General features: G+C 38.4%; 1 protein-coding gene across 1 annotated transcript; it reads left to right on the top strand.

The window, feature by feature from the left end:
- The first annotated feature begins 12,892 nt into the window (after nucleotides 1–12,892).
- MTNR1A (melatonin receptor 1A) lies at nucleotides 12,893–71,529 on the top strand. Its single transcript, XM_071555184.1, has 2 exons — nucleotides 12,893–13,085; nucleotides 70,661–71,529. The coding sequence occupies exons 1-2, from the start codon at nucleotides 12,893–12,895 to the stop codon at nucleotides 71,527–71,529; spliced, it is 1,062 nt and encodes a 353-aa protein (XP_071411285.1).
- The last annotated feature ends 560 nt before the right edge of the window (nucleotides 71,530–72,089 follow it).

Below are 72,089 nucleotides of genomic sequence, written 5' to 3'. Positions count from 1 at the left end.
ATACTGACATCAGAACAACTGACCTCCTGATGGAGCTGTGCCAGGACCTCTGACACCTATTCCTTGGCAGACCCTACTCCTTGGAGCATGACAGGAATGGCACATTTTGAGAGCAGATCTGCCTCCTTTCTCCCCAGAGTAGTAGTGATAACAGGAAAGTCACCCATAAGTCCAGTCACCTAGGACATCCTACTTGTTCTTTTTTTTCTGTACCTGACTTTACTGATGATAGCTTTATGCTCACTCAAACACAACAGGAACATACACCACAGCTGGCAAGTCTGAAGAGGCTGCAGTTGATCAGAAAGGAGTAGAAGAGGAAAGGAAGAAAGAGGTGGATCTTGTCCAAACAATGACAAAGAAGGGTTTTTTTATGTTATTGAGCACTGTGTTTTCCATACCCATTTGAAAATAGTTGTCTCTCAAAAGAAAACTATTGTATGTCAAAGTGATTTCAAATGTAAACACGAGGCATATGACAAAAGGACAAAGTACACTTAAGAAGAAAGCTTTTCCATATTTTTCAACCTGCCACTCCAGACAGACTTCAGACAAACAAATCATCTTAAAAGACAACTTACCTTGATAGCAGTATTTCTTATGTCCATACAGACTCAAGAAAACCTGCAAGGCTCTGACACTAGATCTAGAACAGACCTTGCCTAGAAGCCAAGGCAAAGCATCTGGAAATACATGTTTTCTGCTTCCACACAAAATTTCACTTAAGAACAGAACATGCACTCATCGAGAAATCTTGACACTGAACATAGATGTTCTTTCCTAGAATGGGGACACCAAATTTTTGCTTCAGTGTAGACTCTGAATCACCTATCACGGCAAGGATATGGTTGTCGAGTTCAGCATCTCAGAGTTCTCATACAATCCTACAGTTCCCCTATGAAGCTCCATAAACACAATTTTCCCCATTAACAGGGGAAGGCACCAGGGTTTACACTGACCTGGCAGTGCAGGATCTCTGGGCTGTCTGTGTAACTCCTCTTACCCTGATCTCCAACCAACACCAGGCTCCACATTCTGCTCTGCATAAACCCAAGGTTTCCTTCTACTTGCTAATCTGCATCTATGTCCAAATCTGAGTTGCACACTGTATTCTTATTGTTTAAATTCAGAATGGAGTTTGGAAAAAGCAAACATACACAAAAGAATGAAAATCTCTTCTTTCCCTGGCCTTCTGTAGTTCCCATTGCAGACAGTATGTATGTATTCCTTATTTTTAGAATGGATTGGAAATATGTATCATCATCCGTATTATAAATTTTGATTCCATTATACTCAAGTCCACCTTGAGCTTCAGTGACGACATATTTTCTGGGTTGCTTCCTCCAGCTTGACTTTCAAATAAGGCAGTGTTGTGTAACTACAGCTCACAATACATGGCTATTAAAGGCAATTCTTCACATACATCCAGCATGGTCATGCAAATGCAGGTTAACCTGAAAAAAGTCACACAGAGAAGAGACTGATGACTCAATGGGGAAAAATCAACAAAACCCAATTTATTTTCAAGTGTGGCATTTGATCACACATTGGAACATGCTTAACAGTATTGGAAAGACCTACTCATGACTTCACTAGGAAGTCCTCTAAATCTAGGTTATCTCTCCCACGCATGGAAAAAAATAAGGCACAGCTACTCTCTGGGCTCATGAGTAGCAGGTATGCCTGTAAGGAAAGTCTAACAACTTTGCCCTCACTGTTCTCTCAAGAGTTTTCTATTTCCTGTTCCTGTGCTGCATAATAGAAGTCCACCTTACGTTTGGTGATTGCCATTGCTGCAAAAACCATATGGAAAAGAATATCATGGGGGAAAATTTCTCACTTTGTCCCTTAAGAGCAACTCATGTTTTAGCCCCACTTACATGATGTAGTGATCAGTTCCACCAGATTTACTGCTTTTGCATGCAGACTTCACTAGGCTGGAAACAGATTACACCTAACTCAGGCATCCAGATGCAAGAATATTTAAAAAAATGTTCTTCTGCTACTGCCCACAATTTTATACGCCTGTAAGTAAAAGCAACAGTGGGAGAGACACATCTGAAAACAATTGTACTAACCACTGAAAGGGTGACAGCAAAATCTGGAAAGGAATTTTCATTTGAAAAAAATACATCATAGATGACATAAGAAAAAAGACTGTGACATCAACTTTAAGCTTCTACTACTCTCAATATACCTGCAATCATGCAACAGGCATGCATCAACAAAATAAAGGAATCCAGAACAGTGCCAAGGATTTTATAAGTCACTCATTCAAATTACAACTGTGTTTTCACTGTTTCTTTGGTTTAATCCTTCCAAATTGTTAAATATCAAAAAGCCTGGCAGTCCCTACACTAAGTTAGCTCAGCACTACATAGTGAACTTTCTTAGTGATTCTTGAGGCATTAGTAGGATGGACAAAAAAATTACCAGCAGTGCTTAAGGCAAAAGCTTAGTGAAGTAAGCCGGAAGCTTGTTTCATTTGGGCAACACAGAGCTATATAAAATTAAGGTAAATTATTTAGATAACAAAAAAATCTCAGCACATAACTTAGTGAATGTTGTTGTATGTTAGCAAGAATATAATGGAAATAAGGGAATTTTCAACTTATAACCTCTAACTTATTTTGGTAGGGCAATCAATAAGAAAAAAAAAGAGCATCTTTTTACTAACTATAGATCTGCTCTCTACACTGACATTTACTTGTAATTATAACAGATTATATTTTTATTAATTTTCTTATCTGGGATACTTTGTGACAAACAAACAAAATTCCTCTTAAAACACATGCTGATCCTAAGAAATACCACTGAGATATGAAATTCTAAAGCAAAAAAGCTTCTCTGAAATGGATCATAACACAAATTTCAGTACTAATTCAGGTAAATTCCATAAAGTCAACACATGTATCACATATCATAGCCACAGCACTTATTCAATGTCTCAGATCACACAAAAAATTATATGAAAACTTCATATGATATTTTACTATACTTAGATTTGAAACCAAGCCTAAAAGCAGTTTGTCCTTTCATAAAGGTGATCAAAGTTATATGAAGGTTGTAGAGATGCTATCAATGGCAGGAACTTCCGACTTTGGAGAAGAACATCCCTTCAGTAGACTGGTAGCAAAACACTGCTGAAATCAATCAGCCTTGTCAACTAAGCAGCTGTAGATATAATCAACACATTTGAAATGGATGGTACTAAAAACTGCTGGACAACATATAGCTTGAATTAGCAGAGACAACTATTTAAGTTATTGATGCAGAATTTTTCATAATCAAAGTCTCAGAAGGTAAAAAATTTAGATACAATGAAATTGGTAGCACAAAACTGATCAAACAGTTCACCGTACATCACAGAATCATAGTATGGTTTGGGTTGGCAGGAACCTTAAAGATCATCTAGTTCCACCCCTGCTGCCATTGGCAGGAACACCTTTCACTAGAGCAGGTTGCTCAAAGCCCTGTCCCAACCCTGGTTTGAATGCATCCAGGGATGGGGTATCCACAAATTTCCTGGGCAGTCTGTTCTGGTGCCTCACTACCCTCACTGTGAAGAAAATTACTAAGGAAACCTGCATTAGCACTTTGTTTATGTGTATGCCTCAAATGTAAGCAGTTCTCTAAGTTTTTTATAACTTTGATTTGAAGTTTTCCACCAAGAGCTAGGGAACTGTTCTTGCACGTTTTTCAAGTCTGATAAGTATTATATTATTATAAGGTCTAGTTAAAAATACTATAAATTTTTATTTTATATGAAACAGTTTATAAGAAATTAGCCCAGAAGCCTTGTGCATATAAGTATACTCTTGTGAACAGTTTCTAGCATTTTCAAGATTAGAGACTACCTGGGCACTTTTTCTTAATAAACTAGTGAGAATAAATACACTTTACAGTAACTATCACAATTCTCAAGGAGCAAAGATTTTCATATTACTTTTGACACTTTCCTTGCTATGCATGCTGTCTTTTTAGGCAGTTTTGATTTCCATATTGTCACTTTTTTCTTTCTGTTTCAGAATGCAAAACAGTTTCAGCAAAATCAGAACTTTTTTTATTTTCAGAAATTACTCATGGATTAATGATGTCAGATTTCTAAGCCAAGATTTAAATGGTATCCCCTTAATGAATGTGTACTGCAAATGGTGTTTATTGACTGATTAATCAGCAGATTTATTTTATTCTCTTCTACTCTCTTCTCAATTTTTTCTTCACTCTTTCTGAGAGACATTAGAGGTTTCTTGTTTGAAGAGGGGACTAATTACCAGGAAAGACCATCGTCTAAAAGGGTAGAGGTCACTAGTTAATAAATGCCACTGTCTTATCGTCCCAAGCTGAGGATTCAAGGATAGAAATGAAATGAAATCTGCAAGTGCCAAAACTATATTGCAGGGTGAAACTGCCTCAAAACTGAAGAGAATTTCTGTGGTTGAGCATGAGGACTGGGACAAAGTTGGGCAAACGATTTCTCAGCAGGAGGATGGGATGTGCAGAGGGAAACAACACAAATACTAAATAAAGCTGCAAGATTGTTACGTGTCAGATAAGCACATACCCACACACAGATCTTGCCATGAAGATGCACACACCAGATCAAATGAATACAATCAGCCCTGAACAGGACACATGAGAAATCATAAGACACAGTTTGTGTTACCTGGAACAAGGTGGACCAAGTGTGACAGTGATGTAGTGCTGACCACTGACTTCAGTAAGATCTTATGTCTTCCCATCACCACTCCAGCTTCTTCCTGAACAGATACAGAAAATGAGACAGTCTTACATTACATGTTCTGAATAATATTAACAATCTCAGTATAGAGGGTATCCTGATTGGTAGTTTCAGAAAAAAATAGCAAGTTCTTACTGTGAAGGCAGAATTGCCCTCTCACACATCATTACCTCTAAAGTATATATTCAGGTACAAGAGTAATAGAGATGGAATTTCTATTTCCTGGGTGAATTGGTCCTTTTCCAAATATAGGAAACATTTTTCAGAGGTCTTGTCTCTTTGAAGAGCACTGTATTCAAAACACGAAAGTGTTTTTTGATTACTGAGCCAGTCTAAATGTGTTCAATTCTTTCCAAAGGACCTCTGGTTTAGTCATTTGAGGCAAACATCACATTTGGTGACTTTGGGATCCCTGAGAAAATTAAATAATCTTTGCTGACCTTGTGGGTTATTTTGTGGTTAGGTTTTTATATTGACACAGCTCTTAACTACCTAAGGTGTTATGAATACTAATATGGATGAAGTTTGGTGCACCACAGTGAGAAGGAATTAACAGACTGCAGAGAAATTATCACTAAATCCATTTTTGTTTATTGATAAAACAAAGAGTAGGAAATAAAAAGAAATTGGAAAAAGTATGAAAACAGTAAGAAAAATGAATATAAAGAGCTGCTGAGCAGTACACAATTGCCACCTCAAATAAAATTACTTATTTGGCTTTTCTAGCCCCTATTTCTTCATAAACATCCTGTCCTTCAAAATTTAGGTTTACAAACTGCTCCCAGTGGCATATAACCTAAAAGATTAAGTGGAAGTTTTGTAATTTTCATAGGCAAATGGGGAAGGTAAACCAAAGTCATGAGTCCTATTCTCATTTACAAACTGTATCTGAGCCTGCTCTGGGTATATTGGGTTTGTGGAAACAGAAACGCACAAACAAAAAGCCCCCAAACCAAGAAGCTGTTATTAGTAAACTCAAGACTGAAAAGGTTTCTGGAAATACTATAGACAAGGCAAACTGTTTTAATATTTGCTGATTATATTATAGTTGAAGAAAATGGCTCAGTCCATATTTGCTGAAAAAAAAATTAAAAGCAATTATGTTGTTGATTCCTTTTTTTTTTTGTGAGATTCTGTATTATCAAAACCAATTAATATTCAGAACAGCCTGTGATTATTTCAAAGATTAAGTCTTAGGTGTTTTTCCATCAATTTGAATTGCACATGCTTCCACATTTCTTAAAGGGCCCATTGTGAAGTGCTCCATATCATTACACCATGGAATTGTGTTGTCATCACCACTCCAATCAAGTTTTATTGCACTGATTTCAGTAGAGTATTAACAGCTTAAAACTAGAATATTGACTACACAAAACAATCATATGTTTTTCCATTTTAAGCATTTTTACCTCCTTCCATCCCACAGGTGCAACACCCCACCCCTGGCTTATTCTCATCTAACTTCATGCCGAAGAATACCAAGCTCAAATCTTCCCATTCATTGCAGTCATTTCTGTTTGAATTTCTTTACACAGTTTCTAGGGCTATATGTGTTTTACTGATTTTCTACACTTGGTAAGAACTGTACTGGCTGAATTTTAATACTTGAAGTTTTACAACAGTCAGTACTTTTTCAGTCCCTTTCCAGTTCAGTGATTTCAGTTGAAGGCATGTTCCCTCTCTTCCCCATATTTAAACAAAAGGAAAGACAAAGAAAATATTGGCTCAGGTTGACAAAACAGTCATGTAAGAGAATACAAGGGAATATTGAAAGGTTTTAAAATTGCTGCCAAGAAGGAAAAAGACAAACACACAGCAGCAGAGTACTCAAAGATGAGTATAAAATATACAAGAAAGTGAATGTTATTTCTGTTTTAAACTGTTCTGTATGCTCTGTTAAAGGAATATGCTATTTCCCTGATTGTAATAGATTCCTGTAAAGGAAAAAAACAAAACAAAGCAAAACACCAAAATTTGAATGTTAAGTAGACAGGCTGGGTTTGGGCAGCACAGTGAGAACATCAGAAAGATGGGTAAGCTGTAAGCAGTACAAACTTCACAGTTTGCTAAAAAACAACCCCTCTGTAACAGCATATAAAAACAGAAAACAGCCTGGAAAAAAAAAAAAAAAAAAAAAAAAGAATAGCAGCTGACAATCTGAATGTGCAGGTACATTTCAGGTTTTGGCAGAACTTTAATTTTACTGCAGGAGTATTTATACTTCTACAGTTAATGAAAGTAAACGGTATGTACCAGGAACTGTGGAATTGTGCCCAGAGGTCAGGGCAGAATGATGACATATGGTCATGACATTATAAAAAGCAAGTGCCATGGAAATCCCTTTTCTTAACATTTTAAATGCAGACTTGAAAGAAGAAAAAAGTAGTCACAAATAATAAAACAGTTCTGTTTCCTCAGTGCACAAGTATCCAACATTACAGTGTCCTCTGTCTAGCAACTTTGCTTGTCACTGGACTGCTAACATTTGGGGGAAATCCACATCAGTCACGTCTCAAAAGCAGTTGTTAGGGAGCCCTGTCCTGAAGAATCACAGGAGAAAGAAATAGATCAGAGGTTCAGTTTGAGGTAAGTAGCCTCACTCTATAACTATATGTAGTAAGTTAAGTTCCTTAGTTTGATCTATCACAAGATGCATGGCTTTAATATTGTACAGGAGGCACTGATGAAAAAGCTGAGTGTTCTAACTTATCTCAACAACTTTGGTGTCAGAATATGGGCTTCAAAAAGCATCAGTTTCTGATAAGGATTTATAGCCCTGAACCTTACACACCCCCATCCTCCAAGCTCAAAATTCAGTCCAAATGAATCTTTAAAATAAAAATTAAGAGATACCATGCTTAAAACAGTCAGTTACAAACCACAACATTGAACGTTCCAGACCAAAAAACAATGCACAAACACAGACCAGCCAAGATTAATTACCTTCCATGCTTGCAAAGTTTCAAAGATCATTTTCTCATCATCTTGGAGAATGCTGTAACAATTATATAATTGCTATTCTACAGTGAGAAGTTACTATTTCTTTCTTTTGAAGCCATTTCACATTGCAGGAAAAAAAAGAGTATTAATGCAGAAAAGAGTCCTAAAACATAGTCTTGTTTCTAAAGAACATTTCTCCCTGCTCTAGCCATGTGGTGAATGGCATCTTACCTTAGAAACCTCAAAGATAAAAGCAGAAGCAGAGTGTGTTGCACAAGAACTTTTAATAACAGTACTCCCTGAACTCAAAAACTGTACTCTAAGGCAGTGCTGAATAAAGAACTAAAGAGCTGACACATTGCCCATCAATCTCTTACATGATCTGCTGAAAACCGATATTCATCAAAAGGATGCAATTCACAGTTATTTTACAACTTACAACATGTAGGTAGGAGACACCACAGATCTTAAGTGAAAAAAACCCACTGAAATAAAAAGACTTGTCCCACAGATGTAGCAGGGAAAGAAATCTGCACATCACAAAATAAAAGATGATGAAATTTCAACACTCAGAATCATTCCTCTACAAGACAGAAGGAACAACAGCCAAATTCATATCTAGTGTAGCATCACAACTAATGGTCTGATGTATTGAAGAGGAGATATACTCCTACCGTGTGATGAGCTGCAACAAACCTACTGCCAAAGTAGTTCTACTGTTGAGGAAGTAGAATTGCCCCATCGGTGTATCAGCAAGATTTGTGTACTAAACATCAGCTATCACAGCAAGTCTGTGGGGAAAACTTTGACTGTCAGTGTGCTGAGAGCAGCCCAAAAGGCTGGCTGATGTGATGGTGAAAATGATTCAGAGCACAATAGTGAAGAGGAGCTATGACTTTCTTTTCATTCCTAGAGTGCCCAAGAATCATCAGCATCATAACTCTGAAGGTCTCAAAATAATAAAGAACAGAATCAGACAGAATCTGCACCCACTTAATTTAAGGCTGAGCAACTGCTTTACTGTCCACACTACTGCTTGTCACAGAAACACAGCCACTTCATTTACCTCATCCATGTCCACCTCAACTCTTAAGATAGTTTCAGATTTTTACTACAGAAATACCTACTGTGATTGAGCAGAATAAAGTCTGCATTTATGTATTTCATGCAACTCCTGGAATTCTCTGAAGGAGAGAAAAGCACCAGAACATAAAGGATATCAAAAGCTGCTGCTTCACTGCCACAGGCACAACAACTTACCTACCTCCTTGTTCCAGTACAGCCCCCCAAGGCCTTTCTCCAATATTTATATGCAAGACAGCCCCCTCCAAGATACGCTGCCATCAGCCTCCACAGCTATTCCCTCTGATGGAAGAAAAAACCCACAGAGTACCATGGTGAAAACTTCTCCAGATGGAGCTAAGTGTTATGCAGTTTGCCCTCCCAGTCCGTTCTCTGCCAAGCACCAATACCAGCATGTTCTCAGTACTTGCTCTTGTTACTGACCATCTCAGTCCCACCTGCCTGCCATTCTCTTACTCAGAGAAACAGCTGAATTGCTAATTCTCATGCTTTTTATATTTTCATCTATCTTTTTGGACAGACAATGCTCCCTTAATCCAACTAATATCCCTTGCTGGGTAGCAGTAAGAGCTTCTCCACAGGAAAGGAAAATGAGGTTACAAGGAAAGTCACAGCCCAGGCAGTGCCCACACCAACCGGAGCACAGTTTCGCAGTACCTCAAAGCAGCAGGCAGAGCCAGGTGCTGACACCAGGTTCAACTGACAGCCCTAAATAGGACAAAAATATTTAGGCCCAGCGTCCATTCAGAGAGCCCAGGCTGCATGAACAGGAGATGGGACCAAAATGAAGACTACAGCATCAGTTCCAGGTCGTCCAGGAAACTTGGCTGGGGACAAAAGGGGTGACAGGCACACTCCTAATTCAAAGAAAGACAAATCAGGGCTCTTCTATGTTTCTTCAGGTAATAAGATCTCTGTCAACTTTACTGATTACTGTGAAGTCAATCTTGATTTTACTTATTATAATATGAGGTGACTGGCCCTAGTGATTTGCTTGTTCTATGCTGCTTTCATATTTTAACTTCACTTAGGTATACCTTAAAATGCATATGTAGAAAACATGTAGAAAATGTGAGGGCAGAGAGAGCAGCCCCAGACAATGTAACAAACAGTACCAAACTGCCTCTAAGACTGACTGACTCTGAATGTTGATTGGTGTGAAATAACTTGATGTTGTTAGATCTGTTCCTCTGCAGTTTTCACAACTTGCTTGTTTGGGTGGCATCTAAGTCTCTCTCTAACTCTCCAAAATACGAGTAAACACCTACAAAACCCTTAAAGGGTAGCATTTTCTAGTATGAGGTGTCTCTATCAAGGTGAGAGAGAGAGGAAAGAAAAGGTTGTCCCATTCCCTGGTATGGAATGGGAAGGTGACTCTTGTTGGAGCCTGAACCATATCCTGATGCTCATCTCCCACTCTCCAGGACGCAGTCAGCACATGAAACAATAGCACAAGACTTCTCAATGTATCATGGCCTTTTTTGGTGCTTGAGTCACCCTTGGCTCTCTTAGGTTTTCCTGGTAGGGCCTCTTCATTTCCCTTTTCAGGAAGCATTCCCTTCTCTGAGTATTACACTTACCAGCACCAGCAGTCTTTGATGCAGGGTACACTCTTGACACAAAACTAAAATGGGACGGATGGCATAATATCTCAATTCCCCTATGAGTCTAAATTGCAAACATGTCACCAAACAACCCAGAAATGAGATAAATGACAACAGTCCCTGCAAGGAACAGGTTCCCTTTCTCTGAAACAAAATCCTGGACTGATCCTCATCATAGCTCTAAATTCTGGTTAAAAATACCTGACCTTGTGAAACTTCACAGTTCTCTCTGGGCAGCCATACCCCTCCCTGTCCAGCAAACCACCTCCTGAGGTTTACTGAGGACCAGGCAGAACTGTCTGTCTCCACGCGTGCCAGCCCTTGATCTGATGGCCCCCTGATACTGGCTTCTCATATTTTTAATCTTTCCCCAACAGCTTGATAACCTACTTGTTATGCACCTACACGGACACAGGCGCTGACCTGCAAGAGGGATGGGGGGCGGTGTGATGTCAGGGGGTGCTCACCACCACCCTCTGCCTGGGAGCTGCGGCGCCGCGCTGGAGGGATTCCTCCTACAACTTCCCTTGTAGCGCGGGCTGCTGCTCTCAGTCTTCAGTGATGGATGGGGTTCGCTCTCCTCGGGAAGCAGCGGGAAGGAATGCTCTGCAATGCCGACACACCTCCCCAGGTCTGCCGTTTGTCGGGGCGGAGGGGAAACACGATGTCGAATATGGAGCATTTAGTAAGTCAGTAAGTGATCAAATAAATGACGCTCCTCCACGGAATAAAAATGGCCTCATTCACCAGTGAGAGGCTGAGCTGCTGTGCTCCGTGTTCGCCGCCCGCGGTAGTGTAAGAAAACCCTGAGTGATCGGAAGCTCGGGGTTTCCCTGGCACTCACCGCCTTCGCAGCCCAGCCCAGCTTTGCGGGCTGGAACTGCGGCACCTGCCGGGGCGCAGGGCGCCGCCGCTGCTGCTGGTGCTGGTGCTGGTGGAGTGCCGCCGCCCTGCCTTTTCCACGGCTCTCCGCGGCTGCGGGCCGGGTGCTCCCGGGTTTTCTTGTCACACCCGCCGCCGTTATGTAACCGTTGGTCACAGCGGTGGCTTTGGTTATGCCTCACTTCGGACTGCCGCTGGATACAGCGCCGTGACCGCCGGACAGCTGAGCAGGAGCCCCTCCCGCCCCGCGCAGAGCCCGCGGAGATACGCTGCCTGCGCTCCGCGGGGACACCCTGCCTGCGCTCCGCGGAGGCTGTTCCACCCTAGGAGGAGCCCCGCGCTCCCGCTGAGAACTTCCCCATTCCCCGTTGCTGACTCCCCCCTTTCCCCCCACGGTTCCGCGTACCCCCAGCCGCAGCACTCCCCGTAAGCGCTCCGGGCAGGATGGCGGTGCGCGGGATCGCCCTTGCCAGTGCAGCTTCCCAGCCCTGCCGTCCCCTTATCCTAAATGGGAGATAATTCCTACGCCCAGTTTGTTCAGAGATTTTTAACAGCTCTATACCCCGTAAGCGAGAAGATTCTGCCAGAAGAAAATATCTTAGTTTTTTTCAATGTTTTTCTTTTGCAACCGGAACGCCCAAGGCACCTGGGGGTGAAGGGATACTCCATTCACTCAACCGGGTCCTCCTGACGGCTGGGCAATGGCTCCCTGTTCCCTCCGCGCTGCTTTTGGGAAACAGCGGAGCTAGACCTCATCTGGCTCGTAGGGGTACCGCAGGACATCCCCGCTACCTTTCCCTGTGCAGCTCGCCCCCGCTGCCGAAGTGTCGGGGGAGGCAAAATGACTGCAGGGGCGGTGTGTGACCCCCCCTGTCGCCCCCCTTGCCGTGGCAGCACGTGGTGCTCCTGAGACACGGGTCCTCAGACGCTCCCCCCGCCCAGACAGCGGCATCGAGAGGAGCTTTTTATAGCAGCCCCTACACACTCCCCGATGGGAGGTTTCTCGCCGCGCTCACGTTACCGTGCGGGTGCGATGTAAAATGAAAGAGGGGGAGGAGGGGAGAGAAGGGAGTTCGGCGAGCGCCTAATTAAGAGCCGGCGTTAACCAGGAGAGCTAAAAATAGCGCCAGGCGCTGCAAACCACCCAACCGCAGACAGCAACTCCCGTCGATGCCTCTCGCGCCTCCGCCACTGAATGGAGCGGCGGTGCTGAATGGAGCGGCAGGAGTATGAATGGGGAGCCCTGAATGGGGCGGCGCGCGGGGCGGCGCCGCGGGGGGGCGCTGTGGGGCCGCGCGGCGGCAGCTGGAGCCCCCGGCGGCGCACGTGCCGGCGCGGGGGCGGGCGGTGTCACCTGGCGGCAGCGGTGGCGGCGGGCGGGGCGGCGGCCGCGGAGCCTATAAAAGTGTCCCGCCGCGGCACATGCACGCTTTGGGAAAACTTCATAGCCAGTGTGGCGACAGCGGCGACCATGGGAGGCGCACCTGCGAGCTCCGCTCCGCAGTAGGGCAGGCAGCCCCGCGGCGGAGGGCAGCTGCATCCGGATCCCCCGCCCCGACCTGCTGTCCCGAGCGGCAGCACCGGCGACGAGTGTGGCCCGCCGGTACTCGGCTCTGCCCTCGAAGGTGGCGGCGGCAGCAGGATGAGACTGAACGGGAGCGAGCTGAACAGCTCCGTCCTCCCGCGGGACCCGCCGGCCGAGGGTGCCCCGCGCCGCCAGCCCTGGGTGACCTCCACTTTGGCCGCCATCCTCATCTTCACCATCGTGGTGGACCTACTGGGCAATCTGCTGGTCGTACTCTCCGTCTATCGCAACAAGAAGCTGCGGAACGCGGGTAAGGAGCTGCGGGGAGGGGCGGCGGCGCCGCCCGGGCTGGGGTCCGGGGGGTCCGAGCTCGGCGGCTGTGGCGCCGTGGCCTCTTCGCGTGCCCCTAAAACTTTCCCCGGTCGCGCCACTCCGGGTGTGGGCTCTGCTTGCATCCTCAGCTGGCGGTTACAGGCTGTGACAGATGCCAAGGGCTTCGTCTTTCCTGCCGAGTCGGTAATCGAGCGGGAAAGGGTATTTTTAGCTCCCGACACCGAGTCGTGGTGCTATTTTTAGCGCTCGGCAATTCCCACCTCTCAAAAGAGAATGGCAAGTAAGCCCTACTTAAGAATGAAATTTCGACACGATACTGGGGATACTGCCGTGGCATACAGTGTGTGTCTGCATGCTGGATGCTGTTCTTCTGACTGATTTTCTTTGAGTTACAGAAATGTCTCCAGTAACAAATGATATGGTTGAAGCTTCAAATCAAGCAAATACGAAGTTATAAGCATTGCAGAATTCAGACAATTCCCGCCCTCTATTTTGTTCACCTCCTACATGCTGTCTAGATCTTTGAGGAATGGGAAACATCTAACAGAAAACAGCTTTGGGCACTTTCTTTTTAAAAGTAAAACTAATTTTGACAGCATAGAATCTGTGCTGGTCTGTCAAGTAAATCCCTCTTAGTTTGTGGATTATTGGTCAGACAGGCAGGAACTTCTTCCGATTCATTCTGCTTTATCATGTCAGACCAGCTGCTGCGCACGTGTACCAAATCTGTGCACTCCCAGCCCTGTGCATCTTTCATTGAAAAAAATTCAGGAGCATGCGAAAAGAGCTACACTGTTAATGAGAGCAGAATTTTACTCCATGACAACTGAGAAATTGCCTTATTTTTTTTTTTCCCCAAGGCTCAGCTGTCAGGTTCTTAGTTATTACTCTACTGAATTCATTACCTAGTGGGTTAAGATTCAGTTGAGGGGGATCACGAGCCCAGGCTTTTCTGTGAGGTAGCCTAAGAAAGATAGGTATTATTGGACTCTAGTAAAGACTGGCATGCTTAACTTTCTCAGGTTAATTCAGGTAATTCAAATGTATGGTACATTTCAGTTTTATTGAAACGTAGTGGAATGCCACACAAGATCAAAATGAAGAGTAACAAATCTTGAGTTTTTTCTCTCTATGGTTGCCACTGGTGTAAATTCTTAAAGCTATATTCTCTTCCTGCTTTCATTGACAGAAATTTCATTCACTGGAGCTGTCAGGGTTACACACTGCAATAGTATGTAGCTGAGAGGAGATTCAAACCAGAAGTCCAAGTCAGCGCTTGATTACCCTTGTTCCCTGGGAGATTTTCAGATAGAGGGAGAAAGGATTGAGACAGGCATATTATGGGAGCTACACCAAGGGAAAGGGTGATATTCTCCTACTCCTTAATTTGTAAATCTTTATTTCAGCATTTCTGTGAGGAATTTGAAATATAGACATGTCTGGTATTAAGTCTGAAATAAATGTGGTACCTGTTTTTTGGAAACATAACAGAATCACTGGTCTCTATGCATGCACATACTCTGCTGTACATCTCATGTAATCCCTCTTGAAGCTCAACACATGCTCACTCTTACTGCATTTCTTGTTCTTGCCTTTTCTCTCATAGTGGCTGCTAAGAACTGCAGCAAACTGGCAACAGTAATCTCCTACAGCAAGGAGAATAGAGCATTCTTCTGAACATGTATTGAGACTGGAACATGAACTAGATAGTGATTTACCCTTTGAACTTAAGGATTAATTAAAACAAGTAGATACTTGGCACTAGATGGTAAATAGTCTTTTTTAGCAAAAAAATAGTAGTAAGCTTTTAATGTTCTTTGTTTTGTTTTATTTTTCTTTAAAATATCATGTGGTTTAGTACATGGATAATTGGAAACTTTGGCAATAACATAGTTGATGAGCTTCAGAAAGGTGTGCTAAGTGTTTTTGACTAATGCTACAAAATCCTGTGCCTGGGCATAACTTTACTTATGTGAGTGCCACTGCTAAATTTGGCCTTCTGTTAAGAAGGGGTTTCTCAGGCAGTAAACTTATGACAGGGCATAAGTATTTAGAAAACCCTGGTCCAATTTTTAACTATGAAGACTAAAGTCTCCTAAATGTTGTTTACACTAATTCATATTATTCAGGAAGAGATTACACTGAAAATAATCTGATTTATACATACAACTAACTTGTAACTTGGTAATGCCAAAACAGTTACTTACGACTTTTTTGAGAGGTATAATAAAGAAATTCTGGTTTTGCCACAACTTTATGTTAATAAGTCCTGTTGGCACATTTATTGAGGAAAAAAGACACAGGATGAAAATTCCAGCGGAAAAAGGTCAGGGAGGAACAGAAGATGCCTCCTGAAGAAAATGTATCTCACTGAAGATTTTCTTCCCTCTTTGCAAGAGAGGACTAACAGAAATAAGGAATGTTTTAACACTTTACCAAAGTGGTGGATTTGGTGGGGGAAAACATCTTGCATCTCTATCCTACTCTCTATTGTATTAATATTTTTTGGAAGATAACTCCAAATTGAACCTGTGGACTTATGATTTTAAAAGTGCATTGGGGAAAAGTAGGAAGGACTAGAAAAACCTTCTCAACAAGTGATGTAACCTTCCTGACAGTCAGAAGGTTAGTAAAAGACCCTGATCAAAGCAGAGAAGTCAGTAACTCGAAGTTTGTCTCAGCAAGCGAGGAGTGTCTGATACTACAGACTCCTTCATAGGCACAAGCATGGCTTCAATAGATGCTCTTCTAGACACAGAAGCTGATGATGCAACTGGTAGGATCCTCTTTTATTTAATGTACTTGACTTGTAATAAGTTTCATAGTTCTGGTCTGTTTTTTCTTTTATCGTGGCTTTGTAATCTAAAAGGTGCCTGACACCAATTCAGTCCTGATGGGAACAGCTGCAATTTAATGCTGACCTACACAGAGACTGAATTTGGCTTATGATGTCTATGATCTTTTAACTTTGAAATAAAGTTCAAGGGAAACATTCAAGGCATAAGGATTTTAATGACTATATCTTGATAGCACATTCATGCATCTTGAACCTTAACTGGTGTGCTTTCTTTAATAACTACTTTTAAAAAAGAATGAGAATAGTTCACTTTGAAAAAGTTTTGTGTAAATCATCCTAAGGTATCTTATTTTCCATTACTAATATTCTCACATTAGAAAAGAGGTCATTCAACCATTCCACCCTGAAATGATGGAAAAACTAGCCTTAGGTAAGGTGGATTAAAGAACTACAGGTACTTTTAGCAGTAAGTGGAGTTTTTACTAGAAACTATCAACATTTAATTAGAGCATCTCAGAAAGCTGAAGAGATGGTTTAACATGATTTATATAATACACAAACTTGGTGATTGCTGGTATCCTTATGCCTTTGTTGTTACCCACACCAAGAAAAACAATGCATCAAGAACAAGTTGAGGGAGCAGTTCTCAGTCTTTTGCTATGGAGATTGGTTTACTGGTTGTGACGTTAAAATGTCAGAATGCACCTGTCATTTTGGCGACAGTGGACTTGGGTAGTCAATTGTTGCAGGACTGAACCATTTTTAAGGTCAATGAAGAGAGCTTTCTTCAGTGCTTATTACACCTCTTGCTCTTCTTTCTCTCCCTTTTTTAAAGTGTTCCCTTGGCCTGGAGGGTTGCTTTTTCCAGGGCACTTTATTTGCTGAGGTCCAAAGATTCCCTTACTACCCCTCCAACAGAGCCCTGTGTGGGAAGGGAGCCTCCAGCAGGCAAGAAGAGAGTCCCAGCAGTCTGACCCTCACTCTTCTGTGCCTATTCTGTCTGCTAACACCTGACATGCCTTGGATAATACAGGAACTGGTGCCAAGCTGGTAACTAGCATCTACACACCAAGGCAGAAAGCTGCATTCACCCTTCTCGCCCCTCTCTGTTCTGTGCTAGGTGTATTTGAGTTTCTATACTTTTTTCCCAGTTGTTCGTGTTCTTGGCCCAAATGTCTTATTGTTAAAACTCTGTTTTGTCAATAGTGAAGAAAGCAGAGAGGAAGTTTGACATTGCTGATGCCCCAGGGCCCTAGAGCAGCAAGATATGGGACTGCACACGCGCTTAAACTAATGTATGTGTGGTAACTACTTTCCTGAATGAGATGGCAATGAGATGGAAAAAGGGAGAAACCCCAGTGTTCGTACATTCAGTTTGCCTCACCTGCTTTAGGTCCCAAGAGTTCTATGAAGACAGCTCTGTGAGTGTGAAAAAGAATAATGAAATCAAGAGTAATCTCTAAGATCAGTCAAGTTACTTTTGAAAGAACTAAGAAACACAGCTACTTTTTTTTTGTTTTAAATCTAATCTTTGCTAAATTGTACAGCCATTGCAGAACTGGGGAATGGGAATCTATCAGTAAGAATTTAATCTTGGAGGCTTTTCAAACTGGCCCTGGGTTTTGTTTTGAGCAGTGTAAGAATGTAGTTGCTGGCTGTTCCTCTTTTAGTGCTTTTTCTAGAATGTAAATCTCAAAAATGAGGATGCATCTATCTTTTGATAGTCAGATTGGAGATATTATCAGTCTTTTTAGAAAAATACTGTTCTTGATGATGTTTTGTTTTTTAAATTTAAAATGATAATGTTAAATGCTCTAGTAAAGATTGTTTTATCTAATAAATATATCTCCTTTGGTGAATTTAGACTAATGGAGTCATTCTTTTTGTTACAGGTGATCTTGGACTTCATTTGTGTGTCCTGAGAGGCTGGGTTGCCCAACAAATACTTGACTCAAGGAAGAGAATTTATAGAAGATCAAGTTGTAGCACAAATTCAGGGTTCTGATAAAATCTGAGATGTTGATGGCAATGAACATTATTTCAGAAAGTAATAACTTCAAGTATTAAAAATGGTAAGCTGTTTGGGAAAAGGGAAAATTTCTAGTGGAGATGCTGAACTTTGCTAATTGTTGAAGAGAACTGAGCATAAAAATGCAGTATCAATAAAGTCCTTCCTCAGACTGATTTTGATTGAATACTTTTCTGAATCAAAGCTTTACTTCAAAGACTTGTTTAAATGGTGCTGTGCTGGTGACCAAAGGTAGATATGAGTATTTAAAATAATAATTTATTCTTACTAATGTCTGTCAAACTCAGCTGTTTATTCTTTCTGCAAGATTCTGCATTTTGAAGTTTTTAGAGGCATTGCTTTTTTTACTTAGCTGCTGCCAGCAGACAGTGGTACTGATAGTCTGCTGTTTGCTGTCTCTTAGGTTATGTTTTTGAGGGGTTCTCCCTTTTCTCATTAAGTTTTTTTTCATCTTTAATCTTTTCATTAGCAATTTCTGATCTGCTTCTGTTCTTATCTATTTCTTTTTGCACCATCCACTTTTCTGTCGTAACATAGATACTTCATGTCTTTCTTATGTAAGACATCATCAGCAAGTCTAGGTTAGTGACAGAAAATGCTACCAAGATTAGGCATCCAGTGTTGATATTTCAATGTCTGTTCTGTTTCTACAGTTAGACTTGCTCACCTAGGGCAGTAAAAACATTGCAGTGTCAATTCAATGGTATGCATCACAGTTTAGTTTTGCAACCTAAAAGAACTCCTCACCCTTGCTGCTGTCAGTTTTTCTTCTAGTCAAATCAGTGTGCTGCCTTAAATTCCACATTTTCCACTCCTGAGAAGCAATTGCCGAGCTCTGTTTTGGAAGGACAAGTGTTCCTCAGAATTCTTCAGGACAACAGAACACAACTTGTTAACAAAGCAAGGAATGTTTGCTTATTTAATGAAAAATAAGCATGTATTTTAAAATGTGTAGTTAAGTAATGCTTGGGACTGTAATACAAGTGCTACTACTAAACAAGTGTTCTTCCAAACTCTACTTCTCCTGAAGTCACACAATATTAAAGTTCAGTGGCATAATCAAGGTTCACACCTAAATGACAGAATAAATGTGTGATTATCCCATTTTTAAGAATGTATCAAACATACAAAAAAACTTTACCAGTGCCCTTAAGTTCAGATGACGAACATGCTGCAAACTTCTTCCTCTCTTTTTTTCAAGTCAAGCAAAAACTAAGGGTAATCAATAAATCTGTTTTACAACATTTAGGTAGTAACTTTTGCAGCTTCTAAATAGCTTTGTGATAATAACTGGCCAGTGTGTGTAAAAAGTTTCATGTTCTATAGGTCTTTTTTTAAATGACATCTATCCATAAAGAGGAGGCAAACTTATACCCCTTCCTTGCCCAGAAGTAAAAAACTCAAGCTTGTTCTTTTAATTTTGCAAATTATCTAATATAGTAGCAGGTCATACAGTTAAATATGCTCTTTGAAGCCTAGATATTAGATTACTGATGATCACAAAAATGCAGCTCTAAATTATCTCAGAGTCCTGGACTTGAATTTGGTTATGTGGGTTTTGGGCAGGGTGGTGGGTTGGGGCTTTTTTTTTTGATTGTAGAGTGCTCCTCATCTTTTCCATTGCTAGAGTTAAAGAAAGTCCTTCAATGCTTCACTTGGATTCTCTACCCTAACTTCTAAGGGCCCTTGTTCTCTAAAATGGGAGAAAATAGAAGCAGCTGATTTTAAACCCTTCATTGTGTGACCAAGCACTGGAATTTTCCATTCAAATAAATACTAAGCATCTGGAAGTTTATGGGTGGTTTCTGGTTAATCATATTTTATTTCTCTGTCCATACCTTTAAACTGCCTGTTCAGCTACTTTTATTGTGGCAGGATATGTCCCTTTTTTTGCGTAGACCTACAGAAACCTCTTGTAGTATGAGTAAAAACATCAGCTCTTGGTTGTCAGTTTGGTGGTCAAAGAAAGGTTGATCTCAAATTCTGTTGATCTTTTTACACAATAACCTTTCCCCTTTTGCAAGAGAACAGCCACCTCTAGGAAACTCAGGCAAACTGCCTGATCTCTGGAAATACCTTACCTAAAAGTGAAATAGTGGTTTTACTGAAATCAATAGCAAATCTCTTACAAGGTCAGTGCCTGTCTCCCGTCACTTTTTTTGCCTTCAATACTTGGCAGTCAGTAAGAAGGCTGCTCTACTGCTAACAATCTTAAACCCAATGTGAGGTAAGTAGAGAAATCTACCATAACTCTGGAATTAGAACAGGATTTTTGTTGGATCACTGATATCCTTGCAGTAAAGTTGATCACAGATCAGGATCATAAGTGCCTGACCTCTATATCCTGAGATGGGTGCATCATGGGAAGCCACTTACAATTTCATGTATAGTAGGTATGTAAGCTATTAATTCTGAAAATGGATGCTTCAAGAACCCACCTGGGAATAAAAACACAAGAGCCCATCAGTGGTTGTTACTGCAATGCTTTTTTTTCTAGAGTTACAAATGGAAAAGGGCAATTTGCATGTACTAGAGTTGTCTGGTCAGATCACATAAGTATATCCTTGATATTTTTGTCCTCTTCTGCTTTCTAGGAACTCATAGTTCTTTAATATGTTCATTAATCAGAGTAAATTTCAGAGTTGAAATTTTGCTCCTGTAGACTCATTGTTCAAATTGTCTAATGATTCTGTTACAAATTACATCCTCATTCTCATATATATGTGTGTGTGTATATATATATGATATGAATTTCCTGTGGAAATTTCTCTTATCAGTCTTACTGTCTGTGACCACTAATTTTTCAGCTCTTCTTTTTTTTTTGTCTGAAGACCTGCACTGTTGAGAATCTCTGCAGTGCTTATAAATCCATCTTATTCTCCATTGCTGATGTTGTAACACATTCCAACACCTGTCACTAAGGATTTTCTTAGCATTGTTGTGTCTTGTTTTGGGTATGTAACAGAATACATTTATATCAAAGCATTTGTAAATCCTACAGGGTTTTGCCATGTTGCAGAAGTTACTCAAACCAAAGTTTGTTTCATTTTGTGTATAGTTTGGGTTCATGAATTTATGGATATAGATACTTCCAGAAACATTTCCTCTAATTAGGTGTTTTTGCAGAATGCACCTTTTCATTTTACTTTTTTTTTCTAATGCAGTGTCCACTGGCATATTGTAACTCATAGTCTTTTTATATTGCTTGTGAGTATACGCACTGTCTTGAAATTAGGGTCTCATATGCAGGAGAACTATTCAGCATGCCTGATCGGAAGGAAGGACAGTAATCTTTCCTTAACTTTCCTCCACCTAGACACAGGCAGTGGCTTTAGTTCTTAGGATAAATTAGAATAGTTTCCGTGTTTTTGTAATTAATGCTTAATGAGAGATTCCAGAGGGGTCTTTGTATCAATGAGTGTTGTACACAATAATTTTCATTGGCCAAACTCATTCTAACTATTTTGGATGCAAGCATTCAGGATTACAGAGTTACCAGAGTAATCCTCATCAAACTGAGTAAAAGAGCTTTTCATCTCTTCTCTTCACTGGTAAGTACAGAGAAGACAGCATTTGTGTCATAGCATATACTGAATACCTAATGTAGAGCAGTCAGAATTTCTTGCTCTTGAAGCAAAGTTTTTGAACATTTTTTTGGGTAAATAACTGATCATTTCTTTTGCATCTTCTCTTTCAAATTTGTCTACGTAATACTGTTTTTTGCAGCCTTTCTGATTCCTTTTTCTCTTGCCCTCTTAGTGCATCCCACTACTGGGAATGTCTGCAGTGCTCGATAATGTCAACTATGAACATTTTGCTGGTTGGTGGAAAACTGCATTGATTTTCATAATTTTTATGGCATAATACTTGTCTTATTCATAGACACTCTCCACCAACAATATTGTTATTTACCTAACAGCCACTTTTCTTCACTTACTTTTTTGGATGTTTCTAGGAATTTGTTGGGCTTCTGCTTATCATACATTTGCCCTTGTACTTTGAACGATCCATACCCATGGGCACGATGACATGAAGATGACCACTCCTGTATTGAAGAATAACCATGCACTATCCTTGCTAAATTGTTTGCTGCTGAATTTTTTGGCTTCGTTTGGTTTGGTTTTTTCCCTACATCTTCCCATTGAGGATAGATCTGTCAGGTTTTATCTAAAAGGCTCTTGTATAAGAGTTGTTATTGACTTGGGTCTCTCCCCTATGGGATCCATTACACATTCTGTGAAAATTGGGGGTTTGTATTTGCTCTCTTATAACAGAATGCAGAGATATTGCACTCTTCTTATTGGCATTATGAATACTAGCATTTTAAAAGGAGATGGAGTGTTGCTTTTGTAGTTATTCCTGGTAAGAATTTCTAATGCATACTTGGAAACAATCTAGGTGTGATCATACAAGTGTGCAAAGCTTGCACTTGCACTTGCACTTTGTTAATACTGCTTGCAGCAATCATTATCTGCAATGTGACCTAAAGATGTGACTGAATGTGGTAAACGTAAATGCAGAAATATGAATGGCAAAAATAAACAAGATAAGTTTAAGCACTCTATTGGGCATAGAATTTGCAATCTGCTTGTTATTGGCTCTTGTTTTGTACTGAGTTATCCCATTTATCACAAGAGTGATGCATTCCTTCATTGCAAGCTTTTCAAATGGATCTTCACATCTACTTTACTCAAGCTATTGCAGTGACAGGGGTTTGCTGCCAGAATGTTTCCTGGAGTACACCTGCCTGAGCACATCTTTGTAGGGCTGACATAACTTCATAGACTACCATCAAAGTAGTGAATTGATTTCTAAGATCTTTTGCTTATATTCAGGTATTCATTTTATCTTCTGTTCCGATATGTACTCAGAAAACTTTCTTGATTAGATTCAAATTTCATACAGATTTCATCTATTTCTGTATTTTGAATTGCTGACCTTTCTTTGTCATGACTAGATAGAATGTTTGCTTACTTTACTCAAAAATATGAAACTTGCTTGTCTTGCAAATAAATCTCCAAATCATGAATTTGCTTGTGTCATTCTTTAGTCCACTCTTATACAGATATTCTGATGAAGTAAATAAAATTTCCAGTGGTAACGCTGTGAAGCAGCTCCAGTATATGTTTCATTTAAGCTAAACCCCATTCTGAAAACATATTTACTAACATTATTTTAAGGATTTATTTTGTAGGAACATTTTTACAGATTCATGTGATAAGTATAAATATAGTATGTAGCCAAATACTTTTCCTGGAAACACAAAAATTTGACATTTTTAGTACACTGTAAATAAAGGATTGCCTAATGATCATCTGTAAATTTAAATTACATTGTGTCTTCTATTTTCAGAAACTGTGAGCCTCTGCCAAGGTAAGAAGAGACAGATGAGCTGACAAATTAGGAATGCAGTGTAACTGGAAAAGTAGATTAATGCCTTCTATAGTATGGTACTAATTAGTCTGTAATACTAAAATCAACCTTCGTCTCACAGGTGTAAGTATGGAGTTAGTTATTACAAGTAAGCTACTACTCTCTTGTGTGTGTGTACTTGCATGACTACTTAGGGCTGGTGTCTGTCTGTCCTACCAGAGATTGCTCTCAGGATTAAAAGCACAAGCCCCCACACAGTGATTACAGCTGCAGCAATTACAGTACTTGGGGTGGACAGAAAGGGACTCAGGGGAAACTTTCATTCATTCAGGATCATTTTAGTCTAGAGTGTCATTCAGCTAGCAGCCTCAAAAGGGCGCTGTTCTTTATCACACTTTCTTGCTTTCTTCAATTTCTCTTGCTTCTGGAAAAGAAATTGGGCCCTTCAGAGCGCAGAATATCTCAGACTGAGTTTTTTTAAGTTAGTGTCATTGGATAAGTATATGATTTTGCTAAGTACTTTGTCTTTTTTTGCTCTGAAATTAATTATGCAATTTAGTTTTGAGCACCAACTTGGAGTTCTCTGCCGTCATGCAGAATAGTACATCTACTTCAAGGATACCTCGGCACCATCCATGAGATGGATGTGCCTGGTACTAGACCCCATCATAAACCTTGTTACAAAGAGGCTTTCCAGAAGGACCTTTTCTTGTTCAGGACATCTTGTTTCCACCAGGTTTCTGATAATTTTATATTGCATTAAGAGAATGCATTTGATTCAGTTCCCGTACCTGTTCATTATCTGACAAGGATAATGAAACATTTTGTTGTTCATAACTGAAACAAAACAGCATGTTATCCAATATGATCTAAAGTACTGAATAATAAAGGCAAGTGGGCATAGTTAATTTTGTCATTTTCCCTTGCCCTTTATTTCTCTGAAGTTTCAAGCAGCTTTAGGTTGTTTTTCCAGCTCTTCAATAACAAATGGCAGGAATCTCTCCAATGCTGTTATTTTTACTTCTTCAGAAGAGCAGACTTAAAACTTCTACTGAAGTTTTAATGAAAGGGCATCAGTTGCCCTTTTCCTTAGTGTCTCCCAAAACCATCTTCCCAGTCCTCTGTAGACTTCATTGACTACTTATGCATACTCAAAGTTCTGATGTGATCTTTTTTCCATCTGTGTCCATCTATTGAATACTGAATCTCTGAGCACATGCATTCATGTGACTCTTTTTTTGTTCTCTCTGAGACTTTTACCTTTAGGACTGTCCTTCTTTATTTTTGTCACATTTGTCATGAATTTCTTTGCATATTTTTTCCCAGCCAGAGCTTATAATTCTTTGCATTTCACTTGATCATCTCATAGATTTTGCCTTATGTCATGATTTTCAGGCAATCAGTGTAGAAAATAACTAAATCCTTTGGCTTCTATTGCTTTTTGCAGACTATAAGCAATTTTATCTACATGCATGTTCTCTGTCAAACCCTGCTTCATTTTAAACTGTGAGTATTCTTAGGAAGCAATGACTTTAAAAATTACACTGTAGCACTTTATATTTATTCTGCCTCTACATCAGATCCCTTCAGTTTACAAATCATTGTGAAATACAAGGAATGTTCAGCTATGAAGTTAAGTCTTGGTAGCATTTCAGATAACTATTGCTGGTAGTATCTGTAAGAAAGAGCAACAATAATGTAACTTCAGTCAAAACAATTTCAAAAGATAAGAATTTTATTGTAAGTAGAGAAAAAAATAAAATTGAACCATCTGAAATGTGTTCTTTGCTTCTTGCTGTTCAAGTCCTTGTTCGGATTACGGCCTTTGGACAAAACAGCCTGCTTGGAGTTAAACTGTTTAAAGCAGTACCCAATGCTTTATTAATTGTCCAGACAGATGGCTTATTTTAATGAGTCAGCAATGCCTTCAAACTTTCAAGGTGTACTGGTACTATTCAGAAAGGAGGGGCTGTGGAGAAAAGGATTAAGAGGAGTCTTGAAATTACTCTCGGTGAAGTGGAGCAAAAGGTAGAAAAATTTTGAACCTGAAATTCCCATTTGCCAGTTTTGTGAATCCAGAAAAAAAAGCTGCTTGGTTTTTTTTGGTCACTAATGACTTTTGATGAGCAACTGTGTATACCTTGAGCAAATTGATATCAGAAAAAGGTGACAGAAGTATGTAATAAAATAATAGGAGTAAGGCCTTTCTAAGCGTGGAACAAAAAATTCAACCATATGATATTTTTCAAAATTCCAGTATTAGAAAAATCTGAACTCAGATCAATACAAATTGTAGTTGGGGGTTGCCTTAGGGCTTATGCTATTAAACTTTGTCATGACAAATTCACACTACTTATGGCTCTTCCCTTTCTAGATTTATTTCTGAATCTATTGGCCAAAATCCATTTTTCTTAAACTTCTGTATTTTTCAGGATCATATGAGTCATGGCAAATGTACAATGCTCAGGAACTCTCATAACCTCTGAAAGAATTTCAGATGCTGCACGATTAGTTTTATTTCAGTGATGGATGCAATTGTTCGGACCATGCATAGTTTAGCATATTCAGGCTTAGCAAAAAGGAAGCTTTTCACCTTCAGTGGCACCATAAAAGTTTTCTAGAGAAAGTATTGAGAACTGTCCTTATTCTGAAATGTTGCTTCCACTAAGGTCATCTTACCTTGGGCTTTTTGGATCCTTTCACATCTTAAGGCACAATGTTGGGCTACCTTTTCTGAGTGAGACCTATTATCTCAATAAAGTGAGGATCCATAATAATGCAGAATGTTGACTTCAGTCCCTCTAAAAAATTGAGAAATTCTCTAAAAACAGTGAAGGATACTAAGTTTCTCTGAATTTCAAGCTTTATATGCTATTTATTCTGTAGTATTTCAGAGCTGAGGCAGAAATTTTTGAATTTATGTTTGGAGTAAGCCATCTATTCTGAATATGACAAATTGTGACTTTAATTCCCAAATTTGTGACCCTTTACTTCAAAACAGTGGCTATATGTATAGTCAGTTGTGCAGACTGTTGTATATATCCCATTTATATTATTACATATATTAATTTTTTACTTTCGAGTTTTGTACTCTCCTTGCTCTTTAATGAGTGGTCTATGAGTCTGTCAGTCTTGATCTTGCCATTTATTTTTAAAATCATTTTTGTGCAGTGTGTGAGATTCTGAAAATGTACCTTTCATGATGTGTAAATAACTTCAAAACACTTGAGTTTTTCTCCAAATATCCTTCATTATAAATTTATTTTGTTCACAAAAGTGTTTTATTCAGAGAATATGTTCAATACACCTTCAAAAAATTACCTTGAAATGAACTGTGTAATTGGATGTCCTTTCATGATCATGTATTGACGCAATTTCCTACTTTAGTTGCACAGCTGTTATTTGACGAGGTGATACAATGAATATAAACATTAGAGGATATTTGCTGTATTTTTTCTGGGATTATTCCACAACATATAATTTTGAAAGGCATCAGTTAGATGGCAGAGCTAGTGGATTTCATAAGACTGTGATTAAGCTGATTTGCTTGGTTCTGCTACAGGATAGTATTTTCAGTACAACTGTAACTGAACATTAATTACTGGATTACAGGTATTGGATACCATGGGGTAGATTGAGTGGCCTCACTTTAAAAAGTCTTTATTTCCAGCTTTTTCATGTAATGCCATTTAAAACTTATCTCCGTTTACCTGTCTTTTGATCCAGGTACATCATGATCATTCACTAATGGTACAAAGTTCAAAAGCTCATGTGAATTCTTTTAGCTTTCTATCAGCCCCTTTAGCCATGCTGTTTAACTGACTTTTCTGCCTTATATTGCCTAACCTCAGGGAAAACAGACCTTTTGGATACTTCCACTCAAATGGCAATTCAAAAAGGGTCTAATACATCTCAGAATGCATTTTCTCTCATTTTTTGCATCAGTATCTAAAGTTTGTGATGTTTTTCAGAGAGCTGGCCCTAAAATCTTCATTTTACCAGTTGAAGTAAGTGTTTTCATCTCTTCCATCAAACTTCTATAGCTTTCCATACTGTTGAAATCAGAAACTTCACATAAGATATTGGACTCTGCTGAAAACAGATGTGCTTGAGTTGCATTTTTCTCTTTTTCAGATGCTCACATCAATGAACTTAACATGGTATTAAAGTGTTTGTCTGAACAACACACTGCTGTACTTGCTGGGAAAGCCTATAGTGCTACTTATTTACAGGCAGCTTTGCCTGTTTTCCCCTAAGATCAGTATGTCTGATGACCATGTTCAGAAGACTACAGGTTATCTGTGAATAGATTTACAGTAACTTTTACAGATTTCCTTTAGCTTGTGAATTTTTAAACTTCAAAAAAAGCTGTTTATGTCCTTGTAAAAAAATTGAAATACCAGTCAACAGTATGTATGTGTGAAAATTCTAGTGAAGACATAGAGTAGTCATAAATACAGGCATGGCATAGCTTTAAAATCATGACAAGAAAAGCTAATGTTGATTACTACTACAGCTGTGGGTTTTGCGACTTAAACTGCACACATCAGAACTTTCTAGAAAGTTTGTTTTGCTGACACTGATGTTTATCACATTGATGTTAAGAGATGAGTGACTTTGACTGAAAAGTATTATCATCATAGAATAAACAAGATTTTAACATTAAAATATTAGCCTTGGACTAGCAGCTAAATATTCTCTCTCATAAAAGCTACTGTAAATCAGTAAGACTCCTGAGAAATCTTGTCCCTGAAGAAAATAAATAGCAAAGCTGAGGTCACAGAGTAAACCACAAATCAGGCTGCTAGCATGACTGAGATTTGTTAACACAGCTGTAAACTGTAAACAGAGATTTTCTAAAAAGTATTGAAGTATCTGTTGATAATGCAGTGGTTAAATATGACCAGTGAAAGGGGAAAGCACAAATTTGGAAACAGTCTCATTTTCATTTTCACAAGACTTATCTACAACTTTGACTTAGTAATTTTTAAACCATGGGAAAAAGATGACAGAGACTTACGTTTATGACAACAGCAATTAAACTACATTTCAATAGGAATAATATTACCAATTTCATGCTTTTCTATGCTGCCCATCATGAATTGAGCTTCTATGTAGTAAAAATTGTAAAAGCACCAAAAATGAGGTCCCTATTAAAAGGATTGTAATCAAGAAATTGGGAATTGGGTTTGTACAATCATTTATTATTTGAGTTTGATCAAATCAGTGTTCTTGAATTCTCTCCTGATCATTCATTCCAGATGTGTACCAGAGCTGTAACTTGTATTACAATTGGGCAAGACATGACAGGTGGAAAGACTATTTGGTGTTTGTTTGCAGCACCCAGAGCAGCACCCCTTAGAGTAACAATTTCATTTTTAATTAACATCTGCATACTTTTGCTGCAGATTTTCTGCCCTCTCAGTATGTGAGAATACATCTACTAATATATTTGTCTTCAAACCTAGTTTTGCATGGACTGACTTTCTAAAACTGTTCTTTTCACTTCAGTGCCATATTTTGTCTATCAAATGAAAATCCAGAGATATCAGCCCCATCGAATTCAGCTATGTGGATTTTTTACATTGAATTGGGATTTTCACAGTGGCTTTTAAGAGTAGTGGTATTGCCCACACTTTGCTGTGTGAAAGTGGGGTATCTGCCACTACACAGTTTGATAGTTTTCCACTTAATCTGCTTTAAATCAAGCAAACACATCCTTAATTGTTGTTAATGTTCTCAGCTTCTACAGCTGTGGCAGGTGATGTTACGCACGTCCCTGTAATGATCTTTGCCTGTGTAAATTCAATTCCACGTCATAAGAATCATTGCATCAAAGAATGATTTGGGTTGAAACAGACCTTACAGACTGTCTAGTTCCAACACCTCTGCTGTGGCCAGGGATATCTTCCACTAGACCAGGTTGTGCAAAGTCCCATCCAATGTGGCCTTGAACACTCAAGGGATGGGACATCCACAGCTTCCCTTGGTAGCTTGTTCCACTGTCTCACCACCTTCGCAGTAAAGAATTTCTTCCTAATATCTGATCTAAACTTACTCTCAGTTGAAAGCCATTCCCCCTTGTTCTATCACTACATGCCCTTGTGAGAAGTCCCTCCAGCTGTCCTGCAGACCCCCTTCAGGTACTGGAAGACTGCTGTAGGATCTCCTCTGAGCCTTTTTTCTAGGCTGAACAGCCCCAACTCTCTCAGCCTATCTTCATAGGAGAGGTGCTTCAGCCCCCTGATCATCTTTGTGGCCCTCCTCTGGACCCACTCCAGCAGGTCCACATTCATGTGCTGGGGACCCCACAGCTGGATGCAGCACTCCACCTGGAGTGTCACAAGAGCAGAGGGGCAGAATTACCTCCCTTGACCTGCTGGCTGTGATTCTTTTTTGATGCAGCCCAAGATGCAATTGACTTTCTGGTCTGCAAGTGTGCATTACTGACTCATGTGGAGCTTGTTATCAACTAACACCCTCAAGTGCTTCTCCCCAGGTCAAAGTTCTTGACATACTAAGTCACTGCTGTTCAGAACAACTGAGAGGTGGAAAGTGAGTACCAGCTTCTCTACCCCACTGTGGAGTAGAGAGAACAAGAGGAAAGTTGGGCACATGGGAGCATTCTTGAGATAAACTTCCCATGTGAAGAGTGTACACTGTATATACCTCCTGTACTGTTATAGGCATGCATAGAGCTCTGAAGATCTGTAGTTATTAGTGACTGTGTTTTTCTCTCCTTGAGATGGAGAGTTTAGTTGTGTTTTGAGAACTACTGACCTGGCAACAGTTCATTCTGTCCACTAGCAAAACCTGGATAGGTAGGCAAGGCTTTACAGTTTGCTAAGGACCTTTTTTAGAAATTCAGTTCTTGGTGTCTTTCAAATATAGTCACCTCACAGAGGACTCGGATGAAGTTTCTTATTTATGTGACTTTTTATCTGTGAAAAAGGGGGAAGGTGGTAAGTGCTGGGGCTTTTGGTTTTTATTTTTGTTTTTTGGGATTTTTTTAGGCAGCATTCTTTTTTAGTGCAGTTTCATTTCAACATAAACATTTTATGGATATGAATGTCCCAGTCAAGCAATGCTTATCCCTGAAGCTGACTTACATTGGAATATCTAGAACTGAAAGCCATTATAAAGAATTTTTTGTCTTTTTTTTTCTTGTCTAAACTGAACTTAAGATTCAAACACACAGTGCTGCCACTAAATTTGTAACAAGTCCCAAGAATACTTTAGTTACTTCATATAGCTCATCTTACTGCAACATATCCACAAAAGCATAAACATGATTGATGCACTGGACATCCGGGGGAAAAAAATAGCTTTGGTGCCAGTTATACTTGGGAGGAAGAGGCAAATGTATTTTATTTTCTATCCAGATACCCAAGGCACTTTCTGCTCAAATGACTTAACTCTTCTGGTAAACAAAATATTCAAAATGAAGTTCCTAAGACATGTTTTTTAGCAATGGTGACTGGAAGATTTCTTATGTCACTGTATCTACATGCCTATTATGACAGTGTTCCAGTCACTGAAATCCATGGATTTATCTAAAATCAAAATCAGTTCCAACACACTGCATTCCCCTTTGGCTTATCCTTAGCTGCTTGAATTGTCACAAAACTCATATTAATAAAAGCAGCTGCTTTTCATCTAAATAAACTTTCTGATGCTGTTTTTTGAGTGCTAAAAGGCCACAGCTTTGCACATCAGTTGCAATCCAAAGTTTCAGCTTTCAGCTAAATTTTCTGGGGTTTGTTTGTCCTTGTTTTAAAGTTAATTTCCAGGTGATTTTATTCCACATCTTTAGTATCTGTTTTATCCCATCTTTCAATGTTTTTCATATGAGAGCTCTTATGAATGTTGTTAAGCAACCAGGAGGTTTTCTAGTGAATGTTTTGCAAATTACAAATTTGACCATTTCCAGCAAGCAAATGATTTGACTTTTGTCCCAGTGATTCCATTTCCTAATTAAATTTTTAAGCAAATGGCAATTCTTGCAGATTTTTTTTCTGCCAAAATTTCCAAGAGCGTGCCTGTTATAAGGGAACATCATTTCTCTTCAGAAACAAGATGAGGTTACTACCTCATGGGTTGTCAAGCCAAATCTGCCTGAGGTATATGCTTTGTGAACAACGGCATTAACACCTGCACAAGGCAAAAAGTATCTTTAGACTCCATCTATATTGTAGTTATCCAGAATGAAAAAAATGTCTCTCAGCAGTATTTTCTACAGTTTGGAAACTATATAGCCACAACGCTTACTGTCTGGTTTCTGCCTGGCAGATAGCAGTGGTTGAAAAATGATCTATGGCATTATAATGGCTCTCGAATACAGAATGGAATGCATAAGCATGACCTTAAAAAGATAATTTAAGGTGTTTGGGTACTTACGATATATATATCAACACTTTTTTTTTCTGTAGTTGGAAATTTTGATCTGTTCCACTTTATCTTCCTTTAACTGCTTAGTCTTTGGGGAACTCAGAATGAAACATTAGTAACTCTCAAAATACTGGATATGTGAAATTCTGTAGAGATGAGAGCCAACAGCTGTAAAAATTTCAAGGGGTTATCCAGTCTGCCTCTTATCCTGTGTAGCACAGGATCAGCTCTACCAACATGATCCTGAAAAATTACCTCCTAGGACAATTCATTACTGGATTTCAGAATCTTCCTGCCTATTTCTGTGCAATAAGGTTTGGAGTAAAAACTGACTTTACATCTACAAATACAGTAACTATTCATTCTCTTCAGGAAGTTTTGTTTCTCTTCCTTCTTCTAATGACATGTGGAATTGATGAAGAGTGCACAAAAGTATCCTCATCAATCTCTGAGAAGCCTATCTTTGTCACATGTCTGTGTCACATAAAAAGATTAAAAATACAAAATCATTTTTCCAGTAGCATAATATGAGAAATAGTCACTTGCCCTTTATCCTTCACCCAAGACTTTATGGAGAAAATTCTCTTAAGTGTTTGACCGATTGGAAACCTACTTGGGCCCTGTGAATCATCTTATTGAGGTTTATGACAAAAAATTGCCTGTATATGTTGGAATGTTTACAGATTTTAAAGGAAAAATCTTTCAGTGCAAGTTATATTTTTATGCTTTAAGATAGATTAACATTTTGCTAAAAAAAAAAGAGAAATAATACTTCAATATTCCTAAGTCTTTTTTTAAAAAAAATGAAAAAGCTTTGGTTTTTTTTCTGTAGTCTGAGAGGAGCAAAATATGGCTCAACCTGTAGTGTTAACAGTGAAGTTTTCATACTTGTCCATTGAAAAAAGTCTTTGGTTTCTTGCTGAAATTTTGGTGTTTCTTTCCTCTGAGAGTTGTTTCCAGTGCCCTATTGATGTTAACAATCCATTACTCTGTCAGAATTTTCAGAGCCTGATTTTGACAGCTAGTAAGTTTGTTACCTTGCCAAATTCCCTTTCAGATTCAGATTCTACTTCCTTTTTCCTGGTTTAAGTTTGTAGAATTTTTTGTAATCTTTGTAATGATGTCAAAGAAAAGCACCTTGGTCTGTTGATACTTGAGTAGTTATAAGAGGAGGCAGCTTTGGATGATTACACAAGTCACTGTTTAGAATAGTTCCATGTGATTTCGTAGACATCTGAAAAAATTAACAGAAAAAAAGGGAAAGAAAAAAATTTTAATGGTTTTTCATTCTGCTGGTGATAGGGTAAATTTGGTTTCTTCTGTTGCTGATTTCTGAGAGATTTAATTAATCTGTTTTGTGCCTAAATTAACCAAATTAATATCTCTAGAAGAAAAAACTTTCTTTTTTTACCTAACAAGTTCTACATATTTTTTACTGATTTTAGACTTGATAAAAGTCATCCAACCTTTTCACATATGTCTTGCTACCTTTCTTACATAAAGTCTCCATTTCATCATCCATGATTTTAATGACAGATCTTCTGGAAGAAAAACCGTTTAACAGTTCTTTGGTAGATGTCTCTTACTATTATTTAATCTTGTTTCATCTTCTGAAGTTTGATTTCAGGTATTCTGTTTTGAAAAAGGTTTCCAACAAATTATGAAATAATAATTCTTTATATCTAATTGAATCTGAATTTATTTCAAAGGCAGCATTAAGATGATAAAGTAAATGTTGGTTGACCCTTCATATCTTGAAAAGAGGAGTGAATGGAATTATTTGAGCAATCATGAATTATGCAGCAAGTCAAGATATGAGTGTAAAACTACAGGTGTTTGAATTGAACTAAAACATCAATGATTAGTAAAGGAACTGAACCCCTGCAGTTCAATCAAATTTTTCTTTTTGATCCAGTTTTTGGAGGTGTTTTCTGGAAATCTTAACCTTAATCAATTTCTGCTCTACAGTCAGTGGACAGCTCACCCCATTATCTTTGCACCAATCAACCTGTCAGAATTCATTAACTTGCCATCTACAGAGAACTCCCTCTGCAACCAATGGCTTGTTAATTTGTCTACAGAAATATCCGAAGAATTTTGTTAAAGAGCCTTTTTAGGCAAAGTATTTGATATATACTTCCTTTGGCACTATTTAGCCAAAGGTTAAAGAAACGTCAGATTTTTACATCTCATCCAAGCTTGGTAAGATTATTTTCTTCTTGAGATTTTGCAAGTAAAGTAATTTGTTAGCAGAGACTTTGGCAGTGGGTAGATACCATAATAAAAATCTTGTGTGTTATTGCATCAAGCTGGTTAAAACTTTTTTGCCCTGTAGGGAGATTATCTTCATTTAAGTACACTAAAAGTAATAAGTTGCAGCATCTTTCAATTTGCAAGTTCCATAAGAAACATTAATTACTTGATGCACATAAAGCGTATTTTTCCGAGATTGCTACAGGGCATTGAAACTTTCTTCTCTTGAAATACAATTTCTTCATTTTTGTTAAGCCTGATATACTTCTGTAAGAATGTCTCCATGAGGATTACCAGCATCTTCTTTAACTGAAATGAGCTATTTGATTTCATTTGTGTATTGGAATGTCAAATACTTTAAACAATAATGGACCTCAGTATTGTCTTTAAGTTTATGAATAAAATTTCCCCAATATTTCTTCACCTTTTCTTGCTGCCTTCATAGGAGTGTTGTTATAAAACAATCTGTCATATGCAGGAGTTCGTTCTCGTGAATATACCTACCTCCACAAATATTTTATAGGCCAAAAAATACTTAGGCAATTGCCTGAATAGGAAAAATACAGTGTTGTATCAAAGGATTAGGCACCAAAAAGTCTACAGATTTCCATCAACTATAAACTTTTGAAATTTGAGTAGTAAGTTTGGGAGGCTGAACAGCAGTGTAGAACTCTTATCTTAGACTCTGTTTACTGGTTTTCTTTGTTTTCTTGCTTACTATTAATTTAAAATTCTCATATATCTGCTTCATAAAAAAGAATAGGTAGAATTTGGCATTCTTGTATTTCTTGTATCTATGTTTTATATCCTAGTTGCTCTCTTTTTTGGAGTGTCAGTCAAGTCTTCTGCTGTAAAGTACCAACCAAAGTACCTCAGTTAGGAGGCATCTATAACATGACTGGAAAGCTGGTCAGAGGAGGCAGAATTCCCCATCATGTTTTTGCACAGTTTCAAGGTTCATAAGAGTACCATAGAGATAGTTGATAATAAGGAGCACTGCGATGACTTTTCTAAGAGCCATCATTTTCTCATTAAACAAACATTTGCTCCATTCCCCTAGTAACTATTTCTGGTCTGCAGTGTTGTTACTGTGATAACTACTCATTCTTCCAAACATGCAGCATGCCTGAATCACTGAGAGGAAGATGAAGCCTTATTAATTGCAACAGAGAAGGAGCAAGGTGAGAGGTTTAATTGAAAGTTAAAGAGTTTCATTTTTCTCATTAAATATATGGCAATATGAGACATTATGAAGACATCAGAACCCAAAACAACCAATGTACATCTAACAATGAATGTATGTCTGCAAGTTGGAGCAGTTGCACAGAGGGCCAAAGGAGAGAATGACACAACTTCTTGCTTCTTTACCACTGTTTGGTTTTTTTTTTAATTTATTAGAAAATAAAATAATTGAAGCTGTTTTATCTTTCATCCCTGGAATCTTGGATGCAAACTCTAGAGTCCAGGATAAAGACTTTCCAAAGCTTTTTCATTTATAAAGGAACAATTCTGACTTCAGGATATATATTTTTATGGAAAACATTAGTTTTCACAATGTTACCCTTAAATAACATGAAATAAATATTGCTACTTCTTAAATAGTATGATTACATTATTTTATTTTTTGATCCTTACTGATGATCAGTTATACTTGATAGTGACTTCTTCCTCTACTTAAAAGTAGAATAGTAAAATGAGAGGAGCAATCAGAGAAAATCATGTGTCTTCATTATCGAGCTGGAGAAGCAGGCTGACAAGAGCCTCATAAGTTCATCAAGGAGAAGTTCAAACTCCTGCACAGCATTTTAGCTCGCTACTGCACAGACAAAAGAGATGCCCTTGGCAGCTTGAGAAAGGGAAGAAAAAGGAAATGGGGATGTGTGTACTTAGGTTTTATGAAAAAATGAACATTAATGTTTCTTCTTTTGACTTTCCTAAGAAAGGCCAGTTAGAGAGTAGTCTGGGTATGCAAGAGTGAGCTTGCTCTCTTTAACAGTCAGCAGGTCTTTAGGAAAATAAACCAGAAACAGACAAAAACCAAACTCAAACCAAAATCCAAAACATCCAATAAGGAAAACAATGTACAAAATCTGCCATCAACACAAATTTGAAAAGTTACAGAAATTTAGTTATCTGTCTTAAGATTTGTGCAAAGAAATAATAAATTTCACTTAAATAATCTCTGTAGAAAACAGACTTCCAGATGTAGACTCCTCTAATGGGAGCTGTCAAAAAGCAGCAAAATCCAGCCAAGTCCCATTTACAGACAAAGGCTTTAATTTTAATATAATTGTACAATTATTTGACTGTAAACTCCAGGCATGTGTGCTCCATGCAGAAGATTAGAAATGTTCCATTGTTTAGTCTGATTTAGTAATATTTACCACTTACTGGGTGCATTCAGAAGATGGACTCTCAAATCTATGAGAAAATCTTGTCACTATAGTGACACTCAAAGCAGGAATTGATAGTTCTGACACTGTTCTCCAAAGCACCCCACACAGACAAGAAAAGGCCATATGTAAAACATCTACTATAAATTCTTTGACTACATGCCTGTTTTTAAGTCTGTAGGACTTGCATATGATGGTATAGATAGCAGTCACCTTGATTTGCTCTTCTAATCTCTTGAATTTAGCCTCTCTAGTAAGTGCCAGTATCATTCTTTGGCCCCAGTGTATTAAACATATAAAGCCTATGGAGGCAAGCTTGCAGTGGATAGATCAGGCTCCGATTGCAAGGTAGCAGATATTGGCTACTCCTAGAAACCTTTGCTTTGTAGTGAAGATTATATTGATACATCTGAAGATGTAGAGTTTTTTCCAAAAGTTAAAGGTCCACATTATCAATATGAGCTCAATCTATATTTGCTATAGTTGCTTTTAACTCAGTACTGTGATGTGACTTTAACTGATCTGAAATTTCTGAAGATACTTCTCTCCCCTTTCCCATTTTAGTAAGGAATTTAAAGGCCATTGACATCAACAGTAAAACTTGTGTGAGTTGAGTCCAATATTAATTCTTCATTAGAAAATAATTAAAAAATAACCCATTAGGACTAAGTGAGAGTCTATCATGTTTAATTAATCATCTGTAATTAAAAAATTAATAAAATATTGTCATTATTTAAAAATGCCTTCAACTTATTGTCATTTCAACTACTAGATTCTAGAGGGGAAAAATGTTCCATGTCTTTAGACTATTAAGATACAAAGCAAATTGTACTGTATTCTATTTTATGCGTCACTTCTGAGAATATGAATGCACTATCTTGTAATGCACGTTATAGATTTTCTAGTAGCTGGAAGTGATTGATTATACTGTATTCATGTGGGTATTGATTCATTGAATTAGCACTCAGATCTGAGAGACCATGGGCTTCATACTGCTACTCTTTACTAAACAGCTAGCTGATAACAAGATATGATACTGTCTGATTATTTAATACTTACAGAATCTGAAAATCCATTAAAAAACAGTAAAAACTTTGTCCAGGTGATGGTAGCTGTTTCATTTAATTCTTCTCTACAGATAAGTTCTTGTGGACATTTTATAGGTGCATGGTCATTCACAGAAACTGCAGGTTTTCCTTTATTATGAAATGTATCCTGATTTTCACAAGCACGAAGAATTCTGTTATGTTTGTGATTGTCTTTCTGAAAGCAAGTCTAGTACCATTTTTCTTGAACTCTGTGCTCTCTATGGTCTACTTTTCCACACATTAAAAAAAAAAAAAAACAAAAAGGAAATTTGTCATACTTAGACCTTTCCAAAATCCTAATACTTGGAGTGTATGTATACATATAAATATATATTAAAATATTCATTTGACTTGAAATAATCAGCAGATTTTAGAAAATTCAATGGTGTTTTGTCACAGAGGGGCACAAAAAAACCAGTAGTATGTAACAATGATGAGTAATAGGGAGTACAGTGGCTCTGTGCAGGTGCACTCCTCAAACTAAGTCAAAAAACATACTAATCCAGACATTGGAATGTCTGTAATCCTACAAGGCGTATGGCATTATAGGATAGTGTTAAAAGCAGAGGATTGTTATCTACTTTCTCTCCGATAGTTGTTTCTCTTACAACTCTTTAATACAACCTGCTGTTTATACTGTTGACAAATGGTTGAGATTCTCAAAGAAGCCCAGAGAAACTAGATTGCTAGTTCCCACTGACTTGAGTGAGGTCTGGGCATCCAAGTCCATAAGGCCCATTATAGAATTCAGATGAAGGTTCTCCAGTGAAGACATCTCTGACCTTTTTTCTTAGTTTGCTGAATCCCAGTGGGTTGGTTTCAGGAGAAGGTATAGGATATTCTAAGACAGAGATATATATTAATCTCTTTTCATATTGATAGATGCAGGAAACAGAGTAAAGGGGAGGGAAGATAAATATGTCAGACAGGAGAATTACTCAACATAATTGCTTACCCCTTGTCTGAGTGCTATAATTGTGCTGGTTTAAAGGCGAACCAGCAGGGGAAATGAACTCACCACGAGAGAGATTATAAGTCAGAGCTAAAATTTAATAATAATATTACAATAAATACACTGACACAAAAGGGAAATTGCTTTCAACTCACAAAAACCCAGCAGTATAACCCAGTGTCCTGGGTCATAAACCCAAGGGAGTTTGTTAGCCCTTGTGCTGAGACCCCTGTGGCTCCCCCAAGTCCAGAGCAAAAGGAAATGAAAAACCTGTTGGTGCAGGCGAGGGCTGTAGTCTGGGCGAGAGCTGTGATCTCCTCCTGTCGAGGTTCTGCTGCTCCTCTGGATCCGACAAGAAGTTTACCAAAGTCTTCTTACCCACCACTTATGTACCCTCAGGGAGCACCCAGTCCCTCCCCCTGGGCGGCGACTCACACAATGGGTGATTAACTCTGGAGCCAGGAGGTATTGAACTGTTGATGGCCCATTAGCAACTCCGCCCCCTCAGGCTGAGTGTGAAGGTGATAATGTCTCCCTGGGCAGCTGCTGCTAATGGCCCATTGTCCTTGGGGAATGAATAGAAGGGGTAGAATACTTAGCTTTGATCACCCCCACACAGTGTCAACTGGTCCCTCCTGCTCAACTAGGACATTATCCACCCCTTATTCTACACCATCTAGTCATTCCCAAATTTAATTCCCCTTTTACCTATATATACATATATACAATGAAACATTACAATCTGACTGTACTCAGGGATATGCATCCTCCAAAAGCCCACGGCACCTAGGAAAGCCTGAGTTTCCTTCTTGCTGGTCGGTGGGAACATAGCTGCTATTTTGTTGATCACCTCTGTTGGAATCTGGCGACGCCCATCTTGCCACTTCACTCCTAGGAACTGAATTTCCTGAGCAGGTCCCTTGACCTTACTTCGTCTAATGGCAAAACCAGCTCTTAAGAGAATCTGGATTATCTTCTTTCCTTTCTCGAAAATTTCCCCTGCTGTGTTCCCCCATACAATGATGTCATCGATGTACTGTAGATGTTCTGGAGCCTCACTCTTTTCCAGTGCAGTCTGGATTAGTCCATGGCAAATGGTGGGACTGTGTTTCCACCCGTGGGGCAGTCGATTCCAGGCGTACTGCACCCCCTTCCAGGTGAAAGCGAACTGTGGCCTGCACTCTGCTGCCAGCGGAACAGAGAAAAAGGCATTGGCAATGTCTATGGTGGCATACCACTTGGCTGCCTTGGACTCCAGCTCATACTGAAGCTCCAGCATGTCCGGCACAGCGGCGCTCAGAGGAGGTGTGACCTCATTGAGGCCATGGTAATCCACTGTCAGCCTCCACTTCCCACTGGACTTTCGTACTGGCCATATGGGGCTATTAAAGGGTGAGTGAGTCTTGCTGACCACCCCTTGGTTCTCCAGCTCATGAATCATCTTGTGTATGGGGGTCACAGAGTCTCGGTCAGTGCAGTATTGCCGACGGTGCACTGTGGCTGTGGCCAGCGGTACCAATTGTTCTTCAACTTTCAGCAGTCCCACAGCAGAAGGGTCCTCTGAGAGGCCAGGCAAGGTGCTCAGCTGTCTGATTTCCTCTGTCTCCACAGCAGCTATGCCAAAGGCCCAACGCAGTCCCTTTGGGTCTTTGAAATACCCATTCCTCAGGTAGTCTATGCCAAAGATACACAGGGCTTCTGGACCAGTCACAATGGGGAGTCTATGCCATTCCTTCCCAGTCAAGCTGACTTCAGCTTCCAGTACAGTCAGCTGTTGGGATCCCCCTGTCACCCCAGAAATAGAGATGGACTCTGCCCCGATGTATCCTGATGGCATCAACGTGCATTGTGCACCAGTGTCCACTAAAGCTTTGTATTTCTGTGGGTCTGATGAGCCAGGCCACCGAATCCACACAGTCCAATAAACCCGATTGTCCCTCTCCTCTACCTGGCTAGAGGCAGGGCCCCCCTAGTCCTGGTCATGGTACTCACTGCGCTCTCCCTGTAAATATGACTGGGAGGTTCCTTCAAGAGGATTGGGCATAACTCATCATTCTTATACTGTCTGGAGCCTTGCCCACGAGAGACTGGAGCAGCCTTCAACCTTGAAGAATTCCCTGTGTTAGTTGTGCCTCTTTGCAATTCATGTACCTGAGCTGCTAAGGAAGAGGTGGGTTTTCCATCCCACTTCCTCATATCTTCTCCATGCTCATGGAGGTAAAACCACAGGTTGCCACGTGGAGTGTACCCTTTCTCCTCAGCTGGAGGATGCCTGCTTCTAATGGCAGAGACTCTCGTTTGTTCTGGAGAGATATGAAAGAGTCCTTCCTTAATCTTCTCTTCCAGTTCAGCCACTTTTGTTTCCACAGCTGAGACGTGGGCTCATAATGGAGCAGTGACAGTGTCTTCATAAATCCTGAGTTTACTGACCAGTGCGCCCACCTTGTCTTCTCCCTCTCTCCACTGCAATGTTGCAAGGTAGCGAGAATACATTTCTGGCCCAAGTCGTGCAAATTTTAACCACATCTGGGATGTGCACTGGACACCATCCGGACTTTTAGGGAATCTCTCATTCTCTGAAAAGATTATCTCCAGTACGGCTAATTCCCTTAAGCACCGGATACCTTGTTCCATCGTGTTCCACTGTCCTTGCTGTACGTGGAGGTCCTCCTTACAAAGATATCTCTCTCTCACGCTTGACAAGAGTCGCCGCCAGAGGCTGAGAGTTTCCTGTCTCTTTCCAATGCCCTGATCAATGACAACATCTCGAGACAGGGATCCCAGCTGTCTTGCCTCACTCCCATCTAGAATTGTATCATTGGCCGCCGCATCTCAGATTCGAAGCAGCCAGGTCAAGATGGACTCATTTGCCTGTCGTGTGAACTCTCTCCGGAGCTCACGCAGCTCTCCCAGGGTTTAGGAACCAGGTGATTATTTCTGGCTCCATTTCTTCTGCTTGAGGTGAAGGTCCTGACTCTTCCTCGTCATTCACTATACGAACTGATTTGGTCTTTGATTTTCTTTTCTGGACAGGGGCAACTGCTATCAGTTTGTGTTGTCCTTCTGGCTCAGCCGTGGTTTGAGTGGACATGGTGCTGGTTGATGTATGTCTTTCCCTCTCTGGCTCAGCCGTGGTTTGAGTGGACATGGTGCTGGTTGATGTATGTCTTTCCCTCTCTGGCTCAGCCGAGGTTGGAGTGGACATGGTGCTGGTTGATGTATGTCTTTCCCTCTCTGGCTCAGCCGTGGTTGGAGTGGACATGGTGCTGGTTGATGTATGTCTTTCCCTCTCTGGCTCAGCCGTGGTTGGAGTGGACATGGTGCTGGTTGATGTATCTCTTTCCCTCTCTGGCTCAGCCGAGGTTGGAGTGGACATGGTGCTGGTTGATGTATCTCTTTCCTTCTCTGGCTCAGCCGTGGTTTGAGTGGACATGGTGCTGGTTGATGTATCTCTTTCCTTCTCTGGCTCAGCCGTGGTTTGAGTGGACATGGTGCTGGTTGATGTATCTCTTTCCTTCTCTGGCTCAGCCGTGGTTTGAGTGGACATGGTGCTGGTTGATGTATCTCTTTCCCTCTCTGGCTCAGCCGTGGTTTGGGTGGACATGGTGCCTGAGAATTTGCTCCTTTTCTCCTCCTCCTGATGATGCTGTACCACACCAAGCAGTGTGCGGTAGGCAGTGGCCAGGGCCCAGCAGGTTGCTGTGAGCTGCACATCTCTGTGACTGCCAGAGCATCTTCCTTGCACATAGCTTAGCATTTTGGCAGGGTCCTGCAGTTGTTCCGGGGTGAATTTCCAGATGATTTGAGGAGAGAAGGTCTCCAAATACTGGCCCATATCTTCCCACTTCACGTGCCACTCAACATCATCTGCTCCCAGGCCAGGCCTCCAGCAAGCCTCCTTAGAAAGCCCAGTTCTGACCCTAAACATGGTGTATACAGTACAGAGGAGACAAAGCAACACTAACAACACTAACAGTAAGATTATGCTGTCCCTAACATCAAAAGGAAGCTCAATATTTTCAATGATTGTTGTAGCAGAGGTGAAAAGGTGGAAGTCATCATCTCTGCCTGTTTTCCCCACAGTCTGCGTGCTATTTTTAATGAGACCCCAGAGGTAAGAACCCAAAGCAGGACAGGCTGACCAGACTGAATATACATTCACAATGAAATTCACTGCTTCTGATGTTATGACAACATAAACATAGTATATTAATAAAGCAATTTTGATCCTTCTCCCTGGTATTAAAGAGAGCATCAAAATAGGCAAATGGTTCCCCATGTGTCAAAATATGAACAGGCCCAGATACACCATCCACATGAATACATCAAGCAACATGGTAGTCAGGGAGTTTCTGTATCCAAATACACAAAATGAAATCGTAATTCTGACTTCTCTCTCGTGCCCCACATTGGGCACCAAAAGATGTGCTGGTTTAAAGGCGAACCAGCAGGGGAAATGAACTCACCACGAGAGAGATTATAAGTCAGACATAAAATTTAATAATAATATTACAATAAATACACTGACACAAAAGGGAAATTGCTTTCAACTCACAAAAACCCAGCAGTATAACCCAGTGTCCTGGGTCACAAACCCAAGGGGGTTTGTTTGCCCTTGTGCTGAGACCCCTGTGGCTCCCCCAAGTCCAGAGCAAAAGGAAATGAAAAACCTGTTGGTGCAGGCAAGGGCTGTGGTCTGGGCGAGAGTGGTGATCTCCTCCTGTCAAGGTCCTGCTGCTCCTCTGGATCCGACAAGAAGTTTACCGAGGTCTTCTTACCCACCACTTATGTACCCTCAGGGAGCACCCAGTCCCTCCCCCTGGGCGGCGACTCACACAATGGGTGATTAACTCTGGAGCCAGGGGGTGTTGAACTGTTGATGGCCCATTAGCAACTCTGCCCCCTCAGGCTGAGTGTGAAGGTGATAATGGCTCCCTGGGCAGCTGCTGCTAATGGCCCATTGTCCTTGGGGAATGAATAGAGGGGGTAGAATACTTAGCTTTGATCACCCCCACACAATGTCAACTGGTCCCTCCTGCTCAACTAGGACAATAATACAGTCAGAAATGATGCTGTGCTAGTTCTAGTAGGTGATAAAAGATGAATTGACAAGTAAAAAATAATATGACCTTCTATTGGATACTCATTTGGTAGGTGAGAAGACAAGACTGCAAGTACATTTGGGGGCCAAGGAAGTAGAAGATGATCATAACCAGTGAAAGACTTCACCTTTCTCCAAAATTATTTGGTTGGTTTGTTGTTTTTAAGAAGTCCCCAAATTTTTTATCAGATTATATTCTAAAGTGCAAATATATCTGAATGTGAAGGAAAAGAGCTTTACAAACAGATCGGTTGGTTTAGTCATCTTGAAGTAGATCATTCTATATAGAGTTTAGACAGGATTCTCTGAGCTAATTTAAATAATTGGGAAGATTTAATACTTTTATTTATCCTTTTACAAAGGTAACTTCACAGAGATTTTTCTGAAAGTTCTCTTAGGAAAAGAATTTCAGTTCCTCTTACAAAGGGCTTGATATTAATGAAAATGTACAATTAATTTGATAAACCAAAGCAATACATATGTAAAAGTAATGCATCTTTAATGGAATGATATATAGAAAGATGCACTTCGTGTATTTTGGAGAGCTTCATACATAGTGTGTAGCAAATGTGACTACTTAGCAAGGCTGAAGCAATATCCGGACAATGATTTCCAAAAATTAGTAGCTGCATTATCTGAATGTGTATCCCTGCAATTGCGGTTGCAGTTATTAAATGTCATCTTCAGTTTTAAACAAGTTTAAATCACCCTTTCTAAAAGTAATGAGGCTGATGTATGTTCAACAAGGGGGAAAATATATCCCTAACGATTAAGACTTGCCACTGAAATTTCCGATTATGTTAAATAGTGTAATTTTGTACTATCCTATCAAATTGTTTCCTAGCTTTATTACTCAGCAACTTTGGCTATACTGAGTTATCAAATAAATACACCTAAAAATTAACAGATTCCAACTTGGTTTGTAGAGTCAGGCTTCTGCCATAAGCTTCATACAAACTTAAACTTCTCTAGTACTCCTAGACATATCTGTCACAGCTACCTGCATTTTATTTCTTGTTCTGTATTTATTAGAGACAATTTGGTTTCGTGTACCTGTATATGATAAAATGTATGTGTATGTAAACATCATTTTGTATATGTACATAATTAAAGATTAGATTTTTCTTCTGCAGTTGCATAACTATACATAGAAGTTGTAAAATCATTACCCTAGAAGGGAACAAAGATAGGTCTCTATGAAAAAGACTGTATATATATAGAAAAAACTTCATTTTGATTTGTGACTTTTAATTTTTTTGTCTCCACCTATTTCCTAGAGCTTTTGGTAATTGCAAATACAGTATTTTTCCAGCTTTGAAATCATAACCAATAAAGATTTTGGTATTAGGCTCTAAGCTATGTCAGTTTGCAATCTCTACAAAAATTTGTGTGTAATCTAGAAGAAACAGAAAAATATATTTTATTAATCTACTAATAAAGATTAAGTGCAATTCAAACTGGATTAACCTGCTGTACTTAGTGTTAGGCCTCCTGTTTCATAGTACAACACATAATCCTTAATGGCAGAAAATGTTACTGAGAAAATTAGCAGTACAGTAGATGAGAATTAGTGCAAAAGTAGAAATTAAAGATCTGGTATAGTCCTAGTTTCTTCTTATTGCCTTGACAGTGTTCTTTTCTTTTCTGATGCAACAGTGTGACATATAGAAATGTGAATCGCTCTTTGTCTATTTTAAATACCTCTTGCAAAGAAGTACTTCTAAAACAAGGCTGTTTCTTGATATTTTGGGAAAGTTTATTTTGAGTCTAGTCCATCTTATTTTTCCAAGTCCCACCTCTGAGTAGCCATGGCACTTTGTTGCCAAGATCCCAGAAGTTTTTGTTTATCTTTCCAGTATTTTTTAGGGATAATTCTTTAAGCCATCTCAGACAAGGAATAACATTAATTTTTTGACAATTAAGAACATAACGAAGAAAGATTTAACTCCCTTCTATAATTTATTCATTTTTCCTCTCCTTCTCCTTAGTTTTTATTTTATATGTTCATCTTACCTTTCTTAAGATGCTTATAAATGAGATTCTTAAACCTAGGTGCCATCTGAAGTACACCAGCAGGCCCATGTTTTTTCTGGACTTCCTTTTACTGTTTATAAACTTCTAGAGTGCTTCCTAGTTGCCTTGCACATTCCTAGTAGCCACTCACATTCACATTCAACTGCAGTTGGCTTTTCTAGTGCTATCCCTGCATGACCAGACAGCAACTTATAGTCCTCCTAGATGGCCTGCCTCTGTTTTCACTTCTTGTAAACTTCTTTTTTATTTCTGAGTTGGGTGAGCTGTTCCTTGCTTATCTGTGCAGGTCTCTGCCACCATTGCTTGATTTCCTAATTCTCAGGGCAGAGCTTTCTTGAGCTTGGAAGACATGGTCCGCAAGTGTCAGCCAGCTCTTCTGGGCTACTCTGTTCTCAAGGGCCATATCCTCTGAAAAGGTTGAAATGGAGGGCTGTGATCCTTCTTTTTGCTTAACTACTTCTCTTAAGATCCTGAACTCCACCATGTCATGTTCACTGCAACCAAGGCTATCTCCGACTTTCAAGTTCCTGACAAGTTCTTCCTTGTTCCTAAGTGCCAGGTCTACAATAGTATCCTTCTTGTCTCCCCAATTGCCTGTGCCAGGAAGTTGTCTTCAGTGCTCTCAAGAAACCCAGGTTTCTTGAGCTCTTCCATATTGTTATTCTGTCACATAACAGGGTGGTTAAAGACTTCCGTAAGAACTAGGTCCTGTGAACATAAGAATTCTTCAAATTGTTTGAAGACCTCACCTAATTTGAACAAAACTTGATCTACTCCTTCCTGACTAGTAGGTCTATGGCAGATACTGACTACAATAGCAGACCATGTTGATCAGTCCACTAGTCTTCACCATAAGCTCTCAACTGGCACATGACCCATCTCAATGCAGAGCTCTGTTCATGCCAGCTGCTCTCTGACACATTGGGGTCAACTTCCTCGCCTTGCCTTCCAAGTCTGCCCTTCCAAGCTAGTCTCTGTACCTCCACTGTAGCGCTCCAGCTAGTTAATCCTATCATGTCTCCATTCTCTCAAGAAGGTTGCTCCCCCTGTTTGTTCTTCATTCTGTGTGCATCAGCACAAAGGCATTTCAGAGAGGAACCCAGTGTGCTAATTCTCCAATACATGCTTGAGACCTTTCCCCACCAAGCTGTTCTGCAGACACTTCCTTCTTTATAAGCCTATTTTAAAAAAGCTTTACTTTTCAACTGTTGCTTTGTTGATTGCTGGGTCCCTTCTGTGCCCATGATCTTGAGCCCTTGGCTTGCCTACCCTATTTCTTTAGTCAGCTACAATTTTTAACTTGTAGAAATTTTACAGCAGTGTCCTACAGCCCCTCTTTCAAATTTGATTTGGAAGTTTCAAACACTGGAAAAGGGAACATCCAGACAGGAGTGACTTGAAAGCATTTTTTTCCTGAACCCAAGACTGATCCTTGTGATGGGAAATGTATTTGTCCATTAATTTTACCTCATCTTGTTTTTTCATAATATATATATGGGTAAAGGTATAAAATAGGAAAAGAACATCCAGAAATGTTCTATTTTGCATTCTTCATGTAGATGGAAAATTATTTTGTCCTCTATTCTTTCTTGTACTTACATTTTAGTTCTAACACAGCAAATACAGGATATTGTCTAATATAACAGCTGGGACATTTTGACACAAGCTGCTGGTAGAGTAAAATAGTAATTGGTGGGTAATATTTGTAAAGCCACTTCAAGCTGTTGCATGGCCAATTCCAGTTAAAACTGACAAACAGCGTGAGTCAAAACATTAAATGCAGCTTTCATCTGAACTAAAGTTACCAAAAAAAGCTATGATTGAATCTACTGCAACTTCTTATCCCAGTTGTCTCTGCTATGAAATCATTATTAAACCCACTCCACAAATGGTATGCATTGGCTGTGTAGCCAACTTACACAACTGGTTCTTTATGAACAAAATTAAAGCCTACATTATGCATATTCCTAGCACAGCTGGATGATCCTTTCTGAGATCTGTGCTGTATGTTAGAGCCATTTCAAGTGCAACTAAATTGACTACAGACTCTCTTCTAGCCAGTTCCCCACAGAGAAGTAAGAATCATAGTGATGTCTCTGTCCTCAGTAGAAAATAGGTTGGAAAGTACTTTTTAATATGTATAGCCTTTTTTTCCACTGCAGCTCACAGAGCAGGAAACATGTTTGCTTATTTCTTAGAACAGACCTCTGTCAAATACTACAGACAGCTTTCATAATATCCTAGTTTAAAAAATGACAGTAAAGATTCAGTGCTACCATACACTCGTGTGCTGGCTTGTACGCCTATTTGGTCAGTTTTGGACTATTACTAAAGAGTTTTCCATAGTGACTGATTTTTTATTTTTTAATATTTTTTTTTAAAGAACTTTGTACATAAGTTTTTGGTTTTGTTTTTAAAGGGAAGACTAGTGACTACTTGATCAACTGGTATCCAGGATATACTTCCTCTTATAAGAAATCAAAATCATCCATTTACTTACTTCTGCATATTCACAAGACACCTCTCCTTACTACAATCTTTTCATAAAATGATAGAATACCAGGTTGGAAGGGACCTCAAAGATCATCTGAACTAACCTTTATTGGCAAAAGCATAGTAAAACTGAGATGTAGGCTAAGTGCCTCAGCACCCTGACCAGCTGAATCTTAAAGTGTCCATTTTTGGTGAATCCCACACTTCCCTGAAGAGATTATTCCAGTGGCAGACTGTTTTCATCATCAGAAGTTTTCCTCTTATGTGCAATTTAAATGCCCTCAGGAGTAGCTTGTACCCATCACCTTTCTCTTTTCCATGTGATTTCTTGTAAAAAGGGAGTTTCTGTCTTTGTCTTAGCCACTATTTAAATACTGGAATATGGTGATAAGGTCTCTCCTAAACTGTCTTCTCTGAAGGCTGAACAAACCCAATCCTCTCAACCTTTCCTCACATGGCAGGCTTTGGTTATCTTGGCACTTCTGTGGACCCTCTCCAGCCTGTCCACATCTGTGTTTTGTGCAGTAGGGACAAGACTGAACCCAGTATCCCAGGTGTGTCCTGACAAGCCCTGTAGGGTGGGATAATGACTTTGTATCCCTCACTGATGAGACCCAGCATCCTGTTGGTTTCCTCTGCTGCACCAGCAAACTGTTCACTCATATTAAGCTGCTTGTCCACCAGATCTCAAACTAACAGAAGTTAAGCAACAATTGTAATCATCCATCTAATACTTACTGACTTTTGAAGATGGAATGCATTTAAACTAAAGATGCAAGAATTATGAGAGAGCGTCACTGTGTTTAAGTCATTAAGTTATACGTTACTAAAACATTCTTTGTGGACTAATTCATGGATGCACATATGAAATGCAAAATTTACAGATTATTGGCTCAGAAAAGATTTTTTACTTCAACTAGGACACCCATCTGTTTTTCCAACTTTTTTTTAGAGTCATCACTACTTTATAATTGACTTTCCTTTGAGCATTGAATTTTGAGAGCATGCTGGTGAACAGTCTCATTTGAAATAAGTGGAGTTTGACAGACATGTAAATATTATGTGCATGAGAAAAGAAGTAGAAGTGCCTAGAATAATGTGTTCCCATTATATTTTAATCCGCACTTGAAAATTATCTAAAATACTTTTTAAAACATATTTCAAATGTAAATTAAAACTTCATGAAGTAAGAGAAGTCTTCTCTATGTTAACATTATTCCTGGATTAATGGCATCCTTTAATTAAACAAACATGTTTCTAATGGTGTCTCTGCCTGGCTCTTTCCAGAGTTTGTCACAAGTAGTATCATTGTAGCTCTCAAAAAATCAGTGGGCTGAATTCTGCTGTCAAATATGCAAATTCAGACTGATATGACTGCTTTGTCTCACAAAAAGTACCTGAGGATCCTGAAGAGTTAATCTCCTTTGGATGTGATTAATTCCAGAGCCATATTTTGCATGTAGTTATAATCTGGACCTGAAATAAAGATTTTACTTGTACACTTTCTAGTTTAATGGAGAAGGAAAGTGTTTAGAAGCTTAAGTAAATTTCCTCCAACCTTGATCACTGTTTATATCAAATATTGGACATGCTCTGAACAACTTACCTCTTTCTTCCACGCAGAACTTCTTACACTGATTCTTATTTAGCTGACTACAAGGACTTATTTTTAGTGTATAACTCTGTTGAAGTTCACAGTCATTATCAAGAAAAGGATTGAACATTAGCAATAATAGCTAAGAAAATAAAGCTTTTTCCTAAATTATCTCTATATCTTGAAAAATTATTTTAATTTAAATATACAGAGTAAGATCTGAGCCAAAATAAAATGTTACTAATGAACCAGTTTCCAACTGGTGACAATTACAATATCCTCTGAAATACTGCAGTATTTTTATATGTGTGGGAAATAATAAAAAATTATTTCACAGACCTGTAGCTTAAAAAAAAATGGCCAGAAATTTCATGTATGTTGAACTGTTGTGGCTCATAATAGCATGGGATTTGTGAGTACCAGAAATAAATAGAACTCTAAAAGCTCAATGTTTCATAAAAGTAACATCTGTTCAGGTTATAGAACAGAAAGTTGTTTCTGTGGTGAAACACTGTAATTTCTGAGGTTCTACTTATTACAGTAAGTAGCCTATGCCATTATGAATTGAGAATTACGCATCCTTAATTTTTTAGTTTTTTTATTGTTTGTGCATATTGTTCCTAAATGGCCAAGAAAGCAGAAATGTGGACATCTTGTGTCATGATGCATGAGGTGATTTAAAGAACATTCTCACCCAGTGCATGCACAAAGAACAATACAGATGAGGATTATTTATATTGTCTTGGCTTTCTGAAAATGTGACATGCACAGATCTAAAAATGATCCTGCTCTTTGATATTAAAACTCATTTTGTTCATTAAATAAAAGTTAAAACATAAATTTGTCAAGAATATGAACATAATTTTTACTAAGAGTCTCTATTTTTACCAAGGTATTATTCTCAAATAATTTGATAGGTTTCAATATAATAAAATTGTAGCACATCCATCTATTTTTGAAAGCCTATGGGAAAACAATGACAATTGATTTTAGGTCTTGATAAGGACATATTGTCAAATTTATATGACTTTAAATTTGAGAAACCACTAAATAACTTTATTCTCAGGGCCTGTAACCCTGTATGGCTTCCTCAAAGTTATGTTGATTAACTCAAGCAAACATATTTGGACCTGAAAGTTTTTGTCCAATACAGTTGCAAGAAAATACACAAAAGTGGCATGCAACAGAGTCATTTCTCTTTGTCTTCCATGTACCAGAAGGGGAACACATATCCAATAGCAGGACTTTTCCTACAATGATCATCACAGTTACAAATCCTCTCTAACATGGAGCCCTTTTTAGAGATAGTAAGGTGAATGCATATTAGCACAAGCACTGGCTTTTTCACTTTTTATGGTCTTTTGTAGCTGCCAAAGGAATACAGGGCTATAACTGGAAGATTCACTGAGGCTAGTAAATCTCCTGTGTAACTTGTATTCATTCTTAAACACAACTGAGAGCAAATAAGACAATATATTCCCAGAACAGTTAACTTTGCAAGAGAAAATGTAAGACTTGACAGATTTGTTAACTGCACCAACATTTAATGACATAAAAAGTATTTGCCAATTAGAATAATAAAATACCTGAAAGATTGCAAGTAGGTTTAATGGTAAAGTTTTGCTAAAGGACACACGGCTTATTTTTCACTCTTTCAAATATTTAATGATTATAATAAGTATAAAGAATTTTTATAGAAATTCTAGTATAACCTTAAGATATTGCCATGTGTTTATAATGTCAAGATGACCAGTATAGGGTACTTATTTTTTCAGATTTCTAGCATCTATATAAGAAATACATTCAAATGCACTTTAGTTTTACACATGCCATTGGCAAACACACCAATTTTTTATTAACTTCATGGCATAGAAACTTCAGAACAAAAAGCTGTCCCTCACTTAGTGATGGACAATGTGATTTCCTTTCATGTATTTACTGTATTTCTTCAGATGCTGTATTTCCCCATATGCCATCCAATATCAGTTTATGAATAAGAAAAAAAAGCAAAAGGTCCTACTGTGATTAAAGTATCTCCAAATGCCTTATTTCCTTTGGGTTTGAAGCATCCATGCTCTGGAAGAAGAGCTCATTATTTAGTGCTGTCATGTCCTCCACGACTTGGGCCTTAAACTGTGGGAAGAAGAGGAGAAAAAAATCAAAGAACAGAGAAAGAAGCAGAATGATAATAAAAAAGGCAGTATCATTTTGGAAGTGATCCATCAATTTACTGTCTGTAGAAGTGACGTATCTTCAATATCTTCTGCTGTCTCAGGTCAGGCTGGACATGACCACACTGAAGCTCTCTTAAGATTACTGTAAGCCCAGAATTTGTTATAGCCCTGTTCTAATGAATACAGCCATTCTTTTGAAAATAGAAGTTTTGCTTTTCTGACCTTTCGGCAAAATCCGTAATACACAAAGTTGGCCGTACTAAATGTTAAGGGTTTTTTTTTTTAAATTAAATTTTTGATCCAGCCTCATAATAATGAGATTTTTTAAAAATAATCTCTTTGCTTAGAAAATGAACTCTGACAGCTAGGTGAAGTTCTACAGCAAGCTCCGATCCTGCAGTATAGCAAGGCACAGCATTGTCTATCAGCAAACAGTATATAGTGTCTAAAAGACATTTAAAATAAGTACTTAATTAACAAATTTTTTATGAAACATCTTCCAGAGTGAGAGAATGATCTCCATCATTAATGTCTCTGGTATTCTTTACAAGTGTTTTCTACACAGAATGCATTTCTGCACACAAAGCTTGGCTCAGAAAGAGAAATATTTCTGCTTTCTGTAAAAAGCATTATTTTCTTTTATCTTTGTAATGAAAACAAAAACTTTCAGGTATCTAGTTTTTTTACCCTTGACTTTACTTTAAAAGTTTATTCAGAACCTTATGCAGGGGAGTCAGTTGGGGCACTTCTATTCATTCTTAAACACACGTGAATGCAAACAATATAATTCAGTTTTCAGAATGATTAACTTTACAAGTAAATATGGTTATGCCTGATCTTTTTGTTTTGGAAACTGCATAATAATGAATTAGTATGTTGAAACATAAAAAGATACTATGTTGAAATAAAAGGAGCTATTCAATTCTCATTAAAGATTTTTATAATGATGTAACTTCCTGAATTTTATTTAAAAAAATTCTGAAGTTGTTGACTGTAGCAACAATTTAAATATCCAACAGCAGTTATTTTAATTCTATTGCTTCTCAGAATTCCCATATAGAAAAGCATTGCTTTGAAGTCACTACATACTGGTTATCTTTTCTTTGGGAAAAGTGACTAAAATAATAAAGTTGTAAAATTACAGAATTTGCCACGTTGGGAGGCATCCACCAGGATCATCGAGTCCAACTCCTGGCCCTGCACAAGACCATCCCCAAGACTCATATCATGTGCCTCAGAGTATCATCCAAACACTTCTTGAACTCTGTCAGGCTTGATGCTGTGACCACTTCCCTGGGGAGCCTGTTCCAGTGACCAACCATCCTGTGGGTGAAGAACCTTTTTCTAATATCCAACCTAAACCTCCCCTGATACAACTTCAGGCCATTCCCTTGAGTTCTGTCACTGGTCACCACAGAGAAAAGATCAATGCCTGCCCCTCCTCTTCCTCTCACAAGGAAGTTGCAGACTGCAATGAGGTCTCCCCTCAGTCTCCTCTTCTCCGCGCTGAACAGACCCAAGTGCCCTCAGTTGCTCTTACCATGGCTTTCCCTGAAGGCCCTTCACTATCTTTGGTGTCTCATGAAGATATCTTTTTAACACTTCCAGAAACAGTGACTCCACCACTTCCCTGAGCAACTAATTCCAATGTCTAAAGACTGTTTCAGTGAATTTTATTTTCTGTTAATCTGAACCTCCACTGGCACAGTTTAAGGCCATTTCCTCTCATCCTTTCACTTGAGATATCAGCAGAGGAGATTGACCCCCATCTCACTACAACCTCTTTTCAGGTAGTTGTAGAAAGCAATGAGGTCCTTGCTGAGCCTCCTCATCTCCAAAGCAAACAATCCAGTTCCCTCCAGCCACTCCTCTAAGACTTATACTCCAGCCCCTTCACTAGTTTCATTGCCATTCTCTGGACATGCTCCAGCACGTCAATGTCCTTCTTGCAGTGAGAGGCCCAGCACTGAACACAGTGCTTGAGGTGCAGCCTCACTGGTGCCAAGGGACAGTCGCTTCCCTGGTCCTGCTGGCCACACTACCCTGATACAGGCCAGGATGCCATTGGCCTCCTTGGTCACCTGGGCACACTGCTGGCTCAGGTCCAGCCAGCTCATATTCAGCACACCCTAGTGTACCTCCCTGGTAGGCTTGCTTACCAGCTCTGTTAGACAGTTATCTGGCTGCCTTTCACACATTCAAGGACCATTCTAAATTACCTTCTCTCTGCTGTATTGTATTTCCAGCAGACATCTGGCAAGTGGACGTCACCCAGAAGATACAGGTATAACAGGGAGGAGAGCTTCATGGTCACAAAAAATGTTAATTTTTATTATGTTAAATGTTAATTACCTGGACGAAGACAGCAATAGAAATACAGTAATAAATAAAACAGTGCTTTTTTTCTTAACTGTATACAGTTAGATACAATAGCATATGTAGCACTGAGAATACAGATGTTGTCCACTGATTATAACTATATTAATAAACAAATGAAATAATATATTTAAAATCTATAAATATAAAAATAAATATATATAGTTTTCATATATATTGGAAAAAAGAATGTGGGAAAACTCTGAGGAAACAAGGAATACAAATGCTAGTCAAGAGTACAGTTTCATAGGGCAAAATGTAATTATAAAGTTGCATAATGGGGCAGGGGCAAAATCCAATCCTGTATCTGCTGACCCCACTTGAGACTACATAACCGATCAGCTAACATTTCCTTCTAGAGATGTAGTATCTTGTTTCAAAGAAAAATTAATTTAGAGGAATTTGTCAAATTTATGTAAAGGTGCTCACATTTTTCTGTCTTCTTTTCCTTTTTGTCTAATGCAAAGAAAGCTAGAAGCTTGGTATAGAACAGAGACCTACAGCATTAGTTTTGTGAAAATTTATGTACTAGAACAGAACCAAACTGACCTCTGCAAACTGGCACAAAATCGTAGACTCTGGTGAGTCCTGAGTCTGTGTAACACAAAAAAATCCTCTCTTTGATAGAGGGAAATGGTAAGATGCTAATATCTGATTTGCATCTTCCCATTAGATTCTTGTTTAAACAGAGCTGAACTTTAGTTGTGCCTGCCTAAAGATACTGAACAACTATCCCAACACCTTTCTTTTTTAAATAGGTCTTGGAGCAAAAGAGTACCATGTCCTATAGGTCAGGAGTTACTAAAAGGGGAACTAAGGACTAAGGCATATTATTTTCCCCTTTAATACCTGTAATTTAATCTATATACTCCAAAAGAGCATATGCTTCTGTGGTAAAATCCTTCCTCCCTACATTTGAACTCTTATTCTCTTCAAGTGTTTTTTTCATTTGTCTCAGTATCCAGTCATAAGAAGGAGTTTTGCCATATGGTCACTTCTGGCATCTATTTTAACACTTGTTTTTCCCACTTTAGGGACTTGTGCAGCAGTGTGGAGTAAGTTCCTGTTCTGAGCAAAGGTTGCTTGTCAATGATAATGACCCCAATGGCCTGATGTTCAGACAATTCACCATCAGAGAAAAGGTTTCATGACCAAGCTGAGGTAGATACTTTCACAGAATCACAGATTGGGTAAGGTTAGAGGGGACCACAGTGTCATCTGGTCCAACCTCCCTGCTCAATAAGAGTCATCCTAGAGCACATTGCACAGGTTGCATCCAGACAGTTCTTGAATATGTCTGGTGGGACACTCCACAACCTCTCTGGGCAATCTGTTCCAGTGCTCAGTCACCTGCACAGTAAAGAGGTTATTCCTCAAATTCAGGTGGAACTTCCTGTGCCTCAGTTTCTGTCTCTTGCCTCTTGTCCTATTGCTTGGCACAACCAGGAAGAGCCTGGTTTCATCCTCCTGACACCCTTCCTTCAAATACGTACAGACATTGATAAGGTCCCCTTTGAGTTGTCTCTTCTCAAGGCTGAATAGGCCCAGATCCCTCAGCCTATCATCATAAGTGAGATACTCTGGTCCCTTAATCAGGTCTGTTGCCCTCCCCTGTACTTGCTCCAGGAGCTCAATGTCTCTCTCATACTGAGAAACCCAGAACTGGACTCAGCACTCCAGATGCACCTCACTCAGGCTGAGCTGGGACAGGATCACCTCCTTTGACATGATGGCAATTCACTTCCCAATGCACCTCAGGATACCATTGGCCATGGGACACATTTCTGGCTCATGGATAGATTGTTGTCCACCAGGACCCTCAGGTCCTTCTCTGCAGAGCTGCATTACAGCAGATCAGCCCCTAGCCTGTGCTGGTGCATGAGGTTATTCTTCCCCAGATTCAGGACCCTGCATTTGCCTTTGTTAAACTTCAGGCAGTTCTCTACCCATTTCTCCAACCTATCGAGGTCCTTCTGAAGGGCTGCACAGCACTCTGGGTTATGGGCCACTCCTCCCAGCTTAGTGTTCTGTGAACTTGCTGAGGAGATACCCTTCATCCAAATCATTAATGAAAAAGCTAAACAATACTTGGTTTGATCCATTAATACTTCTCCTGCTTTGTACATCTACTGACTTTTATACATTTACTGAAAATCTTTAAGTACTTTCCACGTAAGCATAACTAAGTGCTTTCTTATCCTGGAGCAAAAAGTTTGGATGTGTTTGTTCGTTTGCTGGACTTAGTAGTTTGGCATAGGTTTTTAATTCCTTGCAGATATAAAAGAGACATTTTCAGGAACTGTCTTGAAGATGAAAAGTTGAATTACTGTTCTTCTCTCCCTTAAGTCAGATTTAAAGGTATTTTTTACCTTTTTCCTCAGTCTATGTGTCATATTTTGTTAGTAAAGGTGTATGTGAGTGAGGTTTATCTCCCAGAAGAAAGGTGCAGTGACCCTTTCCCTCAGAAGCAGCTGACTGGGATCAATAAAAGCAAGTACCAGCCAACTGGAAGATAAGGCACAGGAAGGCAAGAAGAAGAAAGCTTGCAGCTACAGCAGGAACTGAGATGGTCAAGAGCAGAACACAGATTAGGCCTAGGAAATGAGAAGAGGATCACAAGAGACCATCCTAGTCCTTGAACTGACTGAAATCAATCCTGGAAGAAAGAATGTGCCTTAGAAGTACAAAAAAGGCAGGGATAAACTGGTTTATTTTTATTGTTTTCTGTCCTACATGATTTTCATTATTGATCTCAATGTAAGAAGGTTGATTGATCTGTTTTAAAGCTCAGATCAGGTCAGCATCCTTCCACTCCAAATTTACAGGAAGCAAGCTACTAGAACATTTCACAAGGGTACTGTTTAAAAAAATGAGAGGATTATTCGTGAATAGAACAAAGTAAAGAAATGCAAAGTTACTCTTCAGTGCAGCCTGAAGCTAAGACTTTCTTACCACTCATTCCTCTTCACAATAAACTTCATGTCAGGTTTTGTAATACAATATAAATACACAGCATCTTTGACACACACTGATTATACAGAACCTCATCTCTGGCATTTTTCCAGCAGAGAAATACAATTTTTTTTTTAAATACTCATTGAGATAATGGTACCACCTTTCTTTGGGTGACTTCTTTATTTTTAGTGTCCTAAGTAGTAGTGTTGACTTCTGGTTTGCTAAATTTTGTTAAATAATGAAGTATGTTGGCACACTAAAAAACTGTTCCTAAAAAAAGATGAACTGAGCAGTAAGGTTCAGAGGGAGAACAGGAAAAGTTTTTACTGAATATTTAAAAGGATACTATCTTTAGCTATCTATATATAGCTTTTCAGCTTGCTTAAATGCTTTTTTTATTTTTTTTGTGAGATTTTTGCTAGCATTTAAACAAAGATAGAAAGCAGTATAAGAGAAAAAAATGGGCATTAAAAAAGCAAAGGAGCTTCAACAGCCAAGATATTATATATATAAAATTATGAGACTCAGACTATAATGGTGGTATAGTTTTCCAAATCTCTTTTGTTTTCACTGAGTAAAAGGGTTCACATTTTTTACACTGGAGGTATTGAACTTAATTTTACAAATTGTGTTTGGTTTCTCAAACTGAGCAGTTAGGATATTTCTGAGTCATAACAAAAATCAATGGATACAAATACTTCAGATGAGATATCATAACAGAGCTTTTAGATGCTACCACACTGAAATTACTATAATAAAAAATTCAATACTTTTGATAACGAGTACAGGTTTCAGCAATTTCTTTCATTGTACTGGACAGTCTAGTGCAATAGGTTAAGTAAGGACACTGAGTGATAAGTTCTGAAGACCTATGTAGGTACTGAAAGTGAACATAATTTATATATTTCATTCCTATTAGTGCCATAGTCTCATGTCATTTGACTAAATTCAGTGATAAACAAACAGCTCAGTCTTAAGCAATAGAAAGATAAATGCTTTCTGAAAAATTTCACACCACTCTATGAAAGTTAAACCCAGAGAACTGGCAAGTAACTAAAACAAGATGGAGATGAATAGCATATCATTAATATGAGTTACAGTCAATACACAGAACCACTTATTTGCCTACTTACTCTTAGCAAAGAATTACATTTAATACTGTTAAGATAAAAGGCAGAAGTACAAATCTCATTTTATTTCTAATAAGCATTAAATGTAGAAGTGACGAATTTTCTAATTAACTGATCAAGAGGATATTGAAAAATTTTGAGTTCTTTGTCAGTAGTGGCTAAAGAGAAGAAAAATCCTTCAGGAGGCTGACCTCTCTTATTTGAGGTATGGCATGGAAATACCTGAAATCTTCTGTGATATCAAAGGGCAATCATACCTGAATATTGCTTTTACTACTTTCTCAGAAATAATTACTACTGGAAAATTTTATTATGTGCTATATGAAAAATCCCATCATGTAGGAAAAAAAAAAAGAAAGGCAACAAGCAGTAAATGAATTCTCCTTATTATAGTGTCTAGAGCCTGGTCAACCCAGAACCAACATCTGTGAAAGGTTTATCATTCAGACAGCAAAAAATAGATAATTCAGTTCAAATTTATGTGGATGTATATTAATTAATTACAAGTATAATAGTATATCCTGTTGTGGAATAAGTACATGATGTACATGTGCATCAGTGCTTCTGATATCATTGTATACTGTAATGGTATTGGCATGAATTTAGGACAGCTTAATTTTTTGCCTGCAGTGAAGTCACAGTGTATATTTTAGGCTGTTCAGAAGAAATATCAGGGGGAAAAAAAAGGTGCCATGTCTTTGAAGAATTAAAGGAATAATGACTTAAGAATATTTTTTAAAGTTCTGTAAAGTCTTTATAGTCAGTTTGTCCTTGCCTTTTTATCTATACTTACAATTGATTTTGTAATGAAGAAACTAAATGGTACAAAGATAAGAATCTGGGAAAGCCTTAAAATAAATGAAAATATTTTTATGGTCATTCAAATGTCACAAATGTTAAATTTTGTCTTAAGTTCTCTGTAGACTATTGCTACTAGCAATGAGGACAACATTAGAAAATGGAATTTTAATTGTCAATATCCATTTTAGTTCTATTAGAGGACTAAAAATAAGACCTTGAGGGGAAAAAAAGGTTTAGGTGCAGATAAAGTACACATTTCCTACAATTTTTTTGATACAAATTAAAATACAGATTTAATTTAAGGTAGAACAATGTCTTTATTCTTTCTTCTCTAATATAAAATTTCAGTTGTATGTTTAATCAGCAAGCTATTTTAAAATACTCATCTAATATAAGAGAACAAATATTGTTTCTGAGTCAATTATACTATACAGGTGCTAAAAATTATAATTAATTATGTGTATGAATCAAGGAACAAATGAATAAACTACCTACTGCCTTAATTTCTTATAAATCTATTCTATATATTGATCAATTTTGTTTTGAATAATACAAAGAGAGAAAACATACCAACGCCTCTAACCTTTTGACTCACTTAAACTGTCAGGGCTATCATTTTAATTGCTTGCTGCAACAACCTAGAATATCTGCTCTAAGAAAGTTGTCTGAAACCTCAGTTCTTGTTTTGTCATATTTTGAATCTGCTTGACACTCACTATAACCAGTTTAGGTTTAATTTGTTATTTCTTACCATATTTTTACCCTAGTGTGGAAGGTGTAGAACTCTACAGATGGTGTGGATGCCCATCAAATTACAAAAATCCGTGCGAAGACAGGGATTCTCCTGGCAGGCTGTGGATATACACAGACACTGGAAGATAGTGTAGGTGTTCTAGTGGTGGACTGGAACAGTCTATTTTGGTCCAATAGGTGGAGCAAATTTCACAAGGTTTTTAAACTGTTTTACAGAGGAAAGGAATTACTTATCATGGGATCTTCACTCTCTTTTAATCCAGACGTTTTTCCCATATCCTGTTTCCTGGATTCAGTAATCTATTTCTCATAAAGAGGAAAAGACAGACAGTAGAGAATATGGTTATTAAGATCCTTCAGCTTGCTGCCATGCATATAGAAGTTCCATTTATTTGCCTTGCTTTTAGTTTCCAGTGCAAACATTTCTGATGCTATAGAACAGCAAGAATTTTTTTATATCATCAGTTATTTCATAAACAAACCCCACTAATATTGCAATTAAAATAGTATGTATTCTAGTGAATTCCTCACGATACTCGACGTCATTTCACCCACTGCCCTCTGGTCTGGGACCCTTCAACTTGATTTTTGCTGTAGCACAATAAAGAAAATGAAGAACTGAAAGGGAGGGAGGAAGAACTGTAGGCACCTGAGGCTTTGATAATGGCACGATGGAACACACTCCAAAAATCATCAAACTGATAAGGTGGGAATGTAGTATGATAATCATCTGTGTCTTCCCACCTTTTTTAAGGTTCTTGGGGCAATAAAGAAGAGAGAGAAGGAGGGGAAAGCAGGGTGGAAAAAGGCTTCTGCAAGAAACACAAAAGATATTGTGTTGACAGTAGAGAGAGAAAAGACATGGTGATGAAATAAATATAAAAAGGAAGAAAAGGAATAGTGAAATGGAGAATGGATAGAGGAAAAGAGAGTAAGCACATGTTTAAATATAAGTTATATTTTCTATAATGCTATTTTCAATGTTTTGGCAGATATCCTACCATTGTTGATTTTAGGAGAAAGAACTGGGAAGACTGTTTTATGAACTCACTTCATTAGCTTTGCTGTTTATTGTGGACTCTGTAGTTAAATACATTGGCTGAATGACCACCTATACTTTTATTACTCATAATAGAAAGAAAATGGATTATTTTGTCCTCTCAAGAGTTTTCTTAACTTCTTTTTCATCCCATGAATAATTCTATGGACAAATTCAGCCACAAAATCCTGTTCCATAAAGGTGTGACTTTCAAAGAGATCCAGGAAAGCAATTATGCGTTTGCAATGTTTTATACGGTATAGAAGTCTCCTGTAGGTTATGTGGTTGTACCTTCACCCTGTTTTCTCCTACTTATTTTCTCAAAATATATATTAGAACTTGGAAGGGAATAGACTGTATCCTCATCTTTTCTAGCACCAATCTTGACAGATCTGTGAGATTTTGTACAGATATAAAATATATTTCACAAACATCCCTCTCTGCCTTTTCCTGGTTTTTGTTTTTCATTTGTTTTAGTCTCTTAACTGTATTATTAGTTTTATTTATCTGAGCTCTACTATTACTCTGATAGTATCATTTTTGTATTTCCATTTATTTCCAGTCTCTAATGCAAATACTGGTGAAGGGGGTAAAACATACTCTTGCACTGATTCTGCTGTGATGCAGTTCAGTAGCATGATCCTCTGATCCTCTGACATCAGCAGTATTGTTATTCTAATCGGTTTCATACAGCTTGCTGAACCTCAGTGTTCTGTAACAACTAGGCAATACCTTGTTAGAGAACAGGCTGTCCACAGAATTTTTTTCTTCCCAAATGAATCATAGAAATTAGAGATAGAAAAGATCAAATCAGAAGTGGTAATATAATTCCCTTCTGTAGAAGTGGATAAGTTATTCAGGCAAATCTATTTGATCTCTGAAATATTGTCATTATGGTAGAAGAGGCTAATGTTCAAAGGGAATTGATGTCCTGACCTTGAAAACACACCTGCCCAGTGAACTGTAGAAAGAACAGTCCAGGTAGATACCAGAGCCAAAACCAGGGTCGTAGAACTTGAGACATCCACCACTATGTCTGCCTGCCCTGGTTTCTAACTTTCACCTGCAAGACAGCAAGGTTTGTTAATTCACTTCAATGTCATTACAAACCTTCTTGATATTTTATGTTATGTCTTAGTTCACTCTTAGCTGGGTGACAAGAGTCCCTTTCATCTTTTATTTCTATGTTTTAAAACTATAAAACTCTATGACAGTGCCAAGGTAAATATGTATAACTGGATACCTACTATGTAGAATCTCCAAGCAAAATATTTCCTGCCACTGCATAATGTAATAGAAAGATGAGTGTATCCTGAGGTGCACTGTAGCTCTGAGAGCTATATGAAGTACTTTTTTAAGTGGCACTTCTTAAAAGTCCTTAAAAAAAGACCCAGATCCTGACCACCTCTTGATTTTAAAAGTTCAAGTTCACAAAAGATCTTCAGTCAACTCCTGCCTACTCCTGCATTAGGTGCCTAAATGGGCAATGGTAGTCCAGGCCTTTTCTTTAGTGCTACTTTCCTCAGGTGCTTTATATTTCATGTCACATAAATTCATCCAGCAGACAGCACTATCCTTATTGGAATACCCAGGAAAACCTCAGTCTTGCCAGTATTGAGATATTCGATATCCCATGTACCTACTGAATCTACTGCCTAGTACAAACTAAGTACTCCTATCAAGTGAGAGGTCCAATATAAGAGACATTTTCAAAGCAATCTTAGCATGTCATACAAAACTGCCAGAGGCAAGGTACATCCCCAAGTCTCTAGCACTCATCCAGCATATGGACTCAATTCCCTTCTCTGCCTTACAGTAAACTCACATCACTTTCCTCTCATGACTGAACTACCAAGAATAGCACCAACAAATATTTTTAGACTATAAGAAGGAGAGCAATAGCTGTCTCACTGGCATGTGTGTCATGGGGCTGCAGAAAAGGATGGTAGGTGATAAAGTCACAGAAAATTGCATGCTGTTTGGCATATCTGCAAAACCACTTAATCATATCTGCATACTGTTTGGTTACAGTCAACTTGGACCTGATACTCAACCATTCCTTCATTCTGAATACTATATAATTTGTAACTGCCATTTTCTGCCAATTACTCGTTCATGCATCTGATTTTCTTGGCCAGAAGATGGCATAGGCATTTCAAGTTTAATTGTTGCTGCAGCTTCCCTGGAAGATTCTGTGTGATAATTAATCTAAATACAGTATAACATTTTCTTTTCTGAGTGTATCAGTAATTTTTTATCTATGCTGTGCTGATTATGTAAAATTTTCTTCAACCTGCAGTACAGTGAAATAAAGCAGTACAATATGGATTATTCTGATAGCATGCTCTTTAACAAGTCTATTCTTCAATATCTCTCAAATATACTGTTATGTAGTTCTCCAGCTGTCCAGCCCTATAAAATTCATCACCTTGAATTTCTATTAACTGCAGTTAAAGGTAGAGATTACTTAGGTCATTTCAGTATCTGAACTTGTCTATGACACTAGGAATCTCTACCATAGTAAGACTTTAAATGAGTTTAAATCGCAAATGTTTAATACTCTCCTCAGATCTAACAAGTTATCTGTTTTACATCATCACAGCTGTAGGCAGTTGCCATGTCTGTAATTACACTGTTGGTTTCATTAGTGTCCCAGCTAGGTGCTGGAAGGTCTGAAAAATTCTTCTATAAGGTGACAGAAGTAGTATACTCTTGAATGAGGTTTCATAGAAATAATGAGGTAATAAAAAGCCTTTTTTCAGCATAAAAGGACAGAGAAAGGGTTTCCTACATATGCTTAAAGCTAAAAGGTTAAATGTGGCCTTTAAACCCTTCCCATTTCCCTTCATCACCACCTGCAATACCAGGGTTAATTTGCTAATGAGAAGCAAAACCCACAGGCATCACACTATTAAAATTTAATGTTCACATGGACTTCTTGATTCAGAACAGGTTTATGAATAGTGCCTTTAGTTTAAAAATAGACTTTTTCAGATCTAGGGGAGTTGATATTATGATATGTAAAGTGAACAAATCTCCCAGGAGTAACTGGAGCTTATGTAATATTTATTCCCAAATTTTTGCTCAGCTGTTTCGTGCCATTTTGATGCTGAGCTGCAAGGACCATTAGCTTCTTAGACATTTCAAATCTTTCTCCAGTGAAGCTGGGACTGTCTGCACAATTCCTTGTCAGAGTAACCTTACATGACTTTGGGATTTTGCCTAAGAAACAGTGGTCATTTACCCATTTACAGGTGTTTTAATTTAACAACTTTTATTGAACATGATCTCTGTGGAATCCTAAACTGTGCTGCCATGTACAGCAACTTCACAATATTAATTTAATGCTAGAAAAATTATAAGCTGGTCTTTTTCTTGAAAAAAAATATGATTGGTAATGTCCCAGGGAGGAGGAACACTGAGTAGAGTTAAGCTCTGTCTTTGGATATATGAACAAGGAGATTTTATTAAATTTGTGTTAGGTGCTCACAAAAATAGCTTTCACTCTTTGATTTTGTAGTTGTTTATGATGTTTTACAAGTGGAATATCAGTGCTAATGGAACAACATTCAGAACAAAAATGTTCATGGAACATGAAACAAATCTAGCTTTACTATTTGTAATTAACATACCATTTTGTGCATGGAAACAATTATGAGATGAGCAGAGGCCTGACAAAATGCCTTTCTAAGGAAGACAGAAAGTAGCAAAGTGAAACATATTGTATTGAATAATAAGCTTAGTCTTCTCATTTTGCTGTCTTCATTAACTACCCCATTGCCTTATTTCATGTGATGTCTTATATTCTAGAATCAAAGACTCATTGCACTCCTACCATTCAGTTGTGAAGGGAAGGTACTAGTTTTCTAAACCAAGTGTTTTGCCAGCTATCTATCAATGCTGCCACTTTTGCTAGATGAAAATGTGTCAGTATGATGCTGTACTAACTATGAGGTATCATATTTAAAGTTTCTAATGCTGCAGGTGTTCATTGGTGACCATCTAATGGTAGTCTTGTTTTTAGCTAGCAGCATAAACTCTCAAATGAACATTCTGAGCAAGGGCTGGATTAATGAGTAAGATTGCATAATGCCAAAAAATCCGTAAGCTATCCTTGAAGAAAATCAATAGAAGTGTTAGAGTAATCAGAAACCAGTGCTTTAAAATGTAAATTAACATTTTTGTGCCATTAAATATATAAAAAGTGTGGATATGACAGTCTGTAAAACCCCTCTTACCTAAAGTTGCTGCAACTTGAAGCACTAATGCAAAAACAGGAAATGTGATGGTATGTTCTTCAAAATGTAGCAACATGATGAAAACATGATGGTTTGTTGAAAGCATTTGTTGCAAGAAGCCAATGCATTATTTATACAGGAAATAATTTGAAACAGGTGAACAGAAGTAGTGACCTATCAACCAATATTAAAAGGTATAGAAATACTGGTGAAAAAAGGAGGAGAAATAGTAGCCTTACTGATGTTGCCAGCAATATGAGTTCTTCTCTAAAAATCACTCAGATTTACTGAGTACTAAAAAATTCTAGCTGAAGTCCCTAGTGCTTCAAAACATTATTTTATTCCATTGATAAGCCGTTTCCCTTTTTTTACAGTATTTTTTCCCCCAGGATAAAAGTTTTGAAAGTGTTAAAGTACTTCATAGTCACTTGAGGAAAAATGCTCCATAGACCATGTCTCCGTCAGTTCTCCTCAAATTTACAAAAGAATCAGTAATTTTTTATCTGCTGGGAATGTGTTCAGCACTTCAGTTTAAGTCTATGGGAGGCAGTACCACCTAGGCTGGAACTGGAATTTTTTTCCAATAATATTCTGCACTTATTTAAGTTGCTAGAAATTTCTGGAAAATTTCTAATTCACATTCAGGACATAGCACTAAATCTAGGGAATAATAACCCACATATTAATGTGTATATGTCATGCAAATACTAGTTGCTACTGATACAACTACATCATGTAGTTTTTGAGGCTCTTCTATTAATTTTGACATCTTGACAATCCTGTAAGCATTTTTGTTTATTGTCTGTTGGGGTCACAGTTTTTACACTCAGTTTATGTTGTGTTGTTCTCTTGGAAAAGTCAAATTGTCTGGGAAAACACTTGTTTGTTTTCTGTTGCTTTAATGCAACTTTATATTCAGCAGGTAGGTCTGATGTTGCTATGTAATTGCTGAGCAGAGGGGCATCTCTTTCAGTAAAGGTGATGAAAATACTCAGTGAAGCATTGCTTTAGACACCATCTTAAGGCATGACCAGCTAAAGCTGGTTACTGGTAGATTATTTTTCTTCCCACATACATCCATAGCACAACATTTGCTTAAATTTATTAAAGCTTATGTGGCCCACGTCAGAGTCAAGTGATTCAACCTCTGCTTTCTCAGTTCAGCTAACTGGCATTAATGCATAATAATATATTCTTTAGTTATACAAATCATTTTTTCATAGTAATGTAATCTCACTCTCTAAAGAGAATGAATACTTTTTCCTCAAGGGAGAGTTATTCAAGATTTTGATTGTGTGGCATTTTAAAAGGGTTCAGTATAGAGCTTCAGGCTTCATTTTTAGCATTCTGTTCAAACCTAATTCTGAAGATTAAAATTAATTTTTTCCTGTGTACATGTTTTTGTTGTACTCATCTCTACAATACCAAGTGTTCTATAAACATAAGAGTTTAATTTCACAATATGCCATTAAAATATATGAATTTCCTAAATTATCACTGTTTTCCACTGATTTTGGGTACCCAAGGCTAGGATCATACTTTTAAATAGTATACTATATAACATATGAAAGCTCAACATCATTTCAGATCCAGCTTCACAGTCTGAAACAATGAACCTCAAAACATACAAAAAACATACTAATCCCAATTTTTTACATGAATTTTGTATTCTGTCCTTACAACAAAGTTTCTGTGCTCACAAGGAAAATGTATCTGAACTCCACTTTGAAGATAGCCCTTCCTGAAAGACAAAAGTCCTCTCTTCAAGCAAGTATCTAGTTTCCAAGCAGTTTCCAGCCTCATGCTTTGTTCATTCAGCTGACATGCTAAACTTGAACTCACACCCTAGGAATTGATTTCCAAACTCATGATTTTTTTTCTTTTTTATAGACAGGTGCACAGGATATCCTGCTAGCTTACAATTTTCATATGAAACAGCTTGTGATTCTAATACTTTCAGTTGGTCACTCTACAGCAGCTAACAGAAAAGCTGGAACAACCATGGTGCATGAATTTATGAAAGCCTGAAATTTGACTGATTCAGAGTGCCTACTCTTCCTAGACTCAATTGTTTTCAAAGCTAAAACTGTTCAGAGAAAACTATGCCACATATCACCTTTCAACAAAGAAACCCCTTCTACTTTTGTCATTGCAACTTGGCTCAAGTGGGTAAATAAAGACAATAATAGCAATATTAATGGTAAGCACCAGCAGAAGTTTCAGTGCATGGCAAAGAAAGAAGCTTGGGATGAGCGGTCTCCAGTTAAAGGGAAAATTATATATATATATATATATATATATATATATATATATATATGTGTGTGTGTGTGTGTGTTTGTGTGTGTGTATATATATGTGTCTGTGTCTGTGTCTGTGTCTGTGTCTGTGTGTGTATATATTTATATATAATTCTTTTAAGCAAAACCTCAGCTTTGGACATGAGGAGAGCAGACTTCAGGCTGCTTAGGGAATTGGTAAGTAAGGTCCCCTGGGAAAGTGTTTTTGTAGGTGCTGGGGTCCATCACTGCTGACCAGTTTTCAAACATCACCTCCTAAGGGCACAAGAGCAGGCAGTTCGCAAATGTTGGAAATCAAGCAGGCGAGGCAGCAGGCTGACTTGGCTGAGCTAGGATCTTGTCTTGGATATAGAGCAAAAAAGGTGGGTATATGCCCAGTGGAAGCAAGGTCAAGTGACATGGGAAGAATAAAGAAATGCTTCTTGTCACTGCAGGGAGAAAATTTGTGCAGCTCAGCTGGAGTTGAAGCTGCCAGAAATGTGTGGGACAATAAAAAGAGTTTCTTCAAATACATTAGTGTCAATAGTCAGTCCAGAAATATCCTTGGCCTGTTACAAGATGAGGATGGTCACCTCACAATCAGGGACAGAGACAAGGCAAAGGTGTTTAATGCTTTCTTTGCCTCTGTCTTCAACATGGATGATGGACCAAAGGGGACTCGGTGACCTGAGTACGAAGACCATGACTGCAAGAATGATCAAATCTCAGTCAACCCTGAAATTGTGTGGGATCTGCTGCTCCAGCTGAATCTTTTCAAATCTATGGGACCTGATGGGATTCAGAATCCTCAAAGAGATAGCTGATGTCATCCCAAAACCTCTATCAATGATTTTTGAGCAGTCTTAGGAATCCAGAGAGGTGCCAGCTAACTGGAAGCTGGTGAACATTGTCCCAACTTTCAGGAAGGGCAAAAAGGAGGACCGCAGAAACTACAGGCCTGCCAGTCTCACTTCAGTGACTGGTAAAGTTATGAAGAACATTATTCTGGAAAGTATTGAAAAACATCTGAAAGCCAACACAGTCACTGGTTACAGCCAGCAAGGCTTCATGAGAGGAAAGTCCTGCTTATCCAACCTGATTTCCTTTTATGACAAGGCAACCTACCTAGCTGATCAAGGGAATCCAGTTGATGTAATCGTTTGGGGTTTCAGTAAAGCTTTCGATACTGTCTGTTACAGGGTCCTTGTGGACCAAATGTCCAGCAGACAACTGGATAAACACATCATGCAGTGGATGAGCAATTGGCTCATGGGTTGGGCACTGGAACAGGCTCCCCAGGAAAGTGGTCGCAGCACCAAGCCTGCCAGAGTTCAAGAACTGTTTAGATGTTACTCTCAGGCACATGGTGTGACTCTTGGGCATGGTCCTGTGCAGGGCAAAGAGCTGGACTCAATGATCCTAGAGGGTCCTTTCCAACTCAGCATATCCTGTGATTCTGTGATTTAAATAAGTGTCTGGAATATATGTGTAACCATTTCATCAATCTTGCAATATTCTGGACAGGGGAAAAAAGTCTATTAACAGCAAATTTTCATTTATTTCTCACATCTTGATTCATAAGAAAAACCAGAGCCCTAAGTTCCATATGTAGTCTTGCATCACTTGCCAGTACATCAAGGGTAAATTCTTAAAGCAATATTTTTTTTCCCATGTCGTCTTCTGCTGAAAGAAGCTCTGATGTTTTTGCTGAAATGATCTGGAATTCTGTCAAAGGCTTCAGGATAAGCATATTTCAGTCTGACAGTGAATTTCCAGTCAAAAAGGAAACAACTACAGATGCTATCACAAGAAAGTTATTTATAAATCCAGATACAAAATCTGTGACAACTAGTGTAGCAGTCTTTAAACTGAGGCCATTAGTATAAATATCAAATGTGGTACTTTGTGCATGTGTCAAAATTTAAACAGAATAGTGTAAGTAGCATCCTGAGACAGATATTTTCTATGTTTTCCCTTGTCGGTGTTTGCAGATTTAATATTTCTAGCTGGCCATTGAAAGCCTGAGATTAGTGAGAGAAGATGCATTTTAAGATGTTTGAGATAGAATGCCATAGATACTTTTACTTTTTCTTATAAATTGTTTTTATCTGTTTGTATTTTGTCTGCTCAAGCACAAAACAGTTCACCAACCCCATTTTGGATTATTAATGAAATTTCTCATAATCTAAAATTAACAATGGGTTTTATTACAGGTTGCAACAGAAGCTTGTATTTCATTTTCCTTGAATAATCTCAGAATTGCAAAATAGAATCTCAAACACAGAAATGCCATTTAAAATATGCATTTATATACCTACATACATGCATATATATACACACATTTATAACTTTCTGTAGAAATGGACATGAACAACTAGATCAATACATGTAATAGTTATTTTTAAAAAAGGAATAGAAGTAACATCCATGCATCTTGCAAGCTTCTTAGAAACAAGAATGGTTGGGAGTCTCATTCAGATGAGTTATCATTTAAGTAACTAAAAAAAGAAAATACAATCTATGCTCAAAAGATTAATTCAAAACATGATGGATTCTGTTGTTTTTGAAGAACAGAGAGGGGTTCTATCATCTACCAAGAGAATATTTCCTTGCTTAATTTCTGTTCGGAATCAGAGAAAAATAGGGCATCAGTAGTGTCTGGGAATTGCCCAGGTCACTGCCCAGCATCACATTTTTACTGAAGAGCATGTCTCTCAGTTTAGAAGAAACAACTAAGTCTGTGTTCAGCTACACTCTTAGAAGTTAAGTCTGGGTAAGTTCTAACCCTCAAATTCAAAGACAGTTACTGTAAAAATCACGTTAAAGTCATGGAAGCTTGAAATATAAATGGGAGAAAAGAGATTTTCATTTCAGGACTGGAAAAGTTAAGAGGTATTATAATGAAAGGGAATTAAATAAGGAAGGTGAATGTGAGTTTTGAAATTTATTAGTAATATTATTTTTCTGATTTTTTGAGAGAGGCTATTTTTAACCAAAGCAAGGCTTAAAGTTATGAATATTTTAATTTGAGAAGTCAGGGTGATTGGAAGAATCCAAATAAATGACAGGATGAATATAGTAGGTCATGGTTATTAAGCTTAAAGACAGTTTTCTTTTAAAAGGCGCATCTTTAATTTTAGACTCAAAATGAGTGTCTTTTTCTGATATACTGTAATGAATTTTGATCTAGAAAGTAGAAACTCATTACATTTTAAGTGTCCCACTTAAGGCTGCTTATTAATATATTGAGAGTAGAAGTGACAGAAGAAGAACAAAAGAAGAACTAATATTTGCCTTTTTATATTTATTTTACAGGAAATGTGTTTGTTGTAAGCCTGGCAATTGCAGACTTGATTGTAGCTATCTACCCATATCCACTGGTCCTCACATCTGTGTTTCACAACGGATGGAAACTGGGATACCTACACTGCCAGATTAGTGGCTTCTTGATGGGTCTAAGTGTCATTGGATCAATCTTCAATATTACAGGCATCGCTATCAATCGGTACTGCTATATCTGCCACAGTCTCAAATACGACAAGCTGTACAGTGACAAGAATTCATTGTGCTATGTTGTTCTGATATGGGTCCTAACACTTGTTGCTATCGTGCCTAATCTATTTGTGGGATCGCTACAGTATGACCCCAGGATTTACTCGTGTACATTTGCACAATCTGTGAGCTCAGCATATACAATAGCAGTCGTGTTTTTCCATTTCCTGCTTCCCATAGCTGTAGTTACTTTCTGTTACTTGAGAATATGGATCCTCGTTATTCAGGTAAGGCGAAGGGTTAAACCAGATAACAACCCTAGGCTGAAACCACATGACTTCAGAAACTTCGTAACCATGTTTGTGGTATTCGTACTGTTTGCGGTCTGCTGGGCTCCTTTGAACTTCATAGGCCTGGCTGTGGCTGTCAACCCAAAAACTGTAATCCCCAGGATTCCAGAGTGGTTATTTGTATCTAGTTATTACATGGCATATTTCAACAGCTGCCTTAATGCTATAGTATATGGACTCCTGAACCAGAACTTCAGAAGAGAATACAAGAGAATTATTGTCACTTTTTGTACAGCAAATGTTTTTTTCCAGGATAGTTCTAATGATGCAGGAGACAGAATGAGAAGTAAACCTTCTCCATTGATTACAAACAACAATCAAGTGAAGGTGGACTCTGTCTGAAAATGGGAATCTAAAGTCTCTGTTTTATTAGTCCTACTGTTAAATATTATAGTGAAATACATCTTTTACACTGAAAGCACTTTGATCAAATTCCTGTCATAGTCTTCGGGAGTTCATTACTGAGCCTTGACATACAGGTCCTATTATACAACGGCATATCTCTTGTATTATGACACAATTATATCCTTGAGGGAATAACAAGTTATGCATGGATACTTTTTTTTTTCCCTAGATGAAGATAAACACCTAGAAAGAGATTGGAACAGAGGTATCCACACTGCCTAGTGCAGTAAAACAGATCATAAAACTGTTCCTGCTGCTTTCCACCTGTTTTCTTTTGGCCAGGTTATGGTCCTGATTCTAAAACCTCTGAAAACTTATTTTAAAAGATGAAAAAAAGGCTTTTTATAAAATATATTAGGAGATGTAAAGTGAAAAATCAAGGTAATTGAAAATTCATTAGGATTTTTGATAAGTACCTCTATCTATATTGCTTTGCTACTAACATGGACACGATTATAATTTTCTTTGGATACTAAACCTCACCAACCCTTCTAAGA

Source organism: Pithys albifrons, chromosome 5 (assembly GCF_047495875.1).
Source record: "Pithys albifrons albifrons isolate INPA30051 chromosome 5, PitAlb_v1, whole genome shotgun sequence".
Taxonomy (NCBI): domain Eukaryota; kingdom Metazoa; phylum Chordata; class Aves; order Passeriformes; family Thamnophilidae; genus Pithys; species Pithys albifrons.
This window is presented reverse-complemented; position numbering and strand designations above follow the sequence as displayed.

What these genes read in the sequence shown, in the direction of transcription:
- MTNR1A (XM_071555184.1), top strand. Translation starts at nt 12,893, where the DNA reads ATGAGACTGAACGGGAGCGAGCTGAACAGCTCCGTCCTCCCGCGGGAC. An exon ending in CAAGAAGCTGCGGAACGCGG is followed by an intron (nt 13,086 to 70,660) that starts GTAAGGAGCTGC and finishes TTTATTTTACAG; the next exon opens with GAAATGTGTTTGTTGTAAGC.